Source organism: Lactuca serriola, chromosome 4 (assembly GCF_051521515.1).
Source record: "Lactuca serriola cultivar US96UC23 chromosome 4, Lser_US96UC23_V15, whole genome shotgun sequence".
NCBI lineage: Eukaryota > Viridiplantae > Streptophyta > Magnoliopsida > Asterales > Asteraceae > Lactuca > Lactuca serriola.
Window position 1 is genome coordinate 14,306,281 of NC_136411.1, and position 72,089 is coordinate 14,378,369.

The following is a 72,089-nucleotide window of genomic DNA, read 5'->3' on the forward strand; positions in this document are numbered from 1 at the left end:
GGTCTCTTTCTTGATATGAAGTATTTAATATAAGTTACGTGATGTGAGTGCATGGTCCCTTTCATCTTACAAATAGATATGAAGTATTTAATATAAATTACGTGCTATGAGTGCATGGTCCGTTTCATCTTACACATAGATATGAAGTATTTTATATAAACTACGTGTTATGTGTGCATATTATCTGTATACTTTCTATCTATGCTGGATGAACGATTTTATACAAGTTTTATATGATTTAAAATGTATATGTATTTATATCTACGTAATATGTTGGGTAAAACATGGGTAGATGAAATATGAGTTGGATGATGAGTTGAGAGGTGATATAGACCATGAGGTAAGGGTGAGAGGTGGACAATGTGAGAAGCCTTGTTCCCAAATGTTGGCCCCGTCATCTAGCAGAGTATGGATGACAACCATGGACTATTCTAGACAGTCCAGTGGAACACAAGCAGGCTCGCAACCTATAGGTGTTGTGAACGATGTGTTCACCGGTGTACTCTAAAAAACCATTGACATGTATTGCGAGTGGACTCTCGAAAACGATACTGTCAATAAACGAGATAAACCTAGCAGTTGTGCTCGAAGGACAATACTGGCAGCTGCGCCTCACATAGAATGTCACAATTCTGGCAGTTGCGCCTAAGTGATAGAACTAGCAGCTATGCTTGACAGCTGTGTCATTGTCAACGATGGACTTCACTAGGTTTCCCTAAGAGTAAAGAAGATCATGGGGATGGGTAATTGGGTTAATTGTTTGATGATTAAACATAATAATTATATTATTGTGGGTTGAAAACTCTATGTACTCACCAGGTTTCCCAACCTGACCCACTCGGTTTATTTATATCACAGGTGTTGATATGAAGTCACATTACACTGAGAGATTAAGGAGATATAAATCAATACTGATAAAGAATGTAGGTTCTGTTTATGCTTATGTTTCTGTATTGACTATGACATTTCAAATGTTTTAAAATGAATAAAAAATACTTTTCTTCAGAAATGCCTTGATAACGTATTTATCATGTTTTACTGGGAACAAATTCCGCAACATTTTATTAAAAAGAGGTACTCTGATTTTTATAAAGCATAAACAAAATCGGTATTTTCTGGCCGTGTAAATGGGGATGTCACTGATGGGTTTTGAGCATTCTAACACTTCTTAAGTGTACATGCAACCCTAATAACCTTGAATCTATGTTTTCTCTATATACATGCAAATTTCTTTTTCAAGGTTATTTCCTAACTAGCATGGCATGGGGAATATATATAAAACATAAAACTAGTAGAAATACATACCTTGTTGTTGCTTGGATTCCTTCAAGACTTTGTGAGCCTAGCACCCCAAATGTTGTGCCTCAAATGCTTCACACAACACTACAAACTTGGAATAACTTAAGAGAATGTCACTTAGCCTCAAAAATCGGTTATGCCCTATTATGAATACCCTTAGTGCCGATTTTGCATGCTATAGGGTTTCTTTTATAGTGTGTCATAATTAGGAGTTACAAACGTAAACCCTAATTGTCATGACTCTTCATTTCTCATGACCCATGGGTTTGTAACTCCCATGGATTATCCATGGAGCTCCATATGGTTATAACCAAACCCATAAACCATGGATCATTAATCCGCCATAAAAGAATTGATGATTGTCATAATCAACCCTATATATTTAAGTAGTCTCACTTTGATCACCAAATTAATACTAGATTAATACTTGATCAATACTAATTAAATAATACTATTATTAATGATGGGTTTTGGTCCTAAGAACGTCCTATGTGCTCATACAAACCCTAATGATTGGATCTAGGTTTCTCTATTGTACATGCAAGTTATCCAAGACTATAAACTCTAATTCTAGCATACAAGTAATCATATTAAAGAATAGGTTTAAGATGTTACCTTGATTGTTATGTAGCAATAACAATCCCAAATCTCCTTGTATTGACTTTAGAAAGCTTAGAGTCACAAATGTCACTCCTCTAATGGTTCACAAACACCATAAGCAAGAGGATGAAGAGGAGAGAGGATGGAGGCTGCCCAAAACGTGTTCTAACCCTAGAATAAAGCTCTACCACGTTTTTGGGTCATAAGGGTCTTATATATAGTCAGGCTATTAGGGTTATCTAACAAGGAAACCCTAATTTGGATGCTTAAGCCCTAAGCAACCCATGGACTCCTTTAATTAAGGCCTTGGGTGATTTCTTATGGGCTTCCCCATAGAATTCGTCCACTCCTTCATATAAGGCAATCCATGGCGCAAATTGCAGTTATCCTATAATTACAATTCCAGTCCCTTAAGTTTAATTAATCTATTTTAGTCACAAAACTAATTACCAATTAATTATTGACTAATATTAATTAAACAATATGATTTCTCCTTTAATATATTATTCTCATAATATATTAATAAATCATATTTAATCCTTTCTCTCCATAATTCATCCTATCAAGTTGCTTTGGTGAAGGCAACCCAAAAGGACCATGCACCATTGGGTCAAGTACATACCAAAATAGTTATGGACTTAGACGCTAATCCAATAGTCTCCCACTTGGATAAGTCTAATAACTATTCTGCATATGACTTCAGATCCTGATCTACAATCGTAGCTTTCCAAAGCCGCTGTCAACTCTGATCCTATCAGATACGCGTGTCCTTTAGATAAGGGATCATATATTCCTCCATTCTAGATATCATATGAGATATGATTTCAAATCATTCTCTTTGTACTATTTCTTGATTCCCGATTTATGACAACTGACTAATTGAACAAATCAAATTAGCCCTAGCCCGGCCGATCATTTACGTTTGTCATCACTAAATCATCGAGGGGCCCAAAGATATCGCTTTTATCCTACTTTGGATAAAAGGAACGGATAAACTTTGATACAATGCTTGCTTGCACTCACTCACCGAATCACACACAACAATATGTTTTATAACACCAAGTTACTAGTGCGTTTACATATTATCAATGTGCAACCGATTCACAAGATACAACTCACACATCTCGGTTTCAAGAATATAAGATGTTATCGTCTCACCAATCACTCGTGATACAATTCATGGAATGATCCAAGTGAGCGTGGGTTTAATCCAATGCTCAAATTCATATTCATAAGCACTCATGAACGTTGCAGCAAACATTTGCTTATGTCTAATGCTATTTAGACAATCCACACACCAATTCACGACAATCTTCATTCATACCTACTTCCAACATATGAACGACTGTGGCCCGTTCGAATAATTTTAACTGTTCTTAACCAATTAAATTATTCAGGAAGTCAAAACATGCAAATGTGAAAGACAAGAATAATACTAATCCCATATGGCCTCAAACCTTTGAGCATAAATAAAACACCTTTTATTTATCACCATATCGATTACTCGTTGTTTGTCGTTTCGGGTAATCAACTTCTTACTTGAATTATTACACTTGTCCCATGCTCTTAGCATGCACACAATGTTTATCTATGGTTCTTACTTTGTGAAATAGATCAAATTGAATACATTTCCAGTCATTCTCATTTCACAACTCCTAATCCTTTTTCATAAGTGTAAGAATATCAAATTCTTGCCACTAATAGAATATTCTAGATTCTAACATTTTATGCAATGATCCTTTCGTAATGTCACTACACCAAAGTCACAAAGACTATTGCCAATGATATTACAAAATCCTCTTATCGGAGATTGTTACAATACAATTCCTTAGATATGATGTCTCTCACTCAAATAACATTCCTTTGAACATCCTTTTGCATAAAAGTTTCTAATCTAGACATATATTTTCAATATTCAATTTCCCAATATGGACACGTTTCCATATTTTCCATATGACAACTTATTCTTAATAGAATCTTATCTATTTATAATAACGTCGATATGGTCCATTCAATATGGAAACATTTCCATACTTTCCATATGACAACTCATTCTTAGTAGAATCTTTTCTATTCATAATAATGTCGATATGGTCCATCCAATACCATGCTTCCAACTACTCACAAGCAACCAATCCTCGTCGAACTTTGGATTTTCCTTTGATAGTTGTTTAATTATATTAGTCAAAACCAATTCTTGTCCTTTTTCCCTCTAAATGCGCTAGACATTTGGAAAATTTTAGAATGGTCAAACATTAAAGCATTTGCAATCGATCCTATACTCGAAGCGTATGGGACACGATGCATAATGTTTTATTTGCTATGTTCTCAAAATTCGAATTGTGAAGAGGAATGCCATAATCATAATCGAAATTTTAAGAACACACTATGTACCTTTGACTAAATTTATTAACATTCCACAACCTAAGCCTTTAGATTTGAAATGAAGCATAATATTATCTCCCTTAATTATAGCAAAACAACCTTTCAACTCTTACAACTTTGGAAACTATGACTCTTGTTTTCTATAATTAATATTGCCAACTTGCAATACGTGCCTTAATAATCATACAATCATAACATTTATGCTCCCACTATCATGATGATTATTATAAAACATAACACTTATGCTCCCACTAGCTTCGACATGTATTCATAAACATCCTAACTTTCAGAAAAACAATAACTATTGAATTTCTTAAGTCCATGTTTCTAATACTTAATGCTTTGATAATCTTTTATCAAGGCTTTTTGAACTTATACACCTTTGCCTTAGATAGTTCATATGTGTGTCCAAACAATTAAGACTAATTGCCAAACCTCACAATTCAAATTATGGAAAGGGATACCGTAACCATAATCGAATTCGAGAATGCAATTTTACAATCACTATCTTCTTAAAATCTTTCTTAGTGAAAGCATTTCCTCACAATCATTTTCATGAAGGAGGAAATCTTATGACACTTAGATTTAAACGGTGTATTTGTTCCTATCCATGTGAATTTGTCAAAACCAAAGTTTACGACAAATTCAAACTCATATGGATCGAAATTTCTTAATCTCGATTTCTTGCCTTATGGTAGCACAGCTGCCCACCACGTCTTCCAAGTAGTTAAGCAGCTCACATTTTCTTATCAATGTACTTTTCATTGATCAAGGTCCTTGCCTTTTATGCATTCAAATGAGAACTCATAGGACTCACATGCATAATTAACTCGATTGGATTGACACAGAAACAAAATAATGTCAACACGATGGGTTGTAAACCTCAACTCGTGTGCTAGTGATGACCGATAAGGTTTATTTTGATTTGTTCTCGAAACCTTTCAAGATCATTAAGACTCCCACTGACTCCTTGACATATAAGATTCTCTTGTCAATAAACATTTCTTGACAAACAAATATTCAAGAGTTAGTGTAGTTTTTTATCTAAACACTTCATAAATTGGTCCTAGTTGGTCTTTGTCTTATCCAAGACATCACAACTTTTCCATATTTGATGAATGCAATAAACCTTCTTAATACTTATCACTCAATGTCGCAATCTTAACTCTAGGACTTGTTTTGGAACGAAGTATGATTGACCTCTTGATTTAACCATTTCTCCAATCCTTGATTCCTCTTCTTAAACATACAATTGTACTAAGACTCACTTAGAGGATCAATTGAGATATGTTTCTTAATCATTAAGACCTATCATTAAGACCTACCATTTCTCGATCTCTGATTTGTTTCGACATAGAACTAAATTGAACACGTCAATTAGGTTCTGACCGGGCTCGGTACATAGGTCAAAACCAAATCATCGAGGGGCCCAGATATCGCTTCTATTTCTAGAAGGATCAGATAAACTTCAACTGATATGCTTGTACTAACTACTTGTTGAATTATTCACAAAGGCACATTTTATAACATCGAGTTACCAATGCGTTTTCGTACAATCAATGAATAACCAAATCATAGTCAACAACGCATATCTCTAGGTTTGAAGAGTTATATGATATTACCGTCTCACGATCACTCGAGATAAATTCCATGAAGTGATGAAAGTGAGCGTGGGTTGAATCCAATACTCAGCCCTTATGAGTACTCATGAATGTTGTAGCAACCATTGCATTATCTAAAGCACTTTAGACAAATCATACAAGCCAAATTCATGACAATCTTGATTCATATCTACTTCCAACATATGACTGACTGTGGATGGTTTGAATAATATGATATATACCATAACATAATTATTCTAGAAGTCAAAACATGCAAGGTGAAACACAAGAATAATACTAATCTTATATGGCCCCAACACTTTGAGTGTAAATAAAAACACCTTTTATTTAAGCACCATATTGATTAGTCATTATTTTTGTTTCGATTAATCAACTTTATGCTTGAATTAAAACATTAGTTGTCCCATGCTCCAAGCATGTACACTATGTTTTTCCAAACAACAATTATGCCATACTCCAAGTATGCATACTATGTTTACATATGGTCATCTCTTTGTGAAATAGATCAATTGACAATATGCTAATGATGCTCATTTCACAATTCCAATCCTTGTTGTAAATGCAAGAATACCAAACTCTTGCCATTTACTGTAATCTATTAGATTCTAAACTTATATGCAACGATCCCCTTCTAATGACTCTGCACAGAAGTCACAAAGACTTGGCAACAGACATTATGAAGTATTCCAATGGAAAACAATTCCATGGAAATGAAGTCTCAAATTCAAAATACATTCCTTTGAACATCCTTCTTAGCATTAAGTTCTTTAATCTTACACACATTCAAAGAATAACTTCCACCTATGGAGACAATTCCATATTACCATTTTGACCATCACTTCTGAACAAGAGTTGCCTCTTTTCAAAATATGTCAATATGGTCCTTATTCTATACTTCTAATTGTCCATGAGCAACCAATCTTTGGTAAACCTCAGATTGTCCTCGACAACTTTGCTTAATCATTTTAGTCATTTTCAGTTTTATTCCTTTTTCCATCTTAATGCCCTAGGCATTTGGAAAATTTAGAATGGATGAATATTATAGCACATGTAATCAAACCTATACCCAAAGCATATGGGACATGATTTATGCTATAATTTTTTTTTTATTTGGCATGTTTTCATAATTCGAACTATGAAGAGGGATGTCGTAATCATAATCGAATTTTGAGAACGCAACATATATAGAATTTCCTTATGTTCAACCATTCCAGCATAAAATTCATATATATATTCTTGACTAAAGTATATTAAATTCTCAATCTAAGCTTGTAGAATTGGAGTGAAGTATAAAATCCTCTCCCTTAATTATAGCAAAACAACTTTTTCAAGGCAAATTGAAACTTTTGTTTTCTATAATTAATATTGCTGACTTGCAACACTTAACATAATAATCATGCTCCCACTAGCATAATGATTATTATCTTACTAGCATAACACATATGCTCCCACTAGCTTTGACATTGATCCAGAGATCAGATGGACTTTTAGAAACCAACACTTTATTGACTTTTCTACCAAAGTTCAGATTTCTGATACGCAATTTCTTTGATAAGACTTTATCAAAACCAACACCTTTACTTAGATAGCTCACTTGTGTGTCTAAACAATTATGAAGAGGGATGCCGTAATCATAATGTTTAGACCTTTTGTCATTCTCACAATTGCTATCTACTCAAAATCTACTTAGTGAAAGAGTTTCCTTACCATCATTTTCATGAATCGAAGAGAAACCTTATGGAACTTAGATTTTTATGGTGTATGTGTTCCTATCCATGTGAATTTGTCATAACCATAATCACAAGACAAGGTTAGTGACAAATCCAAACTCATATAGACTGAACTTGTTCAATCTTAATTTCTTGCCACCTGGTAGCACAATGCCCACCATTGCTCCGGGTTGTTATGCAAACAATTGAGAACTCATAGAACTCAGAAGCATAATCAACTTTTAACTGGAATAGACATATAAATAAGAATATGTCAACACGATAGGTTACAAACCTCAAGTCGTGGGCTAGCGATTAACAAAACTCTTGATTAGCTCTTGAAACTATTTCAGAATCTTTTAGACTCCCACTGTCCTCTTGACATATAAGACTTCTCTTTGTCAAGAACCATTCCTTAACAAAACAAATATTCAAGAGCTAGTGCAGATTCTTATCAAGTTAAACACTTCTCACTATTGGTCTTAGCTGGTCTTTGTTTTATCCAAAACATCACAACTTACCAATCTCAAATGTACAAGAATAGGAAACATCTTACTCTACATTTGACAAGTGTTATGAACTTTCTAAAGAGTATGTCACTCATGTTACAATCTTGGAGTATAACTCCAGGATTTGTTTTTGGCACGAAGTATGAATTATCTTTTGATTTAACCATTTCAACAATTCACGATTCCTTTCCTTAGGCAACAAACACACTAAGGTGTCCTTAGAGGATCAATTGTGATGTGGTTCCATAATCACTAAGATAATCATAAAACAAAATACACAAGTACTCTCCCATCTCTTTAGATTGGAGAAACTTTTATTTTTCTGCCTTATTTGATTCTTCTTATTCATTCTTCCATACATTGAAACTTTTCCAATGTTTCAGAATTACACTTAAACTTGTAAGCATAACCATATTTACTAAAATTTAGTAAATCATAATGAATAATCTTATCAACCTTTATGGTGGACCTGACTAGTGCACAACTTAATGTACCCGATCCTTTAGTCCTTCGCTTGACTCACATGCGAATGTGAACAAGGAATTAGTCTTAATTTACCAAAGATAGAAATCTCATTCATCACACAATACAACATGCATGATTCCAAGTTTCTATCCAACTGAAACTTGGGTGATGAGAATCTTTCCTTATTTGGTAAATTATGACACTACCACTAATGAAAGAATCAAATCCATTTACCAATATTGCTTATCAATGGAAACATATAAGCAACAACCTTTTTCACAAATGCCATTGTAAGGATACTTAAAACAAATAAAATCAAAACCATTTTCTTTTATTTTAAAACTTTGCGGAAAACTTATCCTTACAATCCATAAGGAAAACTTGTTGTTATCTATTCCTAAGCAATATATCATAACTCTTAAGTAACAACTCAAAATTCTAATCACCGAACCATGCGATCGAAATCCATCTTCACGATCAGAATCAGCATATACTTCCTTTAAGATTCTTCACTCTTCTTTGATTCTTAAAACATCAATATGTGACCCAGTCACATCATGCAATAAGAATCTCAAAATAGAAACTTAATAAAGTTAGATAATGGACTTTACCTAAAGCAGAGTCAAACATTTGACTTTACTATCCTTATGGACTTTTAGGTAAATTTGGCAGCTTCGCAACCAATGCCCTTCCTTTGGCAACAAAAACATATGGACTCTTTGGAAACGGTACACAGACTTAGCCTTTCTCTTTACCATTTGGTCAATCGAGTTGACTATGGCCAATCCCTTTCAATTGGGAAGAGAAAGTTTTTCTGGACTTCCAATGTTACCATTGTCAATGTCCATGGAAGTTTGGGAAGTTAATCTTCCAATTAAATTTTGTTTTACCAATGCTCCAAATCATTGCTGATTCAGCATCATCAAGCAAATAGGTAAGATCATTAAGGGTCATGTCGTGATCTGTCATTAGGGAGTGACCGAAGAACCAAGTCAATAGCCAACTACCTCGAGACTTCGACACCCGACTCTCCCGGCTTGTCAATATGGGAGTTAATCTCCAAGACCTAAGCACATATAGACTTTGTTTGTCAATAGGGATTGAGTGACTTAGAACTTATCAAGTCTTGAAACTTGTGGGATAGGGAGATTTATTGGAGGAGGTGGAGGAAGTGAAGTATGATTTCCAGTCCCACTAATGCACAACAAAGGGATTGATCTTTCACCTTGGTTGCCATTTGGGATATCATCTTCATTAGGAAGCTTGTTCCTAAAGATTTGGGAAGACCATAGTTGTCTAAACTAGACATCTATAATGGGAGAAATTCAAGTTAGTTGATTTAAAGTCCTTAATATAACACCCAATATGAAATATTAAATAACTGGAAGAGGGATGCCGTAATCCAAATTATAAAATAGTTGAAGGTAGGTAAATGACGATTTACCAATTTCCACCATAAAAACGAAATATAATTAAGTTTTTAATTGGATTTGAAACTCCTAGATCTTTTGATGATTGTCATAATCAACCCTATATATTTAATTAGTCTCACTTTGATCACCAAATTAATACTAGATTAATACTTGATCAATACTAATTAAATAATACTATTATTAATATATTAGAACTTATAATATATTAATAATCACAAGTGTACTTTCTCTCATTTTGTCTATCCAAGTATTGCAATGCCATGCAACCCAAATGGACCATGTCGGGTCGGGTCAAGTACATACCAAATAAAGTTATGGACTTAGAGACTATATCCAACAGTCACACCGACCTACCCCTTCGGTATCTTTTAACCGGTATCAGGGAGCTAGCCTCCCCTTCGGTATCTTTAAATCGGTAACTGGGAGCTGGCCTCCCCTTCGGTATCTTTCAACCGGTAACTGGGAGCTGGGCTCCCATTCGATATCTTTCAACCGGTAACCGCAGACTATTTCACCCCTACCACTACCGCATAATAACATAGAATAATGTACTGCTAGGCATGCATGGGTTTTTACTACCCCTTCGGTATCTTTTATCCGGTATTCGGGGACTATTTCATCCCTACTACTACTAACAAATATAACAGAGCATCCTAGAACATAAAGCATATCAGATAGTGGCAAACCAGACAATTATCACAAAGACAATCATCTAACAAACATATCCTACTTAGTGGGCCGACATTGTGGCCTTAGACCCACTTCTACTGGAAGGTAACTCACCTCACACTACTGAAGTCCCATAGACAAAACTCTAGCTGTTGGATGACAGGTTCTCGAACTGTCAATCATCAAAATAACACCCAATCAGCAATTGGGTTCCAACATATACCCATAAGTCCATGTTTGGGGGTAAAAGGCTACTTTACCCCCAACTTAGCTTGATTCCAACTCAAGGTCCAATCCAAAGGCCCAAAAGTCAAACTATGAATCAAGGCCTAACATATGGCTGAATTTTCCAAATTGGGCCCAAACCTCTACATGGTCTTACCCTAAGGCCCAACCATTTAGTCTAGTCCAAACATTTGGCATTTCTAATGGTCCAATATCTCATAATCATAAAGGCCCAACTATGGCCCATCTATGGCCTAATTTTCCAAATTAGGCCCAAGCCCCTCCCCCCCACATGGGCCTTACCCTAAAGCCCACCCATATATTCTTAATCCATATGATTGTTCTTGAATGGCCCATCAATACCCCAATCACCAATGCCCAATAGAAAGGCCCAACTTAAGGCCCAAGTGAAATTAGGGTTTCACATAAAATGACGAGTAGGGTTAAGTGTTTCTTACTTAACCCATTAATGACTTAATCCATTAAGTCCATTAATATATTGGGTCAATCATGTAGTGTGGTCGGGCTTAATACATAATCCCAATCTGATCATCCAAAATGCGGGTCCCGACAACCCATAATCCATATATCCAAAATTAGGGTTTTCTAAACCCTTATTAGGGTTTCCAACCCAATCACAACCCAATAGGCCCAAAACTAAGTCTTTAGATCAATTAGGATTTCATTAGGCCTACTAGGGTTTTATTAGTCGGGCACCACCCACTACCACCTCGGGTAGTGGTGGTCAATGGCGGCTCACGGTGGTGGTTATGGTTCTAGTCCATTTTTGTCCAAGCATCCCAAAAGCAACTAAGCATAAGCAAAAGCACACTGCCACCCAACACGACGACTGGTGGCGGCAGGAGGCGGCAGCTACCACCTCACAGTGGTAGTTATGAGTTTTCTTTATTATACTAGTCACTAATTACAATTTACAATGCTTTAACCCAAAAATAAACACACACACATCCACCCTTGTGGTGCCGACGGTGGTAGATGGTGGCAACGACCACCTCACGGTGGTGGTGGTGGCCTTTTCTCGATTTTTCCGGCCAAACAAACCACACACAACAACAGAAAACACACCCACACACTTTTTTTGCCCGGAACAGGAACGCATCCACCCTCTTGGTGGCGTTTGGCGATGGCAGAATCACAGAGAGGCGGCAACGGCGGTGATTTGCGATGACAGCCACCACCTCGCGGTGATGGTGACAGTTCCTCTTGATCTTCTACCTAGAAACACGTCGACACATGTGAGACATGACACAAAACAATAGCCCTCGGTCACCGACTTGGCGGCTGACAGCGTTGAAGTTATTCTGGGTTCCCGACTGTGGTGGCGCTACGATGGTGACATAGTGGGTGGCAGAGCAACATCAAACTGAAGGAGGAGTAGGGATGAAATGAACGATAGCAGCAGTAGCGACAGAAGGCAGAAGGCAGAAGGAGATGATGACGGAGGAGGATGGCAGCGGACACTACGAACCTCGTCGGTGGTCTTCAACGGAATGAATGCATCGACGGTTCTCGGCTTCGACATCGGCGATGCAGCAGCGGAGACGGTGGCTGTCGAGCTCGATGATGCAAACACCGGCTGAAGAGGACTCCTATGGTGGCGGCGGCGACCGGAGGTGAAGAAGGAGGTGGCGGGTGATGGTGTTCAATTAGGGTTAGGGTTTGAGCGCAATGGAACAGTTAAATACTCGGTGTCCTATCAAAACTCATTCCATAATGGTAGGAGTGGTCCCTCTTCATAAAAATCTTTACGAAACAACTCCCATATTTACCCATTACATCCCTACTCCTATAATTCCTTTCATTTTAAGTCCAACAGTTACCTAACAACCCTCCTCTACAAATTATTTTCAATTGAAGTCCATATGTTACCATTCAGCCCTTAAGTCTCCAAAATCTCTTCAAATTAAGTCCCAATAATTTACCAAGTAGTCCCTACCTTCATAAATATTTATGAAACCAATTCGGAACTTACACTTTGAACCCCCGACTTCTAAAATCATGATAGTTAGCTCCTTGAGAACAACACCTTGCTATACAATTATTGATTTTAGGGCTACTATTCGTTCATTAATTTGTTTATTAAATAATGGGGTGTTACACAAACTATTACAACTATATATACTAATTGAAATAAAAACCTACTCAAACTCTAAAATAGTAAAATAAAACTTAAATATCTAACTTTCCTAAAATGCCCCTTGAATTAATATCCGATTAACCCAACATTATATTGGTATGGTACCGAGTCGATTTCTCTTCTCCTACAATGAAGAAAATAAAAACTATGATGTCATTTCTATAATAAAAAAATGTTTAAAACATGTTAATAAGGAGAGAAAAATGTAAATTTGATCCATATGTTTGCAAAAAAGAAATTAGGGTTTCACATTTTAAACTATCAATTTTACATAAAGAGTCTTTAGGAGCAGATTTCGTTGTTGATTAGGTCCTCCCTTTAACATCTATCTATTTTTATCCGTTAGGTTGTAACACTTAGTTTCCATAATGTTTCTAATTTTGGGATAGCGGGTCGTAATTTGATCGAGTAAAGGTATTGGGTTTCAAATGAATAGAGTTTAGACCCTATTAGATATTGATAATGTTGGTTAAGTGATTCAAGCTCTCAAATTATGCCTTGAAGCAATGGGTAAAATAGGAAATGGGATAATTTTGGCTTCTTGCATGAATTAATGATTTTATTTTGGTATGTTTTTATTCAAAAGTAACTAGATAGAATTTTGGGGCTCACCAATACCTCCGTGTGCATATAAAGATCGCCGAAAATGAAGTTGAAACGAAGAAGCTATGATTATTTGCAGTTAGAATGGATTTAGGTGAAAACCCATCGTCAAGAAGTGGAGAATTGTCTTCCACGTCGTGGTAATCACCACATAATGGAGAATTGTCTTCCACAAAGTGGAAGATAGGCAAGCCCAAGCCCATGAATTTTAGGGTTTTCAACATATTTAAATGTAAGGATTCATGTTTTAGGGCATTTTCTTAGCCTTTATCTCATTTAGAACTCAGTAAGAGCAACCCTAGACTCACTTTTCATAGTTTGAGCTTCTCTTATTTCCTCCCATCCATTTTGGAGTGTTTTTTGTGGGTTTAGAGTGAGGCTTTCATACAAGATTAGTCCTTGATGCTTGGCAATTGAAGATCTCAACTTTCATCTACCTTCTAGACCTTTGTAAGTCATAAAGTTCTAAACTTTATTGCACTTAATCTTTGGATCTAGGTGTATTTAGTGTTTTGGTCCATTTTATTGAGCTTTTGTCCCATTTGAGGCTTTTTCCATAGAGTTTGGAGAACTTTTGATCTTTTGAGTAATGTTTGGGTTCATATTTGATCATTTGGTGGACTAGAGAGTACATGCAAGAGCTCTCTTTATTCCATGCTTGAAGAAAAGTGTGGTTTAGACATATTATGATCTAAGGTTTTAGATCTTGCGTGTTTGGAGCTTCTTAATGGATAAAGTTAGAAACTTTATCCATTTAGATATTATAAAGAATCATCTAAGTATTGGAAGCTTACACTTAATTGATTAAGTCTTCTTGGGGTTGTTGGATCAGGGAAGACCACGACGTGGTCAAGGCATGAGCATGATGTGGTGGTCAGTTTCTTTGTGATCTGTTATGCACCACACCACGACATGGCTAATGCTTGGCCACAGCGTGGTCGCTAGCTAAGTTGACTTTTGGGTGTTGACTTTGACCATTGACTTTTTGACTGGTTTGACTTTTGGTCAAACTTTGGTAGAATCGAGTATTTAGCTAAGGGATAGTCTTGGTTTGACTTTAAGTATCTCGTGTTAGCTATTATATTGGTGAGAATGCTATTGAGCTTCCACTATTTAGTTCAGGTGAGTTTTCTCATTATACTTTGTACTGCAATATGTATCCTTTTATGTAGGATGTTGTTATGTTGTAGTGATATGTTAGATTGGTAGATATGTTATGATTACTTGTGCTTTCATGGTTATTATTTATCTATTTGCATATGTCGACATATTATGGTTGGGTTGAGGTGGTCATGCTTTGTGCTGTAAGCCAAGATACTCGGGCGGTCCAGGCGTACTGTAGACCTTACGAGGTGGCCCAGTCAGACTGTAGGCCTAAAGTAGCGGTCCGGCTATATGTTGTAGGCTCAGGAGAACGGTACAAGTGTATGGTAGACCTTGTGAGGTGGTGCAGTCGGATTGTAGGCTCATGTGTGCATGCATTGTATGTATATTGTTGGATGGGGGATTTTGGGGAACCTTACCAAGCTTTGTCTTACAGTTGTTGATTCAAATGTTTTTAGCGTGCTTATCGGATTATGAAGGAGGGACTGTACGTACACACACATATCAACGTTTTAATTATTTGAGATTCCACATTGTTTTCCATATAACTTTGATTTTGAATTATGGTTTTTGAACATGGTTTGACTTGAATGTAACTCTATAAAAATGGTTGTTTATTCTATTTAAAAAAAAAAGAACAATTTTATTCTGGAATTTGGGACGTTACAAGTTGGTATCAGAGCTCTAGTTTAAGGGATTTGGATGAACATTCGTTTGATTCCAAACTCAAACTAAGTATTTGAGAAAATTTTATAAACTTTTTGAAAAATAATGAACTTAAAAGAAGAAAGGAAGATGGGTTGTGTACAGTTAGCTAGATCTCAAGGAAGTGGTATCCCAAAATATCCATATTGGTTATATATATATATATATATATATATATATATATATATATATATATATATATATATATATATATATATATGTTGATATGAGAATTTTCAGAAATGCATGCTAGTGAACATGCTAAGGATCTTTCAGGAATTTCATGCTAGAGTTTCCTGATATTTCGGATCTCTCAATTGAAGGACAACCTAATTCAAGTTACATGTGGTTAGTATTCGTATGATGGTTGGTTGATATTGATATAATTTTCTCTCCAACGGGATAACAGGGTGTGGTGGAGTTCCTATGAAAGGTGTTATGGTATACCAATGCATACATGTGTATGAGAGGAATCCTAGGATGAGAATCTAGGAAGTGTAGCTTATGGATATTTTGAGTGTATTTGTGTTTTATTACACCTAGCCATGGTTGGGAATAGTGACCTAGAACTTTGGTATGATTCCCGAAATAAATACAGATAGGTGTAGAAGGTAGTATAGGCCTGTACTACTGGAAGCACAAGATCTGTACGAGGATCAGGAAAAGTCACAAAGCTGCTAGGGAATTGGTTGTTGGTAGATAGTATGGTGTAGCATTAGGGTTTGTTATAGCCCGTCCTCATGTTGTCGGTCTTTTGGTTATGGTTACCCTGGATGAGGGTGAATTTGGTGTTTGTTCGGGCATGAGTGGTCATGGCAGTTTAGACCTGAAGGGTACATATCTGTACGAATTAGTTTATCTTAAGTTGTCAAAGAACTTATTCGAAGTAGTGCCTGTTTGAGTCACGGACTCATGTAGGAAGAAAATGTGATGATCGACCCAAGGATTACAACCTAAGGAGAGATGGTCGGCTAATGGCTTGGGTTGTCGTTCTCTATAATGGGGTTATGTTCATCTAACCTCCTATATTTGAGGGAGAAGGGAACGGATTTGTGTCAGTCAATAGATGGAAGAAAAGGAGGGTGTTCTCCACATCTGTAGGTTCCCATTTCTCTATTGGATTGGTGCAGAAAGATAATATCAAGAAGATAATCGTATGAAAAATGATGAACAAAATATGTGATTAAACTGTAATGGATAGATAGAGAGAATTAACATGTTACAAGATCAACTCTCATGGCTAGGGAGAATCCCCAGCCAAACACTCTCTTTAATCTAAAGTCTACATGGGTGCACTCATAATACAAAATGACTACTCGCCTCCACTTTATATACTAGTGGAGGGAATATACTCTCATACAAGGGAATATTCTAGCATAATAAATCACTCATAATTGTAGATCATTTTCGTGCTCCAATAATCTCCATCTAAATGCTCGAATGTGTTGAGGGTAATTAGCAGTGATAGAATGTAGAACCTCTGACAGTTAGGTATTGGTGTTGAAGTATCTCGGAAAAGATGAAGTAGTCATGATCTCAGAATCTGGAAATGGAATCTCTATCATCAAAGAACATACAGAGGTCCCAACTTTGAATAAAATATGAAATCCCAATCTTTGAAACTGACTAGTCCCCAACAACCAATCATGTTCACAGTCTCCCCCTCAGTTGTAGAACCGAAGAGCACAATTTCTAATCACACAACGTCTTCAATATTCTAAACTCGAGTGATAATGCACCAAATAATCTTTGAAGAATAACCTACTAAAAATGTGAAGCATCCCAAAGTAAAGTCAGAATGATAAATAATGTGAATCCGAAGACATGGTTTAGCAATGCCAAAAATTTGATTGGAAGATCAAAAATCAGTGTCACATCACATCATCAAAATAATATTATTCTTCAAAATATCGCAAACCCAAACTCAAGAAATCATAAAATCTGATCCGAATGCAAAAACAAATGAGACATCCCAAAATGTAGAGATAAAAAAATCAGTGCCACATCACATTACTAAATCAATCTCTGTCTTCAAATCTCTCTAACGTCAAAACTCCAATAATAAACTCATAATGGATGTCAAGATTCTCCCTCTATTTTTGATCGAAAATGCAATAAAGATAAAAAGTAATCACAAAATCGGGCAAGAGAATACGTTAGATATGATGGAACATCACACATTCCCCCTTGATGTGAGCATCTACCCATAAAAACGAGGATATTATTTTTTTGGGTCATGGGTAGACTTGGTGATGTATTGCCAAACTGAACAAACACTATAGAATATATGATAAACTCGTTGTTGAAGAACCATAATGCTGAACCGAAGTAATGTTGATAACCGGAATGTAAACCAGAACTCCCGAAGCACAACCAACGACTCGTCAATCAAGGTCGAAGTGAACCGGTCTAGACCTCTAATCGGTCTGAATGATGGTACGATACCATATGTAACATGCCTGAAGGAAGTAAAATGCAAACATCAAAAAAGATCCAAACCTCGGAAAACATTGTTGACCAGACAAGTTTCCGAATGAAAATATGTGGATCCGAATCTCTGAAGCATAAAAATCGGAGGCTATAAATGTGAGTCCCTCGGTAGGAGGAAGAACACACAAATAATAACCTCTGAAATAATTGTGTCTTCACTCATAATCAGCAAAATGAATGAAGCTTTGAACCATGAGGCTAAAATTGGTGTAAAAAAATAATTGGTTTTAATTAAAAAAATCGGTATTAAAAAAGTAATGGATTTTAAAAAAAATAAGTAGTTAATTGGTTTTAAAAAATGGACAAAGGTAAAAAAATCAGGATAAAAAATGAACTGGTTTTAGAAAAATTAGGTAAACAAAAAATTGTTTGGACAAAATTAACTTGAACGAAGCTAATCATATGAACAATAATGAAAAAAAATATGTGAGTAAACTGTGATGAATAGATAGAGAAAAACAACATATTACATGAAGAACACTCATGGATGGGGAGAGACCCCATCTAAAATCTCTATAGTCTAAAGTCTATATAAGTGCACCCATACATAAATGACCACTCACCCCTACATTGTATACTAGTGGAGAGAATATACTCTCATACAAGAGAATATTCTACCAAAAGAAATCACTCATCATTGTAGAGCATTTTCATGCTCCAACAACATCAATTTTTGTCGCGAGGGAGGGGTATTATTTAGTTCGTGGTGAATCATTTTCGTCTTACAGCAATTGAATGTTCGAGACTCGACTGTTCTTTTGGTTTGTTGACCTAGGTGAAGACCATGTCGCAAGTCGGATATGTGACGTAGTTTTGAGATGTAACATCTTGTGTTGAATTGTTCCGTTTTCTGTGAAATACTCTGATTAACAATGCTATGTTAAAAATTAATTTACCCTGGTTTTTATGGGAAAGATGTGTATTAACTATTTATTAATCTAAAAATAAAAAAATTTAAGTCATGATTTTGGGGCGTTACAAGTTGGTATCAGATCCTTGGTTTGAGGGATTCAGACATACTCTCGGGTGTGACTGAACTCAAATTGAGGAGTGATAAAGTTTTCAAAAGAAAAATGTTTTAAGAAAAGAGTTTTCTAAGATAAGAGAAGGGTGTGGTGCATGCAATCATCCAAGCTCAAGTAAGTTTTCCCATAATACTCACACATGTTATCTATTATGAGTTGATTTATGAATTTGTGAATTGCATGCTAGTTAGGGCTAAGGATCTGCTCAGTTAGAATGCTAGAAGAGATGCCTTTGTATGTATATCGTATGAGCTGGTAGACTTGCATACTAATGTTGATTAGGCTGTGATAGTTGGATCTGATATGTGATACCATGTTGCTCTGGGTGTATTGGATGCTATGCTGAGATGGGAATATTTATTGGAATCAGTAATTGCTAGGTGTATGCTTTAAAAATTATATACGGTTAGGATCTTATAGCCCTAGAATAATTGATTTGGCCTTATTTTCCTGTTCCTTGTCTGGTTGTGAGTCTATTATTTGACAGTCTATATGATCCTGTTCTATAACCGGCGGTAAGGGTGGAATTTATGGCATATGTGGTAGTGTGTGGGTTGGATGTTCTATGATAGTTTTATGGATTGGAGTGTTACTGCACAAATGTTGCTTTCTTTGTGCTTTGTGGAACTCTTTGATGACGCGAGTCAACTACTAAGTGAATAGGAAAGTAATTATGAGGTGGATGACTAGCATTATGAGGAGTTCTTCAACACCTGATGGCAGAGTGAGGACGGGAACCTAGGTGAGCCTAGGGAGTGCTGTAGTGGTTGTATTTGCATGGTTAGTAAGCCTTAGTGCATCAGTTTGAGAAGGTGACTTAGAGGAGTCAGGATAATTCTTGAGAAAAGTATGGATAGGTGTGGAAGGTAGTATTGTGCCCGTACTACTGAAAGCACATGATCCATACTCGAGTCAGGGAGAGTCTTGGAGAATCTAAGAAGCTTATGGGATAAGGATTCTTGGGAATGTTTTGATATTTGGCTTGTTGTATTTTGGGTTGGAGACGATCACTCAGGGAGGTACTTCTAGTTTTGGTTTGGTTTTGGATTCCAACTCAGGTGCAGGTGCCGGACCGATTAGTAAGCAGATGTAGGAGTTCATCTCATCAGAGACTTCTCACAGTATATCAGAGATGTTGGATGAGTGCTTGGGCGCGTTTAGAGTGGAGGTTATGGCTATCATTGGAGATCACACTCTTCCTTTTCGAGAGTTATGTGCTTGTGGAGCCCTAACGTTCTATGGGAAGATGGACCCTATTGCCATTAGGAGGTGGCTAGCGGATATGACTAGCGCATTCAGGACGATTTCATGCCATGAGGAGGCAAAAGTCAGGTATACTTCGTGCCTGCCAAAGAATCGGACACGAGATTTGTGGGAAGATTTTGATAGTAAGTTGGGTGATGATGTTGTTGAATCTATGTCAAGGGATGATATTAGGAAGTTGTGAGTATTTCATGGTGTGAGACCTTGAATGGTATGATTCCAGAGCTCGAGAGTAGGAGATCGATTTGGGCACCTCAGGAAGAGGGGTTCAGATCATATGCATTTATTGGAGAGTCTTGGGAAAGACCCAAGACTTTTGAATAGTGTTTGGGAGGCCAGCAGGGTCGGGATCGGTGTAGCACATGTGGGAAAGGCACAATGAAGCTTACCAATCCAAAAGTATGGGTTGCTACGAGCATAACAGGTTGATCGTTTCAGTAGATACTGTTCTTCAAGGGAGGCAAGGGAAGCCAGTGCTCCAACATGTGGTTCTACGAGTATGTTACCGTTTGCGATTCTTACGGTTGATATCAGTTTCTTGTTGCTTGGGATCTTATAGTATTTTGGGTTCACGTTATTTTTGGGTTGTGGTTATGTCATTGTTAGGTTGTATCTTCGAGGAGTATTTTACGCATTTTGCTTGCCAGGATTCGTCATTGGGCCATTATGGGGGTGTATGTCGTGTAGCGGGTTCCAATGTGTTCAGTTATTATTCTATTTTTGGTTGAGATCGGTTCAGGGGCATCGTGCAGAAGGTCTATGGTCGGGGTTCGGTGGGATGGTTTTCCCAGTAACCATCAGGGATCAGTTATTTAAATATTGGTTCCGGTATCAGTGGTGTTTGTGTCTGGGTGAACCGTTGGGCTCGAGTGTTGTTGTTGTTAAAAGGAGAGAGGTAGCAGGAAGATGAGTGTTCCAGTCGCATGAGTTGATCTGGTCATCAGAACGTCAAGGGATTTTTTATATTCTCTTAGGTTGCAGTCGACTTGGATTCATGGATTCTTTGAAGATGGGTGTTGGGATGAAGATTCGTCAGTTGGGGCAAGTGTTATGATCTTCTGTCGCCATCATAAGAACACAAGGAATTGGTATGACATATGATAAGTAATTAGGATTATCTTATTGGTTAAGATTTCAAGAGTATCCTTCAGAATTTTGAGAGTTGGGTGATCGTTGAGTTCTGCTAGCAATGGAACGCTAGTATTGTTCAGCGCATGGTATGGGTGGTTTGTGCTATTTGAGGGAGATGGGTCGGAGATCAATGAGGATTAAGAGGTGAGAAAGTTATGTCGAGTGCAAGTGGGGGAGAAGTAAGTGGTTGTGCAGATCGAGGTTTGTGTTGATAGGAGTTCAGGAAACTCCCAGCTGCAGGTCGGTATCTCCATTGTTATTATAGTTGTTGTGGGAATTGAATGTGTAACTGATTTTTTTGGTTGGTTATAAGGTTCAGTTCGGGATGCATGAAACTTGGATATCATACCATGCGGGGAGCCCATGGCATTCTAGGTTGAGACCATGATTGTTTGGAAATGTTGTAAGGCTGCGATGGGATCGTATCATTTATCAGTCTGAAGCGTAGTCGGACCTGAGTGGCTTTTGATGGGTGAGGCCATGGGCAAGGCCCATGTGGTTATGGAAATTCAGAATTAGACCTGGTAAAGATCGTTAGTTCAAGGTTTTGAATCTTGAGTGCAGGATCACATGCGTGATCAGTGTATGACGCAGAGAGATTTAAGGTTGGGTGGCCTTGTGGTTTGGACCCTTAGGAACCTGGTGGTTGGACCAGGTGTGAGACTCGTAGTTTCGGGGATTGGTTTGAGGGTATTTATTTATCGGTCAAGTGATGGGTGTCGGGAATCGGAAAGTTGTAGTGCGTTATGAGAATGCCGATTCGTGGATCTCGGGGTATGAGCAGAGTATCGAGTTGGTTTTGGGTAAGATCTCGAGTCGGAGTTCGTGCATGTTCAGTGCAGGATTTTCATTTCAGTGATATAAGATTTGGGGTATCTATATGCCAAGGGCATCAAATGCAGGGTTCAAGGGTAATGAATGGGTTTGGTTCGATGGTAGCTTAAGCCATTGTGATGTGTCTTGGGCTGGTTCTATCTGTGATAGAGCCACAACATGATTGGAATCAGAAAGGGATGGGTTGTTGGAGAGCGTGTCTTGCTAGTCAGAATTCTTTTCGGGAGGCGCATAGGGATGTTATGAGTGTGCTTCTTGGATCATCAATCGGGTAGGTGTCCGATGTTTTGGGCAATTGGCAGACAAGTTGGGACCATGGAGGTCCCGGTTGTTTTAAGAAAGGTAGCCATGTGGCAGCAAGGTGAGTTGGAGTGGTTTCAATGTTTTGGGATTCGTGTGTGGATTCATTTGTTATTCGAGGAAAAAAATGCTAAGTTGCTTGCAGTGGATTAAATAACCTTAGAGCGGTTGATTTGACCCTGTCGCGTAGCTCTCGTCTGAGTCTAACCAATGCAGGGATGAATCTTCTACTCGAAAGATTATCTGAGCCTTCTGTCAAGTATAAGTATTTTACAGTTGTTTATGGTTAGTGGCTTCATGTTCGTAGGTTTCATCAAGATAATCAGGGTTGGAAGTGTTATGTTTGGCCTGTTATTCGATGAGGTTTTCGTTTGGTAATGTTTCAGCGTAGGCGGTCTGTCGGGAAGTCAGACCAATATGGACCTCAGGTCTCGGAAAAGTAGAAGTGGTTTTTGCAGGGGCTAAAGGTTTGTTTTTCTTCTGAATGGGAGTTTTGGGTTGAGTTTCGGTTGTCCTTGGAAGGTCGTATTATGCGTAGAATTTTCGGTTGCGTTCCCCAGGATGTTTGTTTTGGCATGAGTGTTAGTAAAGAGCGATTTTAAGGACGAAATATAATATAAGTGGGGGAGAGTTGCAACATCGTGTGTTGAATTATTCCATTTTTAGGTTGGAGATCAAGGACCGAGTATTATCAGGCTTCGGATCCACGAGGAATTGGGTTTTGGATCAATTTGGAATTGGTTAATGTATTTTGGTTGCTTGGGTATTCAGTTTTAGTTTTTAGTTTAAAGGGGTATTTTGGTAATACGTCAGCTCGGACTTTTATGGAAAGTAGATTTTAGTTCGGGATATCTTATGGCGAGTATGAATTGATAATAGTGTTGAGCGTCTCGATACCTTTCTATGGATATATGAATGGTCTAAATCGAGGTTATATCGAGTGAGTTATAGCCTTCGGAAGAATTAGGGTTATGGGGGAAAACCCTAGTACGCGGGGCGTACCGAGGAAAAGGAGTTACACGAGGCATAACCGGGAGGAATGTGGGGCGTGGAAGGTTGCATGGTCATGGATGGTTTGTGAGTATGACGGGCGTACTAAGGGGTACGCGGGGCGTACTCCCTTCAGAGTAAAACCTTAATTTCTAGTCTTGTACCCTATTTAAACAACCTTATGTCATTGGAACCTAACCTTAATTAGCCTCCATAGCCTCTTTTCATCTTAAAACCCTAGTTTTGCAAGGAAGTGTAAGATTTGAGCTTAAAAGTGTGTTTGGTGGTCTTTCTAAAGGATGTTCAAGAAGAAGAAGGTGGTGTTCAAGTTTGAATATAGAAGGAGCTTTTGGATCCAGCATCTAGGGCCTCTTGGAGAGCTTTTGAAGGTTAAAAGATTGCATCTTGCCTATCCTCCTTGCTAGTTGAGTTAGGGTTTTCTGGAGTCCATTTGTGAGTCCATAAATCATCTCTTGTGAGTTTGGGCAACTCCAGAGGTTAGGAAGGCTAGATCTGGGACTCTTTGACTTGTTTATTGTATAAAAATGCAATCTTGATGTCTTCTATGGTTTCATGCATGAGTTAAGACCTTTGGAAAGGTCTTAATGAGGAAGGATGAGTTGTTGGGACTTCTCATAGCATGCAAAGGCATAAAGTTGCCGACTTTATGCCTTAGAATCATTTAATCCACCAAGGTCTGGAATTTGAGCATTGAGCCTGCATGCATTAAGCACTTAATGGATTTTGTGCATGAGCTGTTTGTATGTTGGGCGTACTATATAGTACGCTGCGCGTACATCCCTTTTGCCCAATACGCTAAGCGTACAGAAGAAGTACGTTGGGCATATGCTCTCAGGAAGACTTGGGCCTTAGCGAACTTCAGACCTTTAGGACCCAATGATTTTGGGCTTGGACTTGCTGGTGTTTGGACCTAAAAGTACCTTTAGACCAATGATTACTATGGTTAGGCCTATTGGGCCTTGTGGCCCAATATATAAGTGGACTTCGCATTTGTGGGCCTCGGGTTGGGCCATTTCTTGGACTAAGTTGTTGTGGACCTTCATGGGCCCATTAAAAACATGTTTATGGACTAAGGAAATTATTAGACTTAAGGATAAGGCTCATTGGAAAGTCTTGGGTCCAATTTGGAAAACTGGGCCATAAGTGGACCATATTTGGGCTTTGATGATTGTGAGATATTTGACCATCGGAATGCCAAGTGTTTGGACTAGAATAAATGATTGGGCCTTAAGGTAAGACCATGTAGAGGTTTGGGCTCAATTTGGAAAATTGGGCAATTGGTTGATTAATTGGCCTTTGGGCCTTTTAAATTATAGTTTGGGTCATAGTTATGAATTAGAACCTAATTGCTATTTGGGTGTCTTTTGGTATTGTTAGCTCGGGAAGTTGTCAGGGCAGCAACTAGGGATTTCTTTCAGAAAGCTTCTGTATTCGAGGTGAGTCTCCTCACTATATCCATGGGTCGAAGGCACTAATTTCGGCCCATTATGTGTTATGTAGTATGCTAGTCGTTTCTATGATATGTGGTATGATAGTTGTCTCTGTGATGCTTGCATGGAAGACCCCAGGGGAAGCCCGTTGAATTTGGATATTAGTCCATGGGGTGAGACCATGACAACTATATATACGTTGCATGATATCCTGTGGTTGTATGTTATGTGGTATTTTGAGGAACTCACTAAGCTTTGTGCTTACAGTTTTCAATTTATGTTTCAGGTACTTTGGTTTTCAATTGAAAAGGCTCAGGATGATTGCAGAACACACACCGCATGTTTCTGTTTTCTGTGATATACTCAGATTGACAAAGCTATGTTAAAAATTAATTTACCCTGGTTTTTATGGAAAAGACGTGTATTAACGATTTCTTAATCTAAAAATAAAATTTTTAAGTCATGATTTTGGAGCATTACATGAGAAGATCGGGTGTATCCGATAGGGGTGAGCAAACCCTAACCAAGAAACCGAGAAACCGACTAAAACCGATGAAACCGAAACCGAAACCGATAAAACCAAAACCGAAGCATAATCGACGGTTATGTTTTCTTTTATATATTAAATAATTATATTTTCTTTTATCTTTTTTTTTTAAATAACAAAAAACTTCATAAATGGTCTATGTTTTGTGAAATGACGAAAATGTCTTTTTATTAACGGTAAAAAGATGACGGTGTCAGCTAAAATGATTATTTGATAAAATTTTTGAAACTATAGGGACTATCTTTAAGGTTTTTGGAACTTAAAGGCTAAACTTCTGATTTTATAAAACCACATAAACCATTTATAAAATTTTGTCAAATAAGTATCTTAAATGGATGATTGTTTGATATTCTAAGAAAATAACAAAATAAATTAAAAAACAAGTTAAATAGAGATTTTACCGTTAAATGAAGTTATAATAATGCCAAGAAGAGAGAACAATATATTGAAAAAGTATATACTGAGCATGACAGCATATGACGTCACAAAGCAACACGTCACCAGGTATGCAGCAATAATTTTCAAAGCTCTCTCTCTTTCTCTCTCCTGCCCAGACTGCCCGCTTTTCCCACTTCCTCTCACGATACTGACCGCTTTGTTTTATGCTGTTCCAATCAACTCCTTCCTGGCCACCTGTATTACCCTTCGTAGTCGAGGGTATAGTTGGAAACTTCAGCTCCTGTTCCTGTCATATGGGCAACAACACTCCATTTAGCATTTTTAAAGTAATATTATATGTACCTCTTTTTATTTTTAAATATGCCTCCACTTATCCTATTTCAACATCTATCAATTTATAAAATCAAAAATACATTGTTAGAATTAGTTTTACTTTGTCAAATGGACGGGACAAAGTTTGCATTTAAAATGTTCAAACTAAACATGATACAAAACTAAGCTATAATAATAATAATAATAATAATTAATCATGATACAAAACTAAGCTATAATAATAATAATAATAATAATAATTAATATTATTATTATTATTATTAACAAAATCAACTATAAATAAAAATAATATATTTATAATTTATATAATGAAATTATAAAATAAAGTAGATTTATTATAACTAAAACTAAAATAATTTTCTATTATTATAATTGTTGTTAATAATATAATAATATATATATATATATATATATATATATATATATATATATATATATATATAGAGAGAGAGAGAGAGAGAGAGAGAGAGAGAGAGCTAGGTTCAAAACTATATAATTAATATTTGTGATGGATATATAACACATTCAATGAAAAACTACTTATATCAAAGATACTTTAAATAGAAAAAAAATATTTTTATATGAAAACAACACATTCCAAATCATATTAATGTTGTAAGAAATGTAGATGTGAGGCAAACATAGGAAAGTAAATCAAAGTTAGCAACAGATACAAATATATGTAAATCAAATTAGAAGCGTATAGATTTGACTTTTAAGAAACAACAAAATAGAACAATTATCTAATTTATAACCATCATTTCATTAAAAAAATTCTAGAAAAAACCTTAGAAACCCAAATATATTATCTCTTAATGCTTAAAATAACCATCACGTTATATATATTTCAATCATTAAAACCATTTTAGCCATATTTTTGTTCATTAAAAGCATTTTTTCTTAATGTTTCGTGACTATTGAATGTTTTTGTTTTTAAAAATTTCTACAATCAAAACTTATGAAGTTATTATACTGGTTTCAATGAACAATTAAATAAAAATACATTTCTGTATTATAGTTTTATTGAAATCAAAATGCTATAAAATAGTCACAAAATATTAATTTAGATAAAATCAAAAATAACATGATATGTTAATAGATAAAAAAAAATGATATATTCTTTTAGATATTTATATTGATTTTTTTTTTTAGATTTTCCCAAAACTTTATTACGACAGTAATTGCGTAATTGGTCCATGTTAACTGCTATGATTGAATTTTAGGGATTTTATTCTTTTTTTCTTGGGTTGAAGAAGTCAGCCATTTTGTGAGATTTCAAATCTTTATTTTGAGTACTTCACATATACACATTGCTGGGTGGTGGGTGCTTTTGAACGCAAGAGTATATCTGAATCTGATACAGCTTGCACTCTCTTTCTCTATCGTCTTCCATCTCCATTTCCATTTTTTTATGCGATCTGAATCTCTTTTTGTTCCTACAAAATTAATTTTATAAAAAGTTGCAATCTTTTTTGAAAATTCTCAACTTGGCCTTTTCAATTCCCACTTAAAACCTCCATTTTGGTGGAGTTTTGAGGGAATTTTCTGTTGTATGCAAGTCAAAGACCCTTTTTCTCTTCCTTTTCGAGGTGAGTGTCATCAATCATCATTTTCCACTTTTCATCTCAAATGGGTTTTGATTTTTACATCTAATTTCTTCATCTTTCAACCAAGAACAACCGCTCAAATGACAAATATAGCAAAACTTCTGATCTTTTCGGTTTCTGGGTTTGATTTATGATATCCAATTACCCGCCAGTTTGATTTTTAGGGTTTGTGTTAAAACGATGACATCTAGTAATCAAGAAGCTGTAAAAAAATTGGAGTCTTTACATGTTATGAAATCAAAAGGGAACAAGAAAAAGTGGAAAAACGATGAAGGTTCCGTTGGGTGTTGGAATAAATGGGGGTGTCTCGGCAGCTGTGTTTCTTCAAGATCTAAAGTCGATAGCTCCACAAGTGGCATCAGTTCTCAATTCGGTAAATTATTGCTCCTTTTTTCGTTTCATTTAACAAGATTATCATAATTGAAGTTGGAATCGTTATTATCGCAGAAAGTAAATCAGGTAACGATACAAGCAAAGATCAAACGGTGGTGGCTCCGATAGTATCTCCGACCACCAGTGGCGGAAACAATTTGTCGAGTCCAAAACCAGAAGATGCAATCAAAGTTGCTTCTCAACTTCGAAAATTTGCTTTCAATGATCTTAAAATGGCGACAAGAAATTTCAGACCCGAAAGTCTTCTCGGTGAAGGTGGTTTTGGGTGTGTGTTTAAAGGCTGGATTGAAGAGAACGGCACCGCTCCGGTGAAGCCCGGCACCGGACTTACAGTCGCCGTGAAAACGCTGAATCAGGACGGACTTCAGGGTCATAAAGAGTGGCTGGTTCGATTCTATTATTTTTCCTATTTCCATCTAATTATACCAAAAATATATCGTCGAATGATTCGAATCATTTTAATTCTATATCTGAAAATCTGAAAAAAGATGGTGTTTTTCTCAGGCAGAAGTGGATTTCCTAGGTGATCTTGTGAATCCGAATTTGGTTAAATTGATCGGTTATTGCAACGAAGATGATCAACGGTTGTTAGTTTATGAGTTCTTGCCTCGTGGGAGCTTGGAGAATCACTTGTTCAGAAGTATGTTATTACCCCCCTTCATCTTTTTGAAAAATACATAAAAACCCTTGTACTTTCCCCATTTTAACGATTTCAACCCTTTAATTAATTTATTTTTCTTATTGTAGGATCATTGCCTCTTCCATGGTCTATTAGGATGAAAATTGCTCTTGGTGCTGCAAAGGGGCTTGCTTTCCTTCACGAAGAAGCGAAAAGACCCGTGATTTATCGTGATTTTAAAACCTCCAACATTTTGTTAGATGCGGTATGCAACAAGAAAACTTTGTGTTTTAATTTTTCTTTTAAGAGTATTGTTTCTTTTTGTAAATTTATTTCTAATGATTTGTTTTTATTCAGGAATATAACGCCAAACTTTCCGATTTTGGCCTTGCTAAAGATGGCCCAGAGGGTGATAAAACTCACATATCGACACGTGTCATGGGAACTTACGGTTACGCCGCCCCGGAATACGTCATGACAGGTCTTTTATCCTTTTATGTGTTTGCTTACTTTTTGTTTATTTTTTACTTATTGAACTTAACAGTAACAATAACAGCAACAAGTAACAGAGACGCACAGACAAAATGATAAAATGGTCTTTTATTGTCATTTAGCATTAATTATAGACAAAAATATAAAATGGTCATTTACTATCATTCATCATTACTTTCAAAAGAAAAAAAAATGATTTACTAACAAATTGGTAAAATAGTCATATCTATTGTTTGTACAATGCAAAAAAGTAACATCACACATCATATGTCAAGACAACACATTATACGGTCAACATTTGATAAAAAATGCCCTTATTGTTGTGTCTTGTTTTATGTTGTCTCTTTTAGGACATTTGAGTATAAGAAGTGATGTATATAGCTTTGGTGTTGTTTTACTCGAAATGTTGACCGGGCGAAGGTCAATGGACAAAAACCGTCCAAATGGGGAACACAATCTCGTTGAGTGGGCCCGCCCACATTTATTAGAGAGAAGACGGTTTTACCGGTTAATCGATCCACGGTTAGAAGGCCATTTCTCAATAAAAGGGGCCCAAAAGGCTGCACAACTTGCGTCCCGTTGTCTTAGCCGTGACCCAAAAGCCCGGCCCTTAATGAGTGAAGTGGTTGAATGTCTTGAACCATTACCGGCCCTTAAAGACATGGCGGGCTCTTCTTATTACCTTCAAACGGTTCAATCCGAACGGGTCGGCTCGGGTTCGGATGGGTCTCGGGCACGGGGCGGTTTGTTTTCAAGAAACGGGCAGCAACATCCACGGACCTTGTCGATACCTCGGGCATCGCCTCATCACCATCAGTTTATTAAGGACTCACCGAAGCCGAATGAGAAGCAATAACAAAGGGCACAATTGGTGTTAAATTTATTGTGAAAAATATCCCAATTTGGGAGAATGTAATTTATGATATGACATTTTTATTAACATTGTATCATATTTTGTTGTTTAATTAGTATGATGAATTGATCGTATTGGCATGTTGTTTAACGTTTACACATGATTTGTGTGATGTATAATACTAGAGATATATAGAAATATCGACCACAATGATTATTGATTATTGTATCATGTATTTTTGTCGCTAATATGATACAAAGAAAGTAACAACATTCCAAACTCAAACTTGTCCTAAATTGGTCCTAAAATACTTTACACTGATTATCAAACCAGCATAAAACCAGGCCAAATAAGTCGTAAACTATAGTGTTTAAATATTTTTTAAACTCTGGGCTGGGCTTACGTTGTATTTCACGATTCACATCTAACTTTTGGCCCATAATTAAGTTATGGTACAAAACGTTACATGAATAACATGATTATTCCGGTCCAACCTATAGGACCAAATCGAGTTTTTGAATTTAGATAAAAATGATAATTATTATAACCAAAACTTTTTTTACATATATTCTAAAACTTCCATTCACCAATCTTCAAAGCACGTGAAGTTAATGATTTATTACATATTCACGTTTTTCCAGGTTTTGTTTGTGGTTTCAAGACGTAAGTTATATGATATCCCTATTCTAATAAAAGAATAGTTTTATTCTCCTTTTGACACGTGTCATCCTATTAGGTCTACTAATTAATGTATATTTTATTCTCCTTTTGTCATGTGTCACCTTATTATGTCTCTTAATTAATGTATCACTTGTCAACTCCATTTCAATTTCAAATTTTAAAATTTCCACTTTAATTACATTAAATTAATAATATTATAATAAAAATTAAAATAAAAATAATACAAATGATATAATTTCACATATTTATTTAAATCAATTATTAAAATTTATATAACTGAAAAAACTCTAAATTAATAATTTATTTAAAATAATTAATTAATAATTTTGAGTTTTTATTATAAAAATTTAATTAATTTTGTAACCGTGGTTCTCACGGGTTATAAACTAGTTGGTAATATATTAGAGTTGTAGTAGTCACTAAGACTGTTGGGAGTGGGCTGCGGTTTGGAACTGCATTCATGTCATCTGGACAACAAACACCGCCCCCTGAGTGCGGTTTCCTGCGGCTTTGGCGGCAGTGTTGCTAAAAAAGACCGTGTGCTGTGATTGGGTGCTACATCCTTGACCGTTGAACGGTCCTTGCGTCATAATTTATTTATTCATTCATTTATTTATTTTTTAATACTTTACTATATATATATATATATATATATATATATATATATATATATATATATATATATATATATATACTTACAATTTTTCACATGACATTTAACCAAAATCCTTACACTTTTACTCTCTTTTTCTCCAATTTTTTTGAAAATGTCTTCTTCCAAAAGGCTCAGCGAAGAAAAAACATCCTTTAGAAACATCATAACCCCAATACCTTCATTTGATCAGCCGATTTTTTCACCTCCGTATTACCATTATGGCGGTATGCTTCCGTATTTTCCACAACGACCAACACAACCACTACCATAAACACTACCACAACCTGACACAGATTTTAATTCATTTGATTTTTTGTCTCAATCTGAGTTTGTTCAAAAACATAAACACAACCACAAACGGTCGTTTCTGATTCCGAACTGGAATTCATTAAAGAAACTCAGCCCACTCGAGCAGCAACTAAAAGAAAAGAGAAGGAAGAGGCTAAATGTTGGGAACCCCTAGAAGTGTTAGTGTTGGCACAATCTTAGATTGATATTTCAGAAGATGCGACGGTTGGAAAAGACCAAAAACATGACCGCTTTTGGATTCGCGTTTTACATAGGTTCCATAAAAGAATAAACCGTGGAGAATACCGTTCAAAACATCAAGTGTGCTTGAAATGGGGGAAGATGAACAAGGAAATCATGTTGTTTAATAATTTTTATAACAACATGAAACGTCAATGGAAAAGTGGAGAAAACGATGATGTGATTTTGAAAAAAGCGCTGAAAGTGTATCAAAAAGAAAACCTGAAGGCTTTCAAGTTTTTTGAAGTTTGGAATTTTGTGAAAGATAACAAGAAATGACAAAGTAACAAAACATAAGACGAGCATATCGACAGTGGTTCAAAACGCAGCAGAACATCTGAGTCTGATCACACTACATCAGATGCTCGTGTTCAGTTTGATCTGAACGAAGATGAACATGTTTCAATTTCACTACCTTCCCGACCAATGGGAAGAGACAAAGCAAAAAGCAAAGGCAAAGACAAAGCGTGGGGTTCAGATGAGTTGAAAAAAATAGAGGCCGACATGAAGGGTATAAAAGATAGAATAGACAAGATTTTGCAAATTGCTTCTGAAAGAGAGCTACGAAAACAAAGAGATAGTGACATGCGAGTACTATCGTTGGACACGTCGAATAAGACCGGAGACGAGCTTCAAGTTGTTTTGGCGATGGAGGAAGTGAAAAAGCGTTAAGCAAATCGTGGCTAATTTCTAGTTTTTTTTTTCAAGTTTTTAATCGTTTGGTGTGCGTGCATGTTTTAATAAGTTGTAGGTTTTATGTTTTATAATCTGCTTTTCTAAATTTTTTTTATTTTTATTTTTTTATTTTTTTTTTTTAAGTTAAGCAATATATGGTATTTGTATTTTTAATTAATGAAATATTATCTTTTTAAAATTATACTTTTTAATTAAAAAATAAGTTTTATTAAATTAAAATAGTTAAAAAAACAATGATAAAAAATAAAAATACGGCACCACTCCCTTGGTGTGACAAGAAAAAAATAACGTGACGCTTATGTGGCGGTAAAGGGAGTGCGGTTTCGGTCGCACCACTTCCTCCGGCGTAAAACAACCAAAATACGTCCTCATATATGAAACGAAAATGAAAATATATATCCTTATGATCACAAAATAATCTTCAATTTTGTAAAACGGATTTTACCAACAAGCACCTTTATCTTTGCTAAATCACTTTGGCATAGTCCCAAAACCAAAACAAGAGCCAAAAAAAAAAAAAAGTTTCCAAAAGTCACCTACCTACCTATACCTACATTATTTCTCTTCACCCATACAAAAACCACCATAACAAATATCATCAACACTAGACACAAGTATTGTTTCGGGCGAATCCTTCCTTCATTTCCAAAATTCAAGGCTTGAAAGCAAGAGCCAAACCAACCTTAGCACTCTTTTCAATAGCCCTTGTATCCACTTCCCCCGAGATAGTAAAAACCGATTTCGGGCGCCATTCATGCTGAACAAGACCACTTGCAATTCCAAAATTATTGACCCGAGCCTTGACCATAGTCAACGGATCCAACGAGTGCTGTGTCCCAAAAGTCAACGAGTTTTCATTACTCGAAAACCCATGAGTCAACTCACCACCCACAGCCGTATTAGTCAACGGACTTACAGTGTGGTAGTAGGAAGCAGTAAGCGTGTCCCCTTTATCATTCCTATAAATAAATAAATACATACATAAATAACTACCCAGTTATAATAGTGAAAATTATTTTAATTTTAATTTATTTAACCAGAAAATAAAAAAATAACGACCCACAGTGTCAAAGATGCAATGAGGTCAGAAGTTGAGAAACTGAGTCCCGCATTGTATTTGGTGAAGTTTCCGGAAGCAGTGTCGAAGGAAATATCGGTCCCGACTGCAACCGTGTTGTTTCCAGCCACGCCAGAGAAGTTGACTATGGGACTTGCGGTCAAACCGATGCTTGTACTGATTCCTGCATGTTCGTGCAAGTATTGAAGTTCCACCTGTACCCAAACTCCAGTATCAGTATCAGTATCAGTGTCAGTATGAGTAACATCATCTCAATAAGTACCTTGCCAGATCTCTGATCAGGAACAACAAAGCTGAAGATTGTTTTGAGTCCAGGTGCAGCTTCATCAATGGTGATGGTGGTGAAAACCTGAGTTGTTGCCATATATGCAACAAGATGTTTAATTGCAGTTTAGAAACCAAGTGAAGTTGTAATTAATCATGGTTGTTACCTTAGAGTTTGTGTCCACTTTGACATCGGTTGTGATGTTTTTGTTGATGAGTTTTGTGTTCACATCAGCCAAAAACAACTCGCCTTTCTTAGCTCCTGATGAGGTGATTGACTGAAATATAGATGAAATTAGAGAGAGAGCAAAGTATTAAATGTAGAAAATGTTTACAGTGGTTAAAAGAGGGACGTGACAGTAGATCAAAGAATAAAGTGTGCATAGCATAATAAAAACAGAATTTCTTTCCATAATCATACAATTTAATTAGATTGTAGATTATGAGTTAGCTAATTAATGGGACTTCAAGCAATCTAACAACTAAATTATTTGTACAGTTAACAACAATTAACCTACAAAATTTGATTTACAGGGGAGGGAGCAGCAATGGCCTAACCCTAGCTTCAGTTTCAAATTAGAATATTAGATACAGATAAGTTGTTAATCACCATATGCATGGTGAAATATAGAAATGCATATGTTCATACTTGATACAGATATACACGCAGACAGATAGATAGGAAGATAGAGATAAGAGAAACACTGACAACTCCGTTGGCGGTATATGTTGTGAGAGAAAACTTATGGTCGCCCTGGTAATCCCTGTAAAGAAGATCTGAAAAACACAAAAACGAAACGATAATGATATCAAGATCAATCATATTCAAAACAATAAAGCAATAAACAACAGTATCGATTGAAGCAGAAGAGACAAAAAATACACTCACAATCACACGACACAAACAGACGCGAAGCAAAAAAAAAAAATAGCCGTTTAATTTTTTTGAATGGTTATCGAAAGAATCATACGCAACAGTATCAATCAATTGGAAAACTAATGCAGAAACGGAAACAAGTAAATCGATACGTAAAATTAAAACAAAACAAAAGGAAGTGAAAAATTGAATCGATGAGTGTTTGTTTGTTTGTTTGTTACCTCTGGCTTTTTTCCCGATATCGGGGTAGAGACCTGGACCTTTCCCCATCTCTTCTGTTCTTCGTGCTCGAGAAATTTGTGAGTGATTTTTGTGCGACAGAGAAGGCGTCTTTAAACACAACCTGTTGAATTGAATCGGTGCGGATGAAATATTTTCACATCGAGGACATATAATTTTTATAAGTTGCATTATCACCCCCTGAATTATAATTATAAGAGGGTGTTTGAGAAAATCTTTTAAAATGACTTTTAAAACAACTTTTTGTCAAGAATAAAAATAAGCTTTTTAAAAGTAATGAATTTATGAATTTTTGTAACTTTTGGGTTTTTAGTTTTTGAAAAGTAAAAACACATTAAAGTGTTCTTCTATAAAAAGCCAAAAAATCAAAAGAACTTTTATCAAAAGAACTTTTTGGCATGAAAAACAATCCCAAACACCCTCTGTTGCATTGATGCATATTTTTGTTAATTTGTTTGTTTTTATAAATGATAGTTTAATTTATTCAAATTTCAAAAGCAACTAAAATGGAATATCCAAAGTCCATCATTTTAGTCAATTAGACGAAGTAGCAGTGAAATGCATTGAATCATCATCTTCACTAGAAATAAATAAAGGGAGGAAATAAAATGATAAATAGAAAAGATTTTCATGAAAATAAAAATATTACAAGTGATTTGATTTATATACGAGCTTTGTTTCTTGGTTGGTGGCAACTAAGTTTCAAACCATTTTATATATTAATTTGTAATTTAATATCAATACAGTTACAGAAGGGTAAAGGGTAAAATAGTGATATTTAGTATTTTGTAATTTAATATCAATACAGTTACAGAAGGGTAAAGGGTAAAATAGTGATATTTAGTATTTAACACATTCGGTGAAAGGTGTAATCAAACAATATGTTTCAGTAGAGCTTCAAACCTGGTTCAAACAACCCCTCACTATTTGTTTACGCTGGTTAAAAAAGTGGAGATCAAAGAAGTTCTTTGAAAAAGATTGAATTATCTATAGTCTCTCTCACTGAATCCGGCGCATAGATCCAATCTTCCGGCGACGGTTGTGATTGCCGGCGAGCAACACTTTCATCCGCAAACGACCTCTCTTTATCCTTGTCCAGGTAGCACGTTTTATAATTTTACCTGTTTTGAATTTTTAGTACGTTAAAATTCAAACCACTGGTCTATCATTGCTTGAATGAAGTCGCTATCGATGATTATTTTGGGGCAAGAAAGTATTTCTTCATTTGAGGAAGTAATATCCGCCATAGATGAACTTGAAAAAGCTTTGTGAAAAAAATAGGGTTTTTAAAAACGAACCCAGTTGCGTTGCTTGTATTAATTTTCGGTATCTATTCTCCATTTTATAGAATATTAATAAAAAATTTCAAACAAATACTCTGTTTCAACATCACATCAGTTTGCTCATGTAGTATCATAGTATACATCTCCTTTGGCGTTTTCCTACTCCTACATACTCCGTTTTCAACATTTTAATCTAGGGTTTAGGTCATTTTTGGTCACTTAACTTTTGGTTTTGTGCTCATTTGGTCACTTAACTCTTTTTAAGTTTTAAAAAGTCATCAAATTTTTGGCTTTGTGCTCATTTAGTCACTTAACTTTTGGTTTGGTCACATTTAGTCACCTAATTTTTAAAATTGTCCTCATTTAGTCACTAAACTTTTAAATTTTTTCAAAATTTTAGTGACTAAATGAGCACAATTTTAAATTAAAAGTTAGGTGACTAAATGTGCACAATTTTAAAAGTTAGGTGACCAAACCAAAAATTAAGTGACTAAATGAGCTCAAAGTCAAAAGTTTGATGACCTTTTAAAACTTAAAAAGAGTTAATTGACCAAATAAGCACAAAACCAAAAGTTAAGTGACCAAAATTGACCTAAGCCCTTTAATCTAATATTTTGCAGTATCAAAACCTAGGATTCGGGGCCTAGAAGTCTGCAAATGGCCACTCGTTACCAGCCTTCTTTCTTGAAGATCTTGCAGGACCCATCCGCTGCCTCTTACATAGTACTCATCTTCTTCTCGGAGTACTCGAGTTAATTTCTGTTTTTTTTTTCTGTTCTATTGATTCCATTCATGAAATCGTGGTATTTTGCAGGCAATACCACCTGATTTTGTCCGTGATCACATGGAGAACAAGATCCCTGAGAGCTCGATAATCCGATCTGTAACTGGAGAGCATTCATGGAGTGTGAAGATCAAAAATATTGATGGAATCCACTGTTTTGCAGATGGATGGAACAATGTAGTTGCAGATAGCCAGTTGGGTTTATGGGATTTTCTTGTATTTTCCCTAGTTGATGAATCCACCTTCACACTTACAAGTTTCGGTCCCAATGGGTGTGAAAAAAAATTTCCCTCAGAAATCCCTGAAAAGAATGGTAAAAAAGAAGAAGAAGAAGAAGAAGATAATAATAATAATAATGGTGCTGGTGATCATGGTGTTGGTCGTGATGGCGATAAAGAAGATGATGAAGATGACTGTGGTGAGATCGGCGGGGATGATGATGATGGTGTTGGAGATCCTTTCTTTAAGATGATTATATCTCAAGGCCACAAATGTTGTATGGTAAGATTCGTTGTGCTATAACTAACATAAATTCTTCTTAATCTTTCAGATTTATGCGTTCTAAAAAGAGAATGTAACTTGTGTTTGCATATATCAGCGCGTCCCATCGGAATTTGTGCGGTTGGCCGGAATCGAGGCGGGAAGAAGAAGTATAACCATGAGGAATCCTGCCGGAAAAGAGTGGCAGATGAGTTTTCGTTCGGAGAGCAAGGTGTGTACAAGGTACTATTTGTCTTCAGTTTGGAGTGATTTCTGGCGACTGAATAACTTATCAGAAGGAGATGAATGCGTCTTCAAGTTCATAAAGAACGAAGACAAATTACTTCTAGAAACCATAACCAAGAAACACCCAGCCGGAAAAGTTCAGGCAGCTGAGGTCCCGCCGACTGTGGTTTTGAAGAGACCGGTAGGGCGGCCGCCGCGTGTGGAGGTGGAGAAGGAGGTGCGGGCCAAGAAGCCAGCTGGCAAAGTTCAGGCCGCTGAGGTTAGGAAACCGGTAGGACGGCCGCCGCGTGCGGAGGTGGTGAGAGAAGAGGTGGGGAAGAGATCAGTTGGAAGACCACGTAAGAGGAAGAGTACAGCTGGCCTCTGATGTTACTTTTACATTTTTAGAAGGTTTAGTGGGCTAACTTCAATTTTTGCGTATATGTAAAATGTTTTGCTTTATGTGAAACATTGCATTAAAATATAGTCATCGACAGTTAGAGTTAAATGGTATGTAATCTAGAAAAAGGATTATGTTAGGTATATTTCATCATTTGTTAAATATGATAATATATTATTATTTTCATTTGTTATATAATAGGTGATAATAATAATATATGAATATATTTAATAAATTAAATATTTAAATATGTAAAAATTTTTTTGTCTAAATATGAATAATTTTATTTTATATCTTTTATAGAGTTATTTCTAAATTTTTTATAACAATTTTAAAATGTTTCATAGATTTTGTATGATAATTTATTATTTTTTTTTATAACATTTTAAAATATTTTTGTAAAATAGTAGTTTAAAATGTTGTATTAAAGAAATTAAAAGTTTATTAACTTCAAATTAAAAGGTATTAAAAAGATGAAATAAATTTAAAACATTTACATTATATAAATTTTTTTTGTTTTTTTATTTGCTACGTAATATTTTTTTTAGAAGACCCTCCATACTTATTATTACATATTTAATTTATTTAATTTTGTTGTTAGACACTATTTACTTTAAAAATATTGTATATACTTAAAAACAAAAGAAAAAAAACATAAGAGACTATATAAAGTATTTCACAAAACAAAAACATATTTATTAACTAAAAAGTAAAATTTAGAATCGATCAATATTTAATTAATATTTAGGATATTAGGGATATTTTAAAAATAATATTTGAAAAAAATAATACAAAAAAATAAAAAATAAAGAGAAAATTACTTATTATGGTAATTAACTTTTCGTTTTGTTCACATTTAGACAACTTTCCATTTTTTTTACACATTTGACCATTTAACTTGTTAAATGTATTCACTTATTACTATTGTCACCTGCTATAGCCGGTGACAACGATAATATATGAACAAATATAACAAGTTAAATGGTTAAATGTGTACAAAAAAAATTGTCAAAATATGAACAAAACGATAAAGATAATTACCTTGGTAAGTCATCTCGTATATAACCTAAGTCCATTGACTTAAATGTTTAAGGGCATCTTAATTCCACTGAACTTTAAGGAATTCAATGGATTGTCACATGAGCATTTCACTTTTTATTCAACTTTACTCCTTAACATCCACATTCCATTAAACTTTATACAGTTAAAAAAAGAGTAAATTACATGAATGGTCCCTATGGTTTGAGCTAATTTGCACGTTTGGTCCCTAACTTATTTTTTTAACTATGAAAGTCCTTACTATTTGTTTTTGTTGCACGCTTGGTTCCTTTCATACCTAAAAAGACTATTTTGCCATTGATTTTTTAATTTATTTAAATAAACACACACCCGACCCCACTTCCACCTCACTTTACATTACCTTACCTACCTCGTCTTATTTAAATAAACTAAATAATCAAGGGCAAAATAGTCTTTTTAGGTAAGACAAGGACTAAACGCGCAACAAAAACAAATTGTAGGGACCTTCCGAGTTAAAAAAGTAAGTTAGGGACCAAACGTGCAAATTACCCCAAACGATAGGGACCATTCGTGTAATTTACACTACAAAATACAATACTCAAAAGTACATTAATTAAAAATTACAAAACCTAAAACATTTAATATCTGAAAATACATTAATTAAAAAACATGAAACCTAAAAATATATTAATAAAAAAATGACACCTAGAAATTATATTTTATCTTGAACTTTTCACAATTGTTCATCCAAATTTTTCGTCCTATCTCCGACATGCTACTCAGATCTATGACAGTCGAAAATAATGTGTAATAGTTCGGTTAATGTAATATTTATTGAAATTAGTTTGTATTAGATTTGTAACAGATATATTTCTTTTTATGGGAGTTTTTGGTTTTAAACACTTCATTTATGTTATTTATTTAAAAACAAATAAGACCTAAAATTGATATATTAAATAATATAATACCTAAAAATATGGCTAATTTTATTTATGGTTTAATTAAAAAATATAAAAATACAAATGAATATGATTACCTATATATTTTGTTTGAAATTTAATTGAAAAATAATAGATTAATTTCATTCAACCACTCAATCATCATACAACTCTTCCATTCAACCATCATCCATGTCATCATCCACACTCCATTCAACCTCTATTCAATCCTAATCACCATCTATTTAACTCCTATTAAACTCTCATTATGGATGCCCTAAGTATTATATTTTCCAATTTGAATCACATGTGCAACATTGACGGTTTTACCCCTATGGATTTTGGAAGTCTAAATTGGATTTAATTTAAATTTCAGTTTTCTTGTTGCACTTTCTAAGTAGTTGGTGTTTTTGTGTAACACCTGTGTTCCAGATTGGTTAATCTTACTTTTATCAGGGACCAAAGATTAAGGTTTAGAGGAAATCATGGCCATGACGTGGAAATTGTTTAATGAACCGTGTGTGTTATTGGATCGCCACGACGTGACCAAAGGTTGCCACAACATGACAACTGTCTTGGCCCAAGCACATGATTCTTTTAGGGTTTGCTTCGTATTTAAACCACTCTAAGTCATTTTTCAGGTTCCTTATCAACCTCCATCATCCTCAAGTTTCAGAAACCCTAACCCTAATTCCTACTTGACAAGTGTGAGTCTATTTTGGTGACCTTGGTTGCTTGGAAAGAAAGAAAAGGCATTGGAAAGGTTGTATTGCTTCTTGGTTGAAGTGAAGATCTCTTTTGCGCATCTCTAGACCTTTGTAAGTGTCCAAGTTTCTTGCTTTATGGCTTAAAGTGGTTATATGTTGAATATTGTCCCATGTTCGTCATACTTGAGCAAGTTTGGAAGGAAGAAACAAATAAAGTTGGCAACTTTATGACTATCCTGAGTCTCATGAGCAACATATATTGTAATTCTAGGTTTTGGTTGAAGGTTCTTGATCTTACAAGAGTTTTGGTCATTTTTAGCCTATTTTTACCTAAAATGGATTCTAGACATGTATTGGTATGCATGTACACAAAGCTTCCACATTTGTGATGATCTGGTATTAGAAAACCCTTATGGAGTGGTTAGGTTAAGGACTTTTCATATTAGGGGCTTAATGGTTAAGATATTATGGTATTTGGCTTTATTTGGACCTAGGGTTGGAGATCTTAACCTCTTTGGGTGTCTTAATGGATAAAGTTGGAACCTTTATCCATTTAGAGCATATAATAGACTAGATATGAGCTTTGGAGCTCTTAGAATCGAAGAAAACAAATTAATCCATTAAGTTGTTGGAATCTTAACTCCTACGGTGTGGCCATAGGTCGCCACGACATGTCGATTGGGAATTTCACGTATGTTTGATCACATAAGGGCCACAATGTGGACAAGGAAGGACACAGCGTGGCGGTTGACTAAAGTCAACATCGGCCGATGACTTTGATCGTTGACATTTTGACCAATTTGAATTTTGTTCAAATTTGGATGGAATTGAATAATTGGCTAAGGATTGGTCTCAACTTGGTTTTAGGAAGATTGGGTTGGCTATGTTGTTGCTGAGGTAGTTGTTGAGCTGTTCAAGTAACTTTTACTCACTATACTCGTTGGTCGAAGGCATCAATATCGGGCCACTAGGTTATCTATCCTGGTATATAGGATGAAGTTATGTTTTTTATATGTTAGATTAGTAGATTTGTATGATTACTTGTTTCCTGGTTATATGTTTATTTATTGAATATGTCGACATAGTGTGGTTAGGTTGAGGCGGTATTGCTTTGTGTTGTACGCTAACAAACCCAAGAGCAATCCAGTCATATGTTGAGGGTCGGGAAGAGCATTACAGTCTTATGTTATGGGCTCGGAAGCAATCTAGTCATAAGCTGAGGTCCGGGAAGGGCATTCCAGTCTTATGACGTGGGCTCGGGAGTAGGCCAGTCATGGGTTGTGGGCTCGAAGGTAATCTGGTCCGATGACTATGAACCCATTAGACATGCTGTTATATGTTTGTGTGTGTGGTATTTTGAGAGAACTCACTAAGCTTTGGCTTACAGTTTTATTTCATGGTTTCAGGTACATCAGATGATCGAGACAAGGCTAAGGCAAGATTGTGCACATCATCCTTGGATATTTTGTTGATTAATGATTTTGGGATACTCTGAATTTAACTATGTTCTTGAAAACAATGTTTTTGTAGGTTTATGGATTATTAAAGGGTTTTAACAATGAAAATTTTTACTATGATTTTTGGGATATTACATTCTGAGAAGTTTTTTCCTACAAATCTTGTTACTTCCTCATTTTCAAAAGCTTCCTACACATGTTTTTGTACAGCATGACACCATAAAGGGAGAAGTTAAATGGGTTGAACACTCAAAAGTCACCCAAAGTATTTTCAAATGTTCACAGTATCTAATTACCAGTTTAAGAATTAAGTTTTTTATTTTAAAGGCTAAACATTCATTTATTTGTGAACAATAACCTCCTAACCTCACTCCTTTAAAAATTAGTTTATTCTAAAAACATTAAATATGAAAATCTAAAAAAAAAAATTAAATATTTTAAGGGTTAAACATTCAAATGATCACTAGTTGTGAGATCCACGTACTACACGGGTTTATTCTAAAAAAATATATGAAAATCTAAAATTTAGGAAATTTGAATTTATAAGAAAAAAGAAAGAAAAATATTGAACTACTGAAATTTAATTTTTAATTTGTTATTTTTAACTTTTTTATTTCTCGTTTAAATTTAAACAAATAATTTAAATAAATAAACAAATAAAAATAATTGGATTCAGTTTAGAAATTTAGAAATTAAATGAAAGTTGTATTAATGAAATTGATATGTATTTATTATTACATTTATAACAATTATTATATTTGAATATTATGTGGAATTTAATAAAGTGGAAAAAACCATAAAATGACAAGTGAAAAAAAAATGAAAAAACTTAGAAAATGACATGTGTCAAATGCAATGAGAGTATCAAATGTGGTAAAAAGATCTGTAATTAATAGGTACTAGGCGAATGCTCGCGCGTTGCGTAAAAACACCTATAAAGTTGAAATCTTTACAAATATATGTTTTCTTAAGTATAACAATAACATTGTTGTTAAATTTGATATAATAAGTCGTATACCAAGTTGGTATAATATATTGATTATTTTGATTTATATGATAATATATATACAACGATTAAAACCACATAATCACAATCGTTTGAATGACCTCTACCTGCGGGTTACTCATTAATGAAAATAAAAAACTAATATATGGCTTAATGCTATTTATAGTTGTTGTTATTGCTAATTAATTTTTTAAAATTTATTTGCTTAACGTTTTAATTTCTATCATTGTAATTATTTAAAACATCAAATATTGTTTTTTGCTTTTAAATGTAACAATATAATCGTCTATATATAGTTAGTTTTAACTATTGTTATTGTAAGTTATTTTAAGCTACTTATTTGAAAACATTTAATGGTTATAAAAAATAGCTTTGGGAAATATTTTAGTTAAATTGATATTACAATTTAGTTTTTGCATTTAGCACTACCATTTATCATTTTTAACTATTCATGAAATATTCTTTGGGTTTTTTAAGTGGAACTGAAATTTATATTTAAATTGACCATGCAATGTTATATTTAAATTAACAATTTAAGAATTTTATTCAAACTGTTCAAAAGTTGTAGCTTTAAACTGATAATGGTTTACATACAACATATTAAATCTGATAAGTTAAGTATAATATGTTAAAATTTAAAGACATAACTTTATAAGTAGTAATACATATATTATTTTAATATTAAAATTTAGTTTATTTATGAATACACTTTACCTTTGATATTTATTTAACCTTATTAACCAACTTATAATCATTATTAGAAAGACACTACAATTTATCACTTTTAACTATTTATAAAATATTTTTTGGGTTATTTAAGTTGAACTAAAGTTTATAAGTAAGTTGACCATATAATGTTATATTTAAATTAACAATTTAAGTATTTTTTTCAAAACTGTTCAAAATTTGTAGCTTTAAAATGATAATAGTTTACATACAACAACATTTTAAAATTAATAAATTAAATATAATATGTTAAAACTTAAAGATATAACTTTATAAATAAAAGTAAGGATATTATTTTAATATTAAAATTTAGTTTATATATTATTACACTTTATGTTTGATATTTATTTAATCTTATTAACCAACTTATAATCATTATTAGAAAGAAATTGAAAAGTCATGGAAGTTTCAAATAAATGTGGTGAAAGGAAAAAATTCTTCCTTTATAAGTATACTAGGGGAATGCCCACGCGTTGCGCAGAAACACCTATATAGTTGAAATCTTTACAAATATATGTTTTTTTAAATATAACAATAATGTTGTTGTTAAATTTGATATAATAATTTGTATACTAAATTGATATAAGATATTAATTATTTTGAATTATACGATAATATACACATCTATTATAACTTTATAATCTCAACCATTTGAATGACTTCTACCTGCGAGTTACTCATGAATAAAATTAAATATAATATATGACTTAATGTTATTTATAGTTTTTGTTATTGATAATTAATTTTTTAAAATTTATTTTCTTAACGTTTTAATTTCTATCATTATAATTATTTAAAATATCAAACATTGTTTTTTAAATTTAAAGGTAACAATATAATCATTTATATAGAGTTATTTTTAACTATTGTTATTGTAAGTTATTTTAAGCTACTTATTTGAAAATTTTTAACGATTATACACATATCTTTAGGAAATATTTTAGTTAAATTGATATTATAATTTAATTTTTGCATTTAGCACTACAATTTATCACTTTTAGCTATTCACAAAATATTCATTGGATTTTTTAAGTGGAACTGAAATTTATATTAAAGTTGACACTATAATGTTATATTTAAATTAACAGTTTAAGTATTTTGTCCAAACTGTTCCAAAGTTGTAGCTTTAAATTGATAATGGTTTATATACAACAACATATTAAATTTAATAAATTAAGTATAATATGTTAAAAGTTAAAGACATAACTTTATAAGTAGAGGTAAAGATATTATTTTAATGTTTAAATTTAGTTTATTTAAGATTACACTTTAGGTTTGATATTTATTTAATCTTATTAACCAAATTATAATCATTATTAGAAAGACACTATAATTTATCGCTTTTAACTATTTACAAAATATTATTTGGGTAGTTTAAGTTAAACTAAAATTTATATTTAAGCTGGTCCCGTAATGTTTTATTTAAGTTTATAATTTAAATATTTTATACAAAATTTTCAAAAGTTGTAGTTTTAAAATGATAATGGTTTACATCTGACAATAATTAAAACTAATAAATTAAGTGTAATATGTAAAAAGTTAAAAAACAAAACTTTATGTGGAGAAGTAAAGATATTCTTTTAATATTGAAATTTAGTTTATACATGATTACACTTTAGGTTTGATATTTATTTAATCTTATTAACCAACTTATAATCATTATTATAAAGAAATTCAAAAGTCATGGGAGTTTCAAATGAATGTCGTGAAAGGAAAAATGCATGAGAGTTTCAAATGAATGTGGTGAAAGAAAAAATCATTCATTTATAATATAGTATGATATGATGATTAGGCGAATGCCCGCGCGTTACGTAGAAGCATCTATATAGTTGAAATCATTATAAATATATGTTTTTTTAATCTCAATCTTTTGAATGACATCTATTCGCAGGTTACTCATGAATAAAAGTAAATATATTATATGGTTTAATGTTATTTATAGTTGTTGTTATTGTTAATTAATTTTTAAAATTTTAGTTGCTTACGTTTCTAATTTCTATCATTGTAATTATTTAAAACATCAAACAATTTTTTTTATTTTAAAGTTAACAATATAATTATTTATATAGAATTATTTTTAACTATTTTTATTGTATGTTATTTTATGCTACTTATTTGAAAACTTTTAATGATTATAAATTTTTTTTAGGAAATATTTTTGTTAAATTGATATTACATTTAGTATTTGCATTTAGCAATAAAATTTATCAGTTTTAACTATTCAGAAAATATTATTAGGGTTTTTTTAAGTGGAACTCAAATTTATATTGAAGTTGACCCTGTAATGTTGTATTTAAATAAACAATTTTAGTATTTTGTCAAAATTGTTCAAAAGTTGTAGCTTTAAACTCATAATAATTTACATACAACAACATATTAAATCTAATAAATTAAGTATAATATGTTAAAAGTTAAAGACATAACTTTATAAGTAGAAGTAAAAATATTATTTAAATATTAAAATTTAGATTATTTATAATTACATTTTCGGTTTAATATTTATTTAACCTTATTAACCAACTTATAATCATTATTAAATAGACACTACAATCTATCACTTTTAACTATTTACAAAATATTCTTTAGTTTTTTTAAGTTGAACTAAAGTTTATATTTAAGTTGATCTTGTAAGGTTATATTTAAATTAACAATTTAAGTAATTTATATAAATTGTTCAAAAGTTGTAGCTTTAAAATGATAATGATTTACATACAACATATTAGATCTAATAAATTAAGTATAATATGTTAAAAGTTAAAAACATAGCTTTATAAGTAGCAGAAAATATATTCTTTTCATATTGAAATTTAGTTTATATACGATTACACTTTAGAATTTATATTTATTATCTTTACAACATATTAAATCTAATAAATTAAGTATAATATGTTAAAAGTTAAAGACATAACTTTATTAGTAGAAGTAAAAATATTATTTTAATATTGAAATAAGTTGATCTTGTAAGGTTATATTTAAATTAACAATTTAAGTAATTTATACAAATTGTTCAAAAGTTGTAGCTTTAAAATGATAATGATTTACATACAACAACATATTAAATCTAATAAATTAAGTATAATATGTTAAAAGTTAAAAACATAACTTTATAAGTAGAAGAAAATATATTCTTTTCATATTGAAATTGAGTTTATATATGATTACACTTGTAGAATTTATATTTATTATCTTTACAACATATTAAATCTAATAAATTAAGTATAATATGTTAAAAGTTAAAGACATAACTTTATAAGTAGAAGTAAAAATATTATTTTAATATTGAAATTTAGTTTATTTTTTATTACACTTTAGGTTTCATACTTATTTGACCTTATTAACCAATTTATAATCATTATTAGAAAGACACTACAATTTACCACTTTTAACTATTTACCGAATATTCTTTGGGTTGTTTAAGTTGAACTAAATTTTATATTTAAGTTGATCCTGTAAGGTGATATTTAAATTAACAATTTAAATATTTTATACAAATTGATCGAATGTTGTAGTTTTAAAATGATAATGGTTTACATACAACATATTAGACCTAATAAATTAAGTGTAATATGTTAAAAGTTAAAAACAAACTTTATAAGTAGAAGAAGATATATTTTTTAATATTGAAATTTAGTTTATATATGATTATACTTTACGATTTATATTTATTATCTTTACAACATATTAAATCATTATTAGATAGACACTACAATATATTTATTATCTTTACAACATATTAAATCATTATTAGATAGACACTACAATCATTGAAATATTATTTATACCCAGATTTCCATCCGATAAAGGGCTGGCCTTGGCGCCGTAGACCCTGTCGATATAGTGAGGATAACTCACCTCGCAACTGCCGAAACTCTAAACTGAAGAAGCAGATGCCCGAACCACCGTCTCACCAAGAATCCCGAACTATCCAAAGTAGCAAAATAACCATTAGCCCAAGCACAATATCCTTCCAAGGGTAAATTTACCATTTTACACTTAGCCCAAACCACTGTTGTAAAAATCTTGACTAGGTCCTGATTAATCCCTAGGCGCTACTCGACCGATTAGAGGGCGCCTAACGATTAATCCCTGCATACATAATTAGTGAAACATAAAACGATAAATTTTTAACATTTTGAAGAAATTTTATCTTAATGAAAACTATTTGAGGCATGATTAGTGTTGTATTAATCATATTAACCTATTTTGTTAACTTATTAGTGGTATTTACGAACTTTGATATGATATTAGTCATATTTTTTTTCTAAAATTCAAAAAATTAGCAATTAATGATATCCGATTAATCCCCTGATTAATCTCCGCCTAGCCGATTAATCAATTGACCCCAGATCACTGACTAGCTAACGTCGAGCGATTTTTGCAACCTTGGCCCAAACTGGTCCAAGACTAAGACCCACAACACTCTTCAAGTCCATCATCCTCTTATTGGGCCAAGGCCCAAAGTCAAATTCTCATACAAAGCCCAATATTGGCCCAATTTACTAAATTGGGCCCACCTCTATAAACAAGCCTAGATCCAAGGTCCATAATAATTATTCGGCCCAAAATATTCCATCCATACTATTCAGTCAAGGCCCAAGCTTATTAGTCCATAGACAGCCCAATCAAATAAGGCCCAAAAATCATGATCCAAACAGACAGATTACACGGGGCGTACTTCAACGTACGCTAAGCGTACAGGCAGAATGGTGAGTATGCGGGGCGTAACCTCGCTGATCAACAAATCCACATAAGTTCTTAATGGCTCAAGCTCTTAAGCCCAAACTTCAGATCCATAGGCCAAATATGTCTAGGATCTATAAAGTCTCAAACTTTATCACCTGGGACGTCCAAAAAGCTCTTAATCCAAGGTCTTAATCCATTAAGACCTACTTATATCACATATGAGACAACCAAAGCCCTTGGGACCTTATTTTTCTTACTCAAGACCTCTCCTAAGGTCTGAAAGGACGACTAATCTCAACCAACTCGACTCATGCATCAAGATGAGGTTTTTGGGACAAGAATGGTTTCAAAACTTCACAACACATAGATCTACACAATATGATTGTCAAGCTAGAGACTTTTTACCTCAAAAGGGCTCTAGAAGATGATGCATTTCCAGATCTACAAGCTTCAGCCACTCAACTTCTTCTTTGACAACTCCCTCTTTTCCTCTTTCAAGCTTAAACCACCAAGATAAGCTTTCCAAGGCCAAGATCTCTAGAAATGAAGGTTGGAACGTTCTAGGGTTTCTTCTGAGGCTAGGGAAGCTGATATGGGAGTTAGGGACGAAGCCATGATGTTCTATATATAGTGGCTCATCCTCAAATTAGGGTTTAAAGACTCTGGACGTACGCTGGGCGTACGCCCCCCACAGACCCGCGTTCATTATTCGGTTATGTTGGGCATAACCCAGCCTACGTTGGGCGTACCCGGTGTATCCCATTCTCATGCATGGCTTTTCTTCACTTGGGCCAAAAAATGACAATATCTTTAAAGCATCATAACTCCTTCATTCTAGATCCGATTCTGTTGAAATTTATATCCATGGAAAGGTGGCGAGAAGATCTTCGCTTCTGGCAGCACACCCCGATCCGAAACCTTCCCGAATAATAACCCATTGCTCATGGAAGACCGAAACGCCCTTACTCTTGATCTCGGGAACCCATCAATAGATATTTTAAGAATGGGGTGTTACAATTCCCCCCCACTTAAATTAGGCTTCGTCCTCGAAGCCTACTGCAACATACACAATAGAACAACCCCTGCACTGTAGATTTCGGTTTACCCATCGACTCAGGTTCTTGCAACCTTACTACCGCATCTTCTCTATCATGGTCTCTAGTGTCACACCCCAAAACCAAGAACGGCGGAAACATTTTGGGGCGGAGGACGTCTTGTAAAAGTGTGTAATTTTCCCAAGTGTAACTATCATTATAAAAATATAGTTTTTATATGACACTGTACATGACGTCCTCCGCCCCAGAACATTTCCTCCGTTCTTGGTTTTGGGGTGTGACAGATTGGTATCAGAGCATTGTTTATAGTGAAATAAGTATATCAACCCATAAAAGATATACTAACTATAAATACATAAGGGATTAAAAATACTCCGACCAAGAGTTTATACTTTAAATAATAAAATATTTAAGTAAGTATACGTGCCTGCATTCATACTAAAATCAGTGTCACTAGGACAGTACAAAAGAATTACGATTGTTAGGCAACACAGGTGGGCTTAGAGACATATGGTCAAAACTGGGAAGATATAGCCTGATCACCTATATTATCCGAGGGTTGACTAGCATGTGCCTAAGTTTAATTGTGTGGTTGCAACAATGCTAAAATCTTACCAACCCTACCACAATGAGAACAATAGAACATAACATTAAAATTTAAAATACTATAGGAGTATTTGGTGTTAGTATAAGTACTTTATACTTGAGAACTAAAACGGGATCTTCATTACTAAGTTAATAGTTTCTAAGTGGATACACTAAGGCTATATGTAATTAGGATGTTATAGACTTAGAATCTGTGAAAATTTTACTTCACCCCTATTCTGTGTGAATATGGAGTTAAGGTCACTTATTCGAAGGTCTATCCTGTTTAGATTACACATAACTGGTATGCACTTCACAAATAGCGATGTAACTAATGAAGGTTTTCTAAATAATTATCTAGATAGTTCGTCTAATAATTATTCTCTTACCCTAAATTCTCGCATAGAAAACATAGTTGGACTCCATCCCCTCGACAACCAGTACCTTCCGAACGAGGTCATTGCTGGTTGGTTTGGAGAAGAACCAAATAATGATCATCCTATCCCTTTGAATGATCACCATGATGAAAACCTTTCGGACGATGCTAATTCTGAACTAGAGGTTGAGAACCTACCCCAAGAAGCTCCCTTTCCAATTCCTAACCCTCATTCGAATTTTCATGGCCCGACGCCTGAGTGGGTTGAATGCTTGGAAACATGGAGCCAAGGACAAGATCAGCCCATGCCATTTAATGGTGACCGAAGCTTCTATGACCTGAGTAATGGGGGCTCAGCAGATAGAATCTTGCCAATCTTGATCCACAAAGTGGCCCGAAATGAGATTCAAGGCAGGAAAGCCCTACATCAGATCACCGAAGTTGTCGTCGATGCTAGAATGCATACCCTCCGCACCATTCGTCTAGAAGATACTCGCGAGAGATCAAAGAGAAACCATGAAACCCTGCTGCAAGCACTGGCTGAATCACGAGCCGAAGTCATAGATGCTCCGAGTACGCCAGAGGGTGTACGAAAGACACCTACTTGATGTGGAACGTCAATTGGCTGAACCGAGAGTTCACCAGAGAGATGACTGTCGCCAGTAGTAGACGCTTTACCTTACTTTCCTTGTTAGAAAGTAATTGTTTTCTATCTTTGCCCGATGTGGCATTTTATATGAAATTATCTTGTACTGTAAGTACTTTAGGTTTGGTCCTTATGCTGTCAAGAATTATCTTCTCTGGATATGATGTAAGACCTTTACAAGGTCATTTTTCCTGAATCTTTACGTCAGGAATATCAAAGATATTGACAACCGGCTAACTTCTGTGTCATTCTTCATTCAAGTACTCTTATCATTCTTTCATTAGAGTCTATCTGAAACATGCTTTAGTCAAGTCATTGGACTATAGAAAGTTAGATCCTGAGACATTTCCAAGTCTCTTTTAGTGGTTGGATCATGTTATTCGCCAACCCACGATACCTCGGCTTGAACGACAAACGTCTAGAGACCATTCTACAAACTCACTTCCATTCTGTACTAGGACTGCATCATAGGGATGTAGGTCAACCTTTCGAGAACATACTCTTACTCCTTACTTGAACAATCTAAGTAGACCTAGGGTTAACCATAATCGCTCACAAATTCCTTATCTTTCGTATTACAGAATCATGTCGTCATCCGGAAACAATCAGTCGGACAACGGAACCTCTACCTTTCCTATAGATGCCGCTACCTTCCAAACCGCAGTTACAACTGCCGTGATGGCTGCTGTGACAGCTGTCCTTGCGCACCGTAGCGCTATTAGCACAAGAAATGTTGATGTTGGGATGGAAGATTCCAATCGTAGTATCAATCCAGGAAGTCGCCAAACAGTAACAGTTACAGGCTCGCAAAGCCGGAAGACAGAGAACAAGAAACAAAAGCGTCAAGCTCAGAAAGATCGCAAGAAATCCCAAAGACTGGCTATGCAACAGCAACAAGTGGAAACCCCTGCCATCCCAGTACCGAGCAGGCCATACGAGGGAAAACTCCGGAAGCGTGATAAGTGTAGTTTCCATCATCATGGGTCTTGCCATGAGATGCAGTGTTGCAATTGCCTAAAAATAGGGCACCATGCTCATGGCTGTGGAGCACCGGCACGACCCATCACTCAAGTCCCTTTCATCGGAACTAACCCTACACACGAGAGTAATTTTAAAGCCGAACGCTTTAGGAAGTAATTTCCAAAGTGGAGTAACGAGGAAGGCACTCGTGTCCACATAACACTGGCTAAACACCGCAATCCCGTCACCAAAGCTAGTACTAGCCAGTCATGCCACCAATGCGGGGAGATAGGGCACTTCAAGAAGGATTTCCCTATAGAAAAGAACTCTGGAGCAGATGGGAGGATTCTCAGGATCACAGCTGCAGGAGAGCCTACTCCGGAACCCTCGTTAATGTAACTTAGGTGTGTTGTTGTAACAGACTTATAAACTATCCAGAACTAGTGCAACTAGAGTCTTACCTTTTGTGAGATCTTGTCTGTATAGGGATTCTCGTGCTGCGTATACTTGTCTTTTGTAGTATATCTTATTCGCAGCAATAGTCTAGTGGTAAATCTGAAGTACTATAACTCTGTTCATGGTTGCACGGTTGTGTTTTGTCTGTAAACGTCTTATGTTCAAATCTAATGTCTTTAAGTTTCAGTATGATTCCGACATTTTCATACGACTTGATTCAATTTGTTCTTCACGAAAACAGCTTCATACGTACATCTCTTTCTTCTAGATCACTTTTCCAGTGAAGCCGTCATATCAGAACACCGAAGTACTCATGCCAGGAGTACCTCTTAGTTATTTTCTTTCCGAAGAAATCCCCGAAGTACCACTCGTGCAGTACGTCAAGTTCAATCCAAGGATTCATGCGATTGATCTATCACTGGGGAATGTATACATAAGAGTGATATATAATCAAGGTTCTACAGGTTTAGAATTGATGATTCCACTTTAACTTCTTTTTCCCCGATGGGATGTGAGCTTAAAGAAGAATCAGTTATTCGACTACCTTTTCAATCTTAATTATATACAACTCGAATACACGAAATTATGATTGTGAACCATGTATGAATTCTAATATGAACTTTAGGACGGAGAACTGCTTAAGCCTACGAGTAATCACATCGTCATGTGAACAAACATAGAACCCAATACGACTCTTGTAAACAGATCACCCTATAGTCTAAACACCCACGGAGATACCAGAACAGTACAAACAACTTAACGAACTGCACAACGATAGAATAAGTAAACTAGGCTTCTCACCCTAGAGAAACCCCAGTCTTATTCTCCCAGAGATCGACGGATTGCATCGTATGTGCCTCGGATTTCGAGGACCTCGTCAAGATTTTCATTAGAAATCGTTATCTCTGCCGCACATAGATGAAATGGTTGAGCAAACGCAAGGAAAGAATTACTTTCAGAAGTGGATCTGAGATCCGAATATCACCAGTTCGAGTGTTAGGAAAGGATGTCCGGAAGACTATCTTCCGAACTCGATGCGGACACTTCGAGTCCGTAGTGATACCCTTCAGATAAGACCAATACGCCCATAGCTTTCATGAGCTAAATGAATAGGGTACGTCTTTCTTACTTGGATCAGTTCGTCATTTCTCCATGTAATGACTTACTTATCTACCCTCGTAGTAAGAAGAAAACCCATGGAAACATTTCCTTCAGAGGAACTTTTTGCGAAGTTCTCTAGGCATGAGTTTTGAAATTGAAGAGTCAAATTCCTATGACACACTGTTAGTGATGTGGGAAATTTTGAGTACTCTTATAATTTGTCAAAACCGTTGAGCATTTGTCGACACCAGAGACGCCGACAGTCTTTCGCCAAATTCTAGGCCTTACAGACCTACTGTCATAGTTCATCCAGAAACCCTTCCGACCTTGACCCAGCAAAGAGTGGCCCTTGACTGGGAAGTTAAACAAGAAAAGGAAACCTTTGGAGATTCCAAGTGAGAGATCAAATTCTTTAGGAAGTCTCACTCTGGGAATGGCTTAATACGCGTTGTATCGCGTGGAAAGCTAAATCCAATATAGTTAGGACCTCCGAGATTCTTACCAGAATCAGTTCTGTATCTCGCAAACTAGACCTACTCCGCGAACTCAGTAACGTACATTATACTCTTCGCGTCTCGATCGTGAAACCATACCTTTCCGTTAGGACTCTTGTAAGTCCACTCGTTGAGATCCTCGCCTTCATATTAGAACCGTAGTGACCCTAGACCGGGAGGTCAAGCGGACGAAGCAACGCCGTCGCCCATTAGTGAAGGTTCGTTGGGATACCAACCGAGAACCCGATTTCACTTAGGTGCGCTAGAACCAATCGATTAGGAAGTTTCTTCCTCACGACTCGATCATTCGTACCTACTTCCTTATCTAAGTTCTAATTTCGGGACGAAATTCCCTTCAACAGGGGGATGAGTAGCCAATCATTTGAATGCTGCTTATTAATCACATGTGATTGATATAATAATTAGCATAATTCTACTTGTATCCCCCCCCATAAAACATTTAAAAACAGACTGTTTTCGTAAGGAAGGATCGGACAAGTGCTTGGTGTCAAGTGGAGACTTTAGACACACTCAATGATCCTAGTTACATATGAAGACATATGTATATAAATAATTAGTGATTAAAACACTAATTATACAAGTATAAACATTTTAACATGAGGAAAAAACTTTTAGTCAAGTGCTAGGAAGCAAATGGGTTGCAACAAAGGAGTGAAATGCCTTAATGGGAGTTTATGGTCAAATGACGATATGTTTTGGAGTTTACGGCCCAGGGGAGTAAAATCCTGGCCGTAAACTCTCAACAAGGTCTCTAATTGAAGCTTAGAATTAATACAACTCTAGTGGTGAATTGTTTCAAGGCTAAATCAAGTGTTTGGGTGACATTTGCCCTCTTTATAGGGGTTTACGGCCCTGGGACCATATCCCATGGAGTTTACGGCCGTAAACTCCCTTGGGAGGGTGTTTATGTTGTTTTCAAGTCTCTAAATTAACTAGGAACTAAACTAGGCATTTGTACTTGGCTATAGAAGAGTTTATGGCACCATTTGGCACCGTTTTATGGAGTTCACGGCCCTAGAACCTTTTGGGCCGTGAACACCTTACTCTTGGTGTTCTAAGTGTGTTAGCTAGTCCAAAACTCATTTAGGTATATGTCCAAATTAGTATCTTGGCTTAAGGAAGGTTTTAAGGGCATTTTGGCACTTAAACATGGAGTTCACGGCCCTGGAACATCCTTGGCCATGAACTCACTTTTCATCCTTGATTTTAATTGCTTTTGGTGTCCTAAACATGCAATGGTGGGTTCTAGTTCGAGTTCTAAAACTTTGAGGGTCATTGGGACACTTTTGGCCTTTAAAATGGAGTTTACTCCCCAAGTGTTCTTGGGCGGTAAACTCCCAAATCTTGGTGTCTTGTTCCGATTTTGATGTTTTCTAGTCATATACACACTAGCATACAAGTCTAAGGTAGTTACAATTCACGGGGAAAGGACTAGGTAGCATTTAAGCCGAGTTTACTCTCCAAGAACGTTCTTGGGCGGTAAACTCCCGAATCTAGTTGTTTTGTTATGAAATTGATGTTTCTAAACACAATCTAAGCTATATAACATAACTAGATTGAAGTACTCACAATTTGGGATAAAAACCCGAAGATCCGTGAGAGAGAATTTTGGCTTTTCTCTAATTGGAAATGTAACTAATGAACTATTTGGTCCAGTTTTCTATATACAGCCCTGGGATTTTTGGCAGAAAATATTTCTATTCCCGTAATGAACTCTAATATCCTATAGTATTGGAATAACAGTGTTGCACAAAACCCTAGTGCATCCACTCTCCTAATATCTCCTTAAGTGTAAATCCTGAAAACTGCCAAACTTATACTCGAAGTCTGAATTTTCACTGTAACTGTTCTACTTCTATTGGCTTCAAATGGTTTGTTCAGAATGGAAATTTCGGGTTGTCACATCTAGGCTCTTGGCCTCCAACCGAAATATTTTATACCGTCCTCAGCATCGGTCCGAACTACTCCCGAGTTTGCTAACCAGCTGTCTCACTTTTCTCTGTTCCAAATCTCCAATATGGAGCTACTAACCTCCTCCCTTCCCAAGGAGACTGAAAATATATCCGTGTATCACTCAAAATTGTCACTTCTTCACCGAGCAGCCAACCCGTAGGTGCTTTCGTATCTCTGGTACAATCCAGTAGCTCCTACTAATGATTGAGGCACGACGGTCATCCATTCACTCCACTTCCTCCCCTAATGGAGGGCCCACGCTCCTTCCGGAGCTACATACCTTTTCCTTTCCAGGAAAAAAAATTCATTCAACGACTCTTACGCGCCTGCGCGTACCACTGAGCTAAACTCCCCTTTACACTATCCATGTAGAGCAACTGATATTCTCGAACTTCGCCTACTCTGATTCTGCTCGCAAGGACTCTCGGGTCCATGCACTGCTTTACACTAACATGATCAATACTTGGGGCCAGATCATATCAATCACCATAACCTGGCGACAAATTCACTCATTCCTCTCATACTGATCCATTAACACATACAGAGTCTTCAGCATGACTGGACCGCCTTACCAGGCCTTCAGCCTATCTGGACCACTCTCAGAACCTTCAGCATGTCTGGACCGCCCTCCAGGCCTTCAGCTTGTCTGGACTGTTCCCCGAGCCTTCGGCCTGACTGGTACGCCTTCCGACCTTCAGTCTTCCCGGACCGCTCAAACTATCATACGTCATTCCAACTATCCTTCTAGGGAATCCTTCCCGTACATACTGTTCTAGCCCCTTAGGGGTTCCGAATTCTCGTTCCGATCCCGGAATCCTTCCATGGCCTAACCCATGCCTCACATCAACCACTAACCTTCCTGAACCCATGGTCTGCTCCCTACCCCTATTAGTCTGCCTCTTACTCATACCAGCCCACACTCATGGCTGACTGAAACACCGCTGACTTCCAAACAGCTAGTCGAACTCAAATACTTGTCGATCCTCCTGAGAATTTTCCAACTCTCCCCCACTTAGAACACTGACCTCCAAATACCGATGACTCATCCGACCTGGAACAATCATCTCTATCCCAAAGGAGTCCAACTTCCAGCTGAACACTTCTCACATTGCGAATGCAATACTCAACAACAAGACCATACAACCAAATTCTGACCATCAATCCCTTGGATACTAACCGATTCCTCAATAATACCATAAACCCGAAAATTCGAACAAAAGCAATACCATAAATTATGCGAACAAAACCAACAGATAATATACTCCATAACAACCATAAAATAACAAGATATCAAGAAGGAAACATACCCGCAGCTGAATTCGGCTCTGCCCTGACCTCCTCTGCTATAAGCTGAAAAGCACGTCCCTGAGCCCTCGGGTGCTCTGCTCCACCCTGACCTCCATCCGTGATCCTCAAAGTGGCCGGTGCTGGAGCCTGCACCGGTCTTGCAGCAAGCTGCGGACAGTTGGCCCTCATGTGACCAACCTGATGACACTGATAACAAATCCTCATATCCTGAACCGGGGCTGACTGACAAAAATCCCTCGCATAATGCCCCTCTCTCCCGCACTTGCGGCACGTACCACCGGACCTGCAAAATCCAGTGTGACCTTTCCTGCACTTCCCACAAGTGCGGCCGCCCTGATCTCCCAACCTAGAATCAACGGTCTTGGACTGTTTCGGCGCTGGCTGCGACTGCACCGGGGCCTGTCTCTGCTCTCTCAACTGCAACTCAATCTCCAACTCACACCGCCTAGCGGCCTCCTGCAACTCCAGCAAGGTCTCGCACCTCTGCGTAGACACAAACTGCCTAATATCCCTCTTGAGCATACTCAGATATCGGGACATCTGAGCCTGCTCCAAAGCAAACTCCGAGCAAAACATCGCCCTCTCAGTGAACATCCTGGTGATCTCCGTCATAGACTCCGAATCCTGCTTCAGTTCCAAGAACTCCTGATCCAACCTTTCCCTCTCAACCCGTGAAACATAACGAGTACTGAACATCTCCCGGAACTGATCCCACGAAACCGCAGCCCTCTGCACATCCGAATATGACCCCGTAGTCAACCTCCACCAATCCTTCGCCCCGAGCCTCAACAGGTTCAGAGCACATCTCACCCTCTGATCAGCAGGGCATGAACATGTGAAGAAAAATCCCTCCACATCTGACAACCATCGCATAGCAACAATCGGATCCTGAACCCCATCGAAGGTAGGGGGCTTCGTATTATCGAAGTCCCGATACTGAAAACCTCTACCGGCTCCTCCCCCTGCCGCTGCTACAGCCGCTGTAGCCGCTGCGGCTGCCGTCTTTGTCAGAGCTGCATAGCGCTCATCAAAATACTCAACCGTGGCGGTCTTGATCGACCCAAACAGTTCCGGTAATTCGGCCCGGAACATAGCAGCAACCTCATCATGCAGGATCTCATGAATCCTAGCATCCAACTCGTTTGTGCTCATCTGACCGATAACCTCGGGTGATGCTGACCTACCCTGACCGCCTTCTCCTGCTCTCGATCCTGACCCAGATCCGCTCCCAGCATGCCTCGTAACCACCATACTGAAATTACCGCAAAATATCAGACGCTTCTTATTAACCTGAGAACTGACTCTCAACCCAGCCCTAGGGATTGTGACTTCCTTGATATGCGTATGGGACCTGTGCTTTCAGTAGTACGGGCCCATACTACCTTCCATACCTACCCATATTTATATCAAGTATCATCACAACACCCTAGTGAAGAACAGGCATGACAAGCACTCAACCCTCACTCCAAGAGGAACACTGGGAATCTCACACAGAAAGAAACCTTAGGCTAGCAGGCATCAAAATCAGGCAACTCTATCATGCAAGTCCTGAAGATCCCTAGCCTAGTACCAGCATGCTGTTCTATCATATCTCATAAACAAATGACTTGTATGGTATTTTGGGGTTACTTACTGGCTCCGGATAATTGTACCTCCGTGTCCTCCATTACTCATTTTTGAAAACCCTTTTTAAATTCTCTTTTGAAAACTCCTTGATTTGAGACTGGATTCACATGAATGTTCCTCCAATTCACTCAAACCAAGGTTGTGATACCAACTTGTAACGCTCTAAAAATTCAAGCCGATTTAAACTTTTCAAAAACAACCCAATTTCATTAAGTTATTACAAAAAGGTTTTCAATACATTTATTATCAGAGTATCCCCGGAACCATATCATAAAACAAGAACATGAGGAGCGGTACGATCACGCCTTTGTCTTGCCACGGTCTCCTGAAGTACCTGAAACATTTTAAACCACAACTGTAAGCCCGAAAGCTTAGTGAGATACCCCCAAAATACCAACCGCATACCATACACATAACATGTCATAGCATAATAGAACATAGAACAACCATGCACTTCAGGTCTACTGTGTGAGTGGTTCGCCGCACTGGGCCTTCAGTCCACCTGGTCCACCCTCCGAGTCTAGCCATATCCATCGAGTCTGCAGTGTGGTTGGTCCGCCCGCACCGGGCCTTCAGTCGGCCTGGTCCACTCTCCGAGCCTCGACACGTCTGGTCCGCCATCGTGGGGCCTACAGCCTATCCGGACCGCTCGCTGGGCCTTTGAGATAACCAGTCCACCCTGGGTATGTTGGCCTACAGCACAAAGCAGGACCCGCCTCAACCCAACCCCAGTCAAACAACCATGTGCACATAAACATATAATCATATAACAATTCACAACAAATCAACCAATCTAGCAGATCACATACGTAGCACATCCCTACCAAGATTCGGACCTAACCGGTCACTAACATAACATCATCCTATAAACCAGGATACCGACCCTAACCAGGTCTCTAACATATACAATCCTAACTACCAGGATGCAGACATAACAAAGCAATAACATAACAAACAACTACCCGAATTTCCATCCGATAAAGGACCGGCCTTGGTGCCGTAGACCCTGTCGATATAGTGAGGATAACTCACCTCGCAACTGCCGAAACTCTGAACTGAAGAAGCAGATGCCCGAACCACCGTCTCACCAAGAATCCCGAACTATCCAAAGTAGCAAAATAACCATTAGCCCAAGCACAATATCCTTCCAAGGGTAAATTTACCATTTTACCCTTAGCCCAAACCACTGTTGTAAAAATCTTGACTAGATTAATCTCTGATTAATCCCTAGGCGCTACTCGACCGATTAGAGGGCGCCTAACGATTAATCCCTGCATACATAATTAGTGAAACATAAAACGATAAATTTTTAACATTTTGAAGAAATTTTATTTTAATGAAAACTATTTGAGGCATGATTAGTGTTGTATTAATCATATTAACCTATTTTGTTATCTTATTAGTGGTATTTACGAACTTTGATATGATATTAGTCATATTTTTTTTCTAAAATTCAAAAAATTAGCAATTAATGATATCCGATTAATCCCCTGATTAATCTCCGCCTAGCCGATTAATCCATTGACCCCATATCACTGACTAGCTAACGTCGAGCGATTTTTGCAACCTTGGCCCAAACTGGTCCAAGACTAAGACCCACAACACTCTTCAAGTCCATCATCCTCTTATTGGGCCAAGGCCCAAAGTCAAATTCTCATACAAAGCCCAATATTGGCCCAATTTACTAAATTGGGCCCACCTCTATAAACAAGCCTAGATCCAAGGTCCATAATAATTATTCGGCCCAAAATACTCCATCCATACTATTCAGTCAAGGCCCAAGCTTATTAGTCCATAGACAGCCCAATCAAATAAGGCGCAAAAATCATGATCCAAACAGACAGATTACACGGGGCGTACTTCAACGTACGCTAAGCGTACAGGCAGAATGGTGAGTATGCGGGGCGTAACCTCGCTGATCAACAAATCCACATAAGTTCTTAATGGCTCAAGCTCTTAAGCCCAAACTTCAGATCCATAGGCCAAATATGTCTAGGATCTATAAAGTCTCAAACTTTATCACCTGGGACGTCCAAAAAGCTCTTAATCCAAGGTCTTAATTGTTGGAATAGTGTCTAAGGCTGCAACTATATTAGGCAAGTATTTGACCCGGTTGTGCATGGTCCTTTTGGGTTGCCTTCACCATAGCAACTTGACAGGATGATTTATTATGAGAGAAGAAATATTATTAATATATTATGAGAATAATATAAGGAATAATATTATTATTATTTGATTAATATAAGTCATAAATTAATTGAGAATTAATTTGGTGACTTAAAGAGATTAATTGAATAAAGGGGTATAAATTGTCAATTGTGTGATAGTTGTACTTAGGGCTATAATCCCTTATGGATAAGGGGTGGAAGATTTCTAGGGATTAGGATAGGCTTAGAATTTGTCCAAGAGCTTATCAATTAGGGTATTGGATTGCTTAGGGGCTAAGTTATCCAATTAGGGTTTAAGGGTGAAACCCTAGGAGCCTTACTAGTATAAATAGACCCTAATGGTCAAGGGAAATCGGCACTTATGCTTTAGAAGAAACCCTGGCCGATTTTGATCCCCTCTCCTCTCTCTCAAATCAGCCTCTTGCTAGTTGGTGTTTGTAAGCCATTAGAGGAGTGACAATTGTGACTCTAAAGCTCCAAGGACAAGAAGATCAAGCAAGTGATTCAAGGTAATCTTCTAATTCTGATTTCTTATTGTTATTATACTCTATTAGTCATTAGAAGTCTTGGATTCAATGCATGTTCAATTAGTGAAACCTAGATCCAAGGAATGTTCATATGGCTAAAACCCATCAGTGGTATCAGAGCCTAGATTGGTTTCTATTGAATTGATGCGTTGGTTGCTTGTTTGATGCCTTCAAAATTCGAATTTTGTGTTTCTGCCTGATGAACTCGGCGAGTCCCATAGTGGACTCGGCGAGTAGGCTAGACTCGGCGAGTCTATTGTGGAACTCGGCGAGTCCAAGCGTCAGGAAGAGCTAACTTCGGGATTTCTTGATGTTTACCTTTTAGATACTTGCCTTAATCATATTAGGTCAATATAAATCCGATTTTATGATATATATGAGTATATTCTTGACCTAAAGATATTTATCAATTGATTAAATATTAATTTCCTTATATGATAATTGATTAATTATTTTAATTAAATTGGTAAATTGTTTTGCAAGAAATTATTAAATAAATCAAATATGGATAATTATGTGATTAAATGTAATTTATATTATTTGTTATTTGATCCCCTATGTTTTGAAAAGTTTAAAACTTGCCCTCAAGTTTTGAAATTTATGTTTTGTGATTAAAAGTTTAATTTAGACAATTTAAATTTCAAACCCTAGAATTTTACAAGTTTAAAATTCAACCCTATACTAATATAATATTACAAGATTAATATATATATATATATATATATATATATATATATATATATAATTAAAAATGCTAGTCTTACCATTAGTAGGCCTCATTCACGAAGCCGGTCTATAAGGTGGGTATAAGGTTGCGGCCTATAAAATGACGCTTAATGGGTGTACACTCACACCCACCGCTTGCTTGATCGGTGGAGGGTCGTTAGCCGAACGAGTAGGATAGGGCAACCTCATCTCTTCATTAAAAGTATAATATGAAATACAAAGTAACTACATGTTTTTTCAAAAAATTTCCCAATCCTAGTTACTTTAGGAAAAGTGAATTGATGCAATCCCATGAAATTACACTTTGCACCCTTGCTAAGAAGTTAGTGGAGCGTGTTTGGTTTACCGGCACACTAATTGGTTCTAAGCAAAGGTGGCAAAGGGTGATTCATTGTTTATCATAGTTCGATGGAGCGTGTGTGGTTCACCGGCACATCGAATAGGTGATCGTTACAATGAAGGCACCATGTGAATTTGCATGGTAATTCACACCCACTCTGTGATCCTCGGTATCCCAGTCACAAACGAGAGGGGCATATCGAGATTTAAACATGCCATTGAAAAGTTTCAATGAATCTCATCCAAACCTAGGAATTCTCAATACATTTAAGAACTTAAAGTTATGTTTTCATGGTGGAGAATTAGTGAATCGTCATTCACTTACCTTCAAATTGTTTGCATGTTAGATTACGGCATCCCTTTTCTAATATGTAAATATTGTTGTCGGATCCTAGCCCTAATTTTCTTATTGGGTGATTATTAGGGATTCAAATTCTAATCTATCTTTGTCTTTTTTATTTGTAGATGTCGAACGCGAACAACGCTGCTGCTAGTTCATTCACATTGATGAGCCTTTGCCAAAAGGTGACTTTCGATGGGACGAACTTTAGCGAATGGATAAGATACATTCGCACAATTGCTCGCTACGAGGACAAGGAGTATGTCCTCGATGAGAAGCTCGAGAAAATCAACCCAAAAATCGCTACTCCGGCTGAAATGACTGCTTTTGAGACTCATGCACGTGATGAAACGAAGGTTCATTGCATCATGATAGCCACAATGAACGCCGAATTCCAAAAGTCCTATGAGGACATGTATCCGTGTACCTACAAAAGATGCAAAGGTATGTCGATCGTCTTCGCAAGTTGAATGTTGACTTTGGGGAAGACTTGTCGATCGACATGTTGCTTCACTCTTTGCCTCTGTGCTACAATCAATTTAGGATGACCTACCACATGAACAAGGAAGAGGTCACCCTAAGTAAGCTCCAAGGTCTCCTTAGGGTTGCTGAAAGCAACCTCAAGGACAAGTCTGTTGCACCCACTCCTAATCCACCCGCTGCTCCTGTTATGGCTATTGGGCAAGGAAGAGGCAAGAAGAGGAAGGCTTCGTCTAAGAGCCACCGCAAGGGAAAGTCCCGAGATGGTTCCTCTTCTAGTGGGACCAAAGTTGATCCCGCTAAACCTAACCCTAACCCAAAGGAGGCAGAGTGCCATCATTGCCATAAAATAGGGCATTGGAAGAGAAGCTGCCCAGACTACCTGCAAGCCATAAGGGAAGGAAATATCAAGCCATCTTTCGCAGGTATATACATAATTAAATCTAATGATTCATCTCATGCTATTTCTTGGGTCCTTGATACCGGTTGTGGTTACCATATTTGTTCTGAATTACAGGGACTAAGAAGAAATAGGAATGTGGAGCATGGAAGAATAAATCTAATCATGGGGAACAGAAGATCGTCGCCTGTGACCAAGATTGGAGTGTATTCTTTAGTGCTTAGGAATGGTTTATGTTTAGATTTGAACAATTGTTTCTATTCGCCAAAAATGGCAAGAAACATCATTTCATTTCATGGTTTGTTTAGACAAGGATTTAGATTTTCTTTTAATAATGAGAATGGTTCTATTCTTGCTTATCTAAATGGTGTCTTATATTTTAAAGCAGTACCATGTAATTGAATTTATGAAACTGTTATGATTGTAGATAACTTAGGAAATGATGTTTTATGCATGGATTCTTCCAATGGTATGGATAGAGCATCCTTGTGGCATTGTCGTCTTGGACATGTCAACAAGAAGCACATAGCCCAACTCCAAAAGGATGGAGTGTTGGAGTCATTCGACCTTAGGGAAGATGACACATGCGAGTCTTGTTTGCTTGGAAAGATGACTAAATCGCCCTTCACTAGTACGTGTGAAAGGGATGAGGGTCTATTGGACCTCATACATACCGATGTATGTGGACCATTTAGATCAACCACAAAGGATGGGAACTGCTTCTATGTGACTTTTACCGATGACTATAGTAGATATGGGTGTATCTACTTAATCATGCAAAAGTCAGAAACGTTTGAAAAGTTCAAAGAGTTCAAGAATGAAGTGGAGAATCAATTGGGCAGGAAAATCAAGATGCTTCGATCCGATCGAGGAGGAGAGTACCTAAGTCTTGAATTCCACGACTATCTCAAGGAGTGTGGAATAGTTTCACAATTGACGCCACCTAGGACACCGCAGTTGAATGGTGTGGCAGAAAGGCGTAATCGAACCTTGTTAGACATGGTTTGCTCTATGATGAGTCGTGATTCACTACCTATCTCTTTTTGGGGGTATGCCTTAGAGACTGCCACCCACATCCTTAACCGAGTCCCTACTAAGAAGGTTGCCAAAACACCTCACGAGATGTGGACAGGGAAAGCTCCCTCGTTAGCACATATCAAGGTTTGGGGTTGTGAGGCTTTCGTAAGACGAGATACTCACGACACACTCGAACCTCGTAGTGAGCGATGTATTTTCATCGGCTACCCACAAAAATCCTTTGGATATCTCTTCTATAGACCGAAGGACAATGTTGTCTTTATTGCGAGGAGAGGAGTTTTCCAAGAGCGAGAACTCATAAGCCAAGGAGACAGTGGGAGGCAAATCGAGCTTGAAGATATTCAAGAGTCGATAGATGAAGAAACCTCTACCGCTAGCACTCAACCCGAGGAGGAAACTCTGGTTGAACCGATTGACAAATCATTGCCTCTTAGACATACCGAAAGAGTTAGAGTTCAACCCCAGTTTTATGGTTTTCATATTACTACCAAAGGGGACACGTATATTAGTGATGGTACACTAATAAATCTAGACGAACCTAGCAGCTATAAGGAAGCCATGGCAGGCCCGGAGTCTGCGAAATGGAAAGAGGCAATGGACATCGAGATCCAGTCCATGTATGACAACCAAGTTTGGAATTTGGTTGATAATGTGCCCGGACGTAACACCGTTGGGTGCAAATGGATCTTCAAGAAGAAGACCGACGTGGATGGAAACGTACACACATATAAGGCACGATTGGTTGCGAAGGGCTTTACTCAAACTCCCGGAGTTGACTATGATGAGACCTTCTCACCAGTTGCGAAGATAAAATCTATTAGAGTGATGCTAGCAATTGCCGCATTTCATGATTATGAGATTTGGCAAATGGATGTCAAAACCTCTTTCCTTAATGGGAAGTTGGCTGAGGATGTTTACATGGCTCAGCTAGAGGGTTTTGTCGATCCGAAGCATCCAAATAGAGTGTGTAAGCTTGAGAAGTCCATTTATGGACTTAAGCAAGCGTCTCGTAGATGGAATCTTTGCTTTGATGAGAAAGTCAAAGAGTTTGGATTTGTACGAAGCGAAGATGAATCATGTGTATATGTCAAAGCCAGTGGGAGTATAGTAAGCTTCCTCATTTTGTATGTCGACGACATATTACTCATAGGAAACGACGTACCGACTCTGCAGGAGGTTAAGTCCTGGCTCGGGAAGTGCTTCGCTATGAAGGACCTCGGAGAGGCTTCCTATATTTTGAGAATAAGGATAGTGAGAGAACGAAATAAGACACTGATAGGACTTAGTCAGAACACTTACTTAGATAAAGTACTAAAACGTTTTAGTATGGAAAACTCAAAGAAGGGAGAATTACCGATACAAAGTAATGCCAAGTTGAGTAAGACTCAAAGTCCGAGTGCCGAAGCTGAAATAGCAGAAATGAGTCGAGTACCATACGCTTCTGCAGTGGGCTAAAAGTGTCACTTTTCCAAAACATACCCGGGAGCTCTCGCACCCTCCTATTTATAGGGGTCGGGGCTCCTAATCCAATGGCTGAGAAGCTTCCAGGTGGCATCAGATGCGAGAGGAGGACACATGGACTGCGCATGTGAGGGCCTTGCTAGCAACCTCTGATTGGACCGAAGTTCGGGTTCGAGGAGGGGGGGGGTCGTGGCTTCCGCGAGGCTCGGATGCACGAGGGAAGGGGGCACGCGCCGCCTTCTCACTGGACCACTTCGGATGACTCAACAACTCGGATGACTCAGCAATATTTTGGACACGCGTCGAATGCAAGGCGAGGATACGTGGCTGAAGTCCACGTATGCGAGATTTCTTGGTTTTGACAATATTTCTCGATTTTTGCGCCAAAACTTCTAAAATACATAACTTTCGCATACGAGCTCTATTTTTTGTGTTCTTTATATGCACGCATAGGTAAAACTACGCTCTACAACTTTCGTTTAGACTTCGTCGGCTAATTTTGAATTTAATTTTTATATTATTATTTTTAACAGACTGGGACAGGAAATCTGTTAAAAGTTCATAACTTCTTCATCCGATGTACGTTTTCGTCTGTCTTTTTACCGTTGTGCTACTATTGACAAGACCTTCGATTCCCGTTTAGGTCGTGTCGGCTAAAAATCACTCGATCTAAAATTCGAGTTTTTAGTTATCTACTGCTAAACTGAAACTTCGAAAAATCATAACTTCCTCATACGAAGTCAAATTTGGGTGTCCTTTTTATACCTACTCTCGGTTTAACGAACACTACGAGTTTCGTTTAGATCACTAAGGCTAAAAAGTAGTTTATCAAAAACTCACTTTTTACGACATTCGAAACCATGTCGGTTTTGTCGTGAAACTTCGACAGGTCATAACTTCTTCGTTATAAGTCGGATTTCGGTATTCTTTGTATATCTGTAATCCTTGTCACGACCACTACAAGTTTCTTAATAGATATCAACTTTATCTAATATTTATTTTTGACGCTCATTTTTATTCTTAATTAATTAACTCCTAGTAATTAAGCATAAAACACATAAAACCCATAATATTCACATAATTCCTTTTCATTTCTTCAAAATGAGTTACAAATGTTAACCTAGGCTATCACCTCAATATTAATGCCTAGGCTAGAAACACGAGTGTTACACGAAGAGTGGTGTGGTGGTTGCCCATTGGAAAACCTAGGAAGAGATTTAGTGCTAGGAGCCTTATCTTGATGAGGATTTAGTTGTAAGGAGTGACTTGGAGAATTCAAGGCAATCCTTGATGATAATACATATAAATGTGGAAGGTAGTATGACCCGTACTACTGGAAGCAGAGGATCTGTACTTGATTCAAGGAGAGCTGCGATGAGACCAGGAAGCTTGTAGAGCATGAGACTCCTCGATATATATATATATATATATATATATATATATATATATATATATATATATTGATGCACATTTTGATGGTTTATATGGTCTATTTTAAGTATGGTGACTCTTCGAGGCAGGCCGGTTGGTAATTCTGGTGCTGGTGAGGGCTCGTGCTCAGGTTTTGGAGCTGGGCAGTTGGACAATCAGACGTGGGAGTTTATTTCTTCTGAGATTACCCACAACATTCTTGATCAGACTCCTTTGATCTTTGGTACGATGAAGGAGGGTATCATGGAGGTGTTAGAGGAACGTTTGGTCTTTTTCCGTTATGAGATGGTCGATTTGATTGGGACGCGTTCACTGACCTTTAGGGAGTTACGGGCATGTAGGGCTCTAGATTACCATGGGCAGAAGGACCCAATTACGAGTAGGCATTGGCTAGCGGATGTCGATAACGTCTTTCGCACCAACAGTTGTCCCGATGGGGGCAAAGGTTGGACTTGCTTCTTGTCTTCCGAAATACGTCCTGGGATTGGTGGGAGGAGGTAGCACATGCTTTGGGAGGCGAGGCGATTGAATACATGAAATGGGATGACTTTGTAACTAGATTCAGGGTTGAGTTTGCACCAGTGATTGAGGTGCAACATTTGGCGTGATAGTTTCATTATCTCCGCCAGACTATTAAGACAGTGGCTAAGATCAGTGCGATGTTCTGGGAGAGAGTGTTGTTGGTTCCGCAGTATGTAGCAAATGAGGAGATAAAGAAGGCGAGGTACCATGAGATGCTAATGAGTGACATTGGCAGTTTGTGAGCCGATCCTGTTGCAGGACACTAGAGGATATGAGAGCGAGAGCTAGGGAGAGGGAGATTGATCTTGAGATGGAGAGGAAGAGGAAGCTAGATCAGGCTCTGGTTTTAGGGTGTTTGGGAAAGAGGCCCAAGGTACATGATTCGAGATCGAGAGGCCAGCAGGGTCGGAGCCGCTGTGGTAAGTGCAGAAAGATGCACGAGGGAGTGTGCATGGTGGGTGGTTCGGGTTGCTCCAAGTGCGGTCGGACGGGTCACTTTAGTAGGGATTGTACTGCTACTACCACCACCACCCCAGGATCTAATCTGATTTTCTTTCATTGCAATCAGAGGGGCCACAAGAAGGCCCATTGTTCGAATTTGACTGCAGCAGGACCGGTGGCGACAACCGCTCCTGCGATTTTAGTGATCATTGATGGCCGCCAGGGCAAGGCGGATGCGCTTGTGGTGAAGAGTAAGGATTTTCAGTTGAAGGCCAAGAAGGCTTGCTTGGAACTAGATGTGGTGACGAGTATGTATCTTCTCCTTATCTCATTATTTATATTGAATTGTCTGCTTATATTTATGTGTTTTATTTTAGGATCTTTCCTCATGAAGGGTATTTCTGCATTGGTATTGTTTGATTTGTGGCTACCCAATCCTTTGTATCGCTTGCACTTAGCATGAGATTTGTCAGAGCTCCGGGGGAGATGGATTGTCCTTTAGACATCTATATTTCATATGATCGATCTGTTTGGGTAGCGAGGGTTCATCATGGTTGTAGTCTTTAGATGTTCAACAAGCAGTATCTGATTGATTTGGTTCCCATTCCTTTACGCGGGAACAAGGTTATCATGTGTATGGATTGGTTGAGCCCTAATGGGGCGGTGATCGATTTTGAGCGTCAGTTAGTCCAGATTTGGATCCCAAGTGGGGGAGAGTTCGTGGTTCAGGGAGAGGGAGCTCAGTGTGGGCTAATTTTATGTTTAGCAGTGATGGCCATATGCTATCTTCATTAGGCTTGTTCTATATCCATCGCCTATGTTATGGATACCTGGGATAAGGGTAAGGCGAGCGTGGATGATGTGCCGATTGTGTGGAGTATCCGAATGTGTTTCCGGAGGATTTTTGTGGGGTGCCTCCAGAGAGGCAGGTGGAGTTTAGGATTAACCAGGTTCCTGGTGCGGCTCCGATTGCCAAAGCACCTTATCGGATGGCTCCTCCTAAGATGCATGAGTTGTCCACATAACTGCATGAGCTGTTAAATAAGGGATTCATTCGACCGACCAGTTCACCATGGGGAGATCTGATCTTGTTTGTGAAGAAAAAGGATGGGTCTCATTATATGTGCATTGACTACTGGGAGTTGAATAAGTTAACGGTGAAGAACCATTCTCCACTCTCGAGGATTAATGATCTGTTCGACTAGATTTATGGTGCATCTTGGTTTTCCAAGATCGATTTTCGTTCGGGTTATCATCATATGAGGGTTAGAGATGAGGATATACAGAAGATGACCTTCCGAACTTGCTATGGTCATTATGAGTTTGTGGTGATGCCCTTCGGGCTCACCAATGCTCCATCCGTATTCATGGACCTTATAAACTACGTATGCAGGCCGATACTGGATCAGTTAATAAGTGTATTCATTGATGATATCCTGTTCTATTCCAAGACCTAGGAGCAGCACGGGGAGCACTTGAGGGAGGTGCTAGAGACTTTGAGGAAGGAGAGACTTTTTGCGAAGTTCTCCAAGTGTGAGTTTTGGTTGTAAGAGGTGTAATTTTTGGGGCACCTTGTCAAACAAAGCGGAATTTTGGTGGATCCGGCTAAGGTCGAGGTCGTGATGAGGTGGGAGGTTCTGAGGTCTCCATTTGAGATTCGGAGTTTCCTTGTTTTAGCAGGTTACTATCGAAGATTCATCTAGGATTTCTCTAAGATAGTTGTTCCTTTGACTTGTTTGACGAAGAAGACGGTCACATTTTGCTGGGGGCCTAAGCAGCATACATCTTTTGAGACCCTGAGGCAGAGATTATATGAAACACCGAGTTTGACCCTGTCGGAGGGTGTTGAGGATTTTGTGGTTTATTATGATGCGTTGATCACAGGTTTGGGGGCAGTTTTGATGTAGTGGGGTCGTGTGATCGCCTATGCTTCAAGGTAGTTGAAGCCTCATTAGGCAAACTATCTGGCACATGATTTGGAGTTGAGGGTTATGGTTTCCGCCCTCACTTTTGGTGTTATTTTCACCATAATCACTTTCTTCTTCTATTTTATTTTCATCTTGTGTAATCTTGCATTAGTGACAATAACCATAGTTTCTCTCAAGCTTATGACTTCTTCACAAACTCATTTCAACGAATTTGAAGTATTTTATATAAATTTTACAATACTACAGATTAAATATAATGGAAAAGTAAGCTTTTATTTCTGGAGGTAGTTATGTAATGAGTGTATTCTTTAATGTTGGGAAAAACCCAACCTATTATCCTCGAATGCTCAAATAAACCACTATGTTATTTTTGTGTACGATCAAACCATTTTATTTGTTGATCATGCTTAAAATAATGCTTCCTAACCGGAAAACCCTTGAAAGCCAGTTACCTTGCATTTTGGTACATCAGAAAAACCCGACTTATTATCATCTGATGCGCGGAAAAACCATTATGTTATTTTTTTTACAAAAAGCCATTTTATTTTTTTGATTTTGTATAATAAAACCTTTTTATATCCTGATTTTGAACAAAATACCTTTAATTCCCCCTTTATGTCTTATATTTTTCTCTATAGAAGTGATAATTGAATTTATCTCATTACTTCCACAAAAGGAGGGGATATAAGTGCATAATTTCTTCATCTTGTATCTTGTTGCTACTTGCGGTGTAAAATTTATAATAAAAATTGGGTATTATATGGTA

General features: G+C 36.6%; 3 protein-coding genes across 3 annotated transcripts; 2 read left to right on the forward strand and 1 right to left on the reverse strand.

The window, feature by feature from the left end:
* The first annotated feature begins 27,549 nt into the window (after positions 1–27,549).
* Positions 27,550–30,347, forward strand: LOC145101053 (serine/threonine-protein kinase PBL34-like). The gene is made up of 6 exons (XM_079038219.1): positions 27,550–28,229; positions 28,304–28,635; positions 28,754–28,889; positions 28,997–29,133; positions 29,226–29,349; positions 29,711–30,347. The coding sequence occupies exons 1-6, from the start codon at positions 28,037–28,039 to the stop codon at positions 30,214–30,216; spliced, it is 1,428 nt and encodes a 475-aa protein (XP_078894345.1). The 5' UTR covers positions 27,550–28,036; the 3' UTR covers positions 30,217–30,347.
* A 2,799-nt stretch (positions 30,348–33,146) lies between these two features.
* Positions 33,147–35,335, reverse strand: LOC145101055 (mitochondrial outer membrane protein porin of 36 kDa-like). The gene is made up of 6 exons (XM_079038221.1): positions 35,214–35,335; positions 34,825–34,892; positions 34,283–34,393; positions 34,114–34,200; positions 33,837–34,045; positions 33,147–33,732 (listed from the first exon to the last, which is right to left on the reverse strand). The coding sequence occupies exons 1-6, from the start codon at positions 35,260–35,262 to the stop codon at positions 33,426–33,428; spliced, it is 831 nt and encodes a 276-aa protein (XP_078894347.1). The 5' UTR covers positions 35,263–35,335; the 3' UTR covers positions 33,147–33,425.
* A 769-nt stretch (positions 35,336–36,104) lies between these two features.
* On the forward strand, positions 36,105–38,554 carry LOC145101054 (B3 domain-containing protein REM5-like). The gene is made up of 4 exons (XM_079038220.1): positions 36,105–36,331; positions 37,136–37,238; positions 37,330–37,800; positions 37,898–38,554. The coding sequence occupies exons 2-4, from the start codon at positions 37,173–37,175 to the stop codon at positions 38,390–38,392; spliced, it is 1,032 nt and encodes a 343-aa protein (XP_078894346.1). The 5' UTR covers positions 36,105–36,331; positions 37,136–37,172; the 3' UTR covers positions 38,393–38,554.
* The last annotated feature ends 33,535 nt before the right edge of the window (positions 38,555–72,089 follow it).

Bases quoted from the DNA above. Each gene is read 5' to 3' on its own strand.
- LOC145101053 (XM_079038219.1), top strand. From the start codon at position 28,037: ATGACATCTAGTAATCAAGAAGCTGTAAAAAAATTGGAGTCTTTACAT. The intron at 29,134-29,225 runs GTATGCAACAAG...GTTTTTATTCAG, and splicing joins CCAACATTTTGTTAGATGCG to GAATATAACGCCAAACTTTC. The intron at 29,350-29,710 runs GTCTTTTATCCT...TGTCTCTTTTAG, and splicing joins CCCGGAATACGTCATGACAG to GACATTTGAGTATAAGAAGT.
- LOC145101055 (XM_079038221.1), bottom strand. From the start codon at position 35,262: ATGGGGAAAGGTCCAGGTCTCTACCCCGATATCGGGAAAAAAGCCAGA. The intron at 34,893-35,213 runs GTAACAAACAAA...TGTGTTTTTCAG, and splicing joins TATCGGGAAAAAAGCCAGAG to ATCTTCTTTACAGGGATTAC. The intron at 34,201-34,282 runs GTAACAACCATG...GCAACAACTCAG, and splicing joins AAGTGGACACAAACTCTAAG to GTTTTCACCACCATCACCAT.
- LOC145101054 (XM_079038220.1), top strand. From the start codon at position 37,173: ATGGCCACTCGTTACCAGCCTTCTTTCTTGAAGATCTTGCAGGACCCA. The intron at 37,239-37,329 runs GTACTCATCTTC...GGTATTTTGCAG, and splicing joins CATCCGCTGCCTCTTACATA to GCAATACCACCTGATTTTGT. The intron at 37,801-37,897 runs GTAAGATTCGTT...TGCATATATCAG, and splicing joins AAGGCCACAAATGTTGTATG to CGCGTCCCATCGGAATTTGT.